This window comes from Bos grunniens, chromosome 5, assembly GCF_055505025.1.
Source record: "Bos grunniens cultivar Pamir isolate PY7600 chromosome 5, Bosgru_T2T1.0, whole genome shotgun sequence".
NCBI classification, from domain to species: domain Eukaryota; kingdom Metazoa; phylum Chordata; class Mammalia; order Artiodactyla; family Bovidae; genus Bos; species Bos grunniens.
The window spans coordinates 79,683,007-79,734,606 of NC_141169.1; the positions used below are offsets into that span (position 1 = coordinate 79,683,007).

At 39.3% G+C, this 51,600-nt stretch overlaps 2 protein-coding genes across 8 annotated transcripts; both read left to right on the plus strand.

Moving 5' to 3' along the window:
* The first annotated feature begins 4,635 nt into the window (after positions 1-4,635).
* On the plus strand, positions 4,636-34,207 carry SINHCAF (SIN3-HDAC complex associated factor). Of its 7 annotated transcripts, none has more exons than XM_086401471.1 (6): positions 4,636-4,764; positions 18,461-18,608; positions 19,998-20,097; positions 21,772-21,898; positions 28,215-28,365; positions 32,121-34,207. In XM_086401471.1, exons 2-6 carry the CDS (start codon positions 18,481-18,483, stop codon positions 32,278-32,280), a joined length of 666 nt encoding a protein of 221 aa, XP_086257597.1. In that variant the 5' UTR covers positions 4,636-4,764; positions 18,461-18,480; the 3' UTR covers positions 32,281-34,207. The 7 variants fall into 7 exon arrangements, with proteins under 7 accessions (XP_086257597.1, XP_086257598.1, XP_086257602.1 ...); XM_086401472.1 differs by lacking the exon at positions 4,636-4,764 and adding an exon at positions 5,450-5,581; XM_086401476.1 differs by lacking the exon at positions 4,636-4,764 and adding an exon at positions 5,883-6,126.
* Positions 6,491-7,428, plus strand: LOC147372508 (uncharacterized). The gene is made up of 2 exons (XM_086401478.1): positions 6,491-7,042; positions 7,227-7,428. The coding sequence occupies exon 1, from the start codon at positions 6,517-6,519 to the stop codon at positions 7,024-7,026; it is 510 nt and encodes a 169-aa protein (XP_086257604.1). The 5' UTR covers positions 6,491-6,516; the 3' UTR covers positions 7,027-7,042; positions 7,227-7,428.
* Positions 34,208-51,600: the final 17,393 nt, after the last annotated feature.

Here is a 51,600-nt window from a genome sequence, read left to right on the forward strand (position 1 = left end):
TTTATCCTAAGGAATCACAGATTCACAGAATTCAGTAGGAGTAGGTAGCAAGCTTTCTACTGTAAATAATGTAACTCACTGAAATAAAAAGTCTTGGTTTTATTTTTGTGAACTTCTGAAGTATCATGAACCATCCTTGGACTATTCAAATGTTTAGAAATATTTCTTATATTTAGCAAGACATTCTTGGGCTTTTCAAGATGAATTTGGCTCCTAAGCATAAAAGAATAAGCCCATTTGCTCTTCTAATGATGGTCCTTTTCAGGTAGTCAAAGATTGCTCTCTTGCTCAATCAAAACATAGCCCCTTCTTCAATTATTGCTTTTATGCTGTGGTTTCTGGACTCTTTCATCATCCTGATTTCCTCTCCTGTGAACTCATTCCAGTTTGTCAGTGTCCTTCTTGATATAAAATTACTTTTGTTACCAGTAATTTTATTTTAAATTTAAAAACTTTTATTTTTTGAAAGTTAAAGTCACTCAGTCCTGTCCAACTCATGGGATTCTTGGAGTAGTTACCCTTTCCCTTCTCCAGGGGATCGTCCCAACCCAGGGATTGAACGCAGGTCTCCCGCATTGCAGGTAGATTCTTTACCAGCTGAGCCACAAGGGAAACCCAAGAATATTGGAGTGGGTAGCCTATCCCTTCTCCAGCAGATCTTCCCAACCCAGGAATTGAAGGAGGGTCTCCTGCATTGCAGGCAGATTCTTTACCAACTGAGCTCTCAGGGAAGCCTAATTTTTTTTATTATTATTATTAAAAAATTTTTAAGTATGTTAATATAATATTTAAAATTTCTATAAATTCAGAGGTTGCTCTTTCTAAGAATAAATTTATGACAGTTCTTTAAGTCTAAGTTCAGAAATTTGAAAAGTTAATTTTGATTAAGTAATAGATACCTTTTCTGGCAGCTGTGAACAGTTGCTGGAGGATTGCTTAGATTACACAACCAATTTTATACTTACAGTTTAAAATTGTCTGACTTGCTCTGTCCACTTGCTAGTTGAACTTCAAAAGGACTTAAACAAATGAGTAACAAAATACTGTGCTTGTTTAGGTATGAGGAAAAGGTTTAGTTTTATAGCTATTACCTGTTAAGGATCCAAACCCAATGGTTAATAATAATAATCATCTCTTTCCTAGGCTCAACAAAAATGTTTTGATGTGGTTCATACCAGCCTCTGGTGAGGGTATCAGCCTTCATTTAAAAAATCATCATTAGTTTCAGTGGTCATTACGAACCTTACTAAATTGCTGATGATATCCTTCATTGCCAAGCATGAATTGTCTTTTTCAGTCCTTTATATAGAATTTATCCTCCATTCCAAGATCATAATAAATTGTAAAGTTGCTGATAATAGTTAATCCTCAAAACAAGACAACAAATACTACAGAAGAGAAAGTAGCAAGTAAAATGGAATAAATTAGAAGAGGTAAGAAGAGCTTGAGTCTCTCTACTTCTTAAATGGTTTTACTGTCTGGCACATAGTTATGATCATTAAATGTTTGCTAAATGATTGAAAACATTTGGGCAACAGGCATAATTCTGCAATGGGGACAACACATAAGTAAGGTAGTTGGCTTATCTGGTAGCTTATTTTCAATTTCAATATTTTTGATAACTCAGTATGAGTTCAAAATAGCACTACAGTCATTAAAAATACTCAAATATCTCCCAAACATGGTATAAGTCAATCTCCTATAATCCAAATATAATCTAAACTTATATAAGTTTCTTCCATCCTACCTTCCTTCCTTATGAAAAATTCACTTAGGCTACTTAAGAAATAGTTATTTTAAAAGTAGCTCATAAATGAAGCTATTAGTTGGCCCTGGATAGAGCCAGCTATAACAACGTGTTCAAACAGTGAAAGGAACAAAAGAACCTTTGGAATGCACCAGCTTGTTCAAAAATAGCAGTTTTTTTTTTTTTTTTCCCAAGACTCTAAGGAACTGAAATTTCTCTTTAACAATTTTGTTGCTACCTCTCTTACAGAAATTACCTAGATTGCTTCTTGACCTCTACTTTGAGAGTAGAGGAAGTCTTGCTGTATAGTATTAGTTCCATAGCATGAAATATCCAAAATACTGTAGTTCCTGCATTCCTTGCACATTTGGACCTATTTCATCCCTGTGTTAAAATATATATCTTTTTTTCTTTTTTGTATTGAGCTATAGTTGATTTACAATATATTAATGTCAGGTGTCGGAGAAGGCAATGGCACCCCACTCCAGTACTGTTGCCCGGAAAATCCCATGGATGGAGGAGCCTGGTAGGCTGCAGTCCATGGGGTCACTAAGAGTCGGACATGACTGAGCGACTTCACTTTCACTTTCCACTTTCATGCATTGGAGAAGGAAATGGCAACCCACTCCAGTATTCCTGCCTGGAGAATCCCATGGACGGAGTAGCCTGGTGGGCTGCAGTCCATGGGGTTGCACAGAGTCGGACACGACTGAAGCGACTTAGCAGCAGCAGCAGCAGCAATGTCAGGTGTACAACATAGCAATTCAATATTTTTGTAGATTATACTCTCTTCAAGTTATTACGAACCAGTGGCTTACAATATATATTCTTTACATAAATTTTCAAGAGAAAAGGCATTGAAAGTACACATATACATTATATATATTAAACATATATATGTATATTAAAATATATAGATATATCCTACAAGCAATAATTGAAATTTGAAAAATATTACTATACTTGTAAGTTCCATACTTTCAGAAACATACATTAATGTGAAATAATTTTTGGACTATCTGTCATAAACCAAATAAGTACTCGAGACAACCTGGGCCACATTTTAAAAATCTTCTTTAAAAAGAAGAAAATAGAAGTTTATGCTTAAGAGTCTAATTTGCCATCAAAGTCCAGAAATGGTTATGAATCTTATTCTGCTTTACTTATTATGATTTAAGGATAGCCATCAAATCAATCGAGGTGATCACCATAACTTCCAAGATCATTTTAGATAAAATACAAAAATTCTAAACTAAAACTGTTTTTATGTGAAATAAATCTATAATAAATTTGAAAACATCCATCGATTTATTATTTACAAGCAGTCTGTCAAAGAATTCATTACATACCATGCACTGTTTTAGGCACTAGGGTACAAAAAAGAATGTAACATAAAATTCTTGCCCTTACGGAGCTGACATTTTAGTGACAGGTGTCAGCTTTTTTCTCCTTTGTAAGTATTTAGCATATAGTTTTTACAAACAGTTACAGAAATAGTATGCTACAGAACCTAAAGAAAATGAAGAAACATTAGTTGAAGACTTCAGAAGTGAGTTTGTCTTGTTTGTACTAGGAATTGATTTTCACATTAAATTAGCATTTCAGAAGTAGCTATTTAAATCCATATTGTTGACACTACAGTGAAAGCAGTGAAACTAGTCAGCAGATGATTACGTTTTATGGTTGATGTCCACACTTTTGTATCCTGGGACCAATATCAAGTTTCTGGGAAAAACATCCTTGCTCTCTCCCCATGTCCCTCAATCATTAAGTCAGGGTCTCAGCTTGTTGTTGGTGTTAAATGTGTTCTGGGAATAAAGATGTATCTCAATTATTCTTTCTGCATTTTTCACTTATCAATCTGAGAAGATTTACTTCAGCTTTTCCAGGTTTTTTCCTATCCTGAGGCAAGAAGCATTTAGATTGTTTATTATATATTCCACAAGGGAAAGTCTGCATTTAACTGGCTACTTTTTCAATTCCCAAGACCATCAGTTAGTAGAATCAATATTATTTCTGGGTGAGTGGAACAACCTTTACTAGCAGCTGGAGGTGTATGTACATTTCTAGCTAGATTACTGACTTCCCACTAACTAGTCTATTAGGAAAGCGACACTGTTCCCACGGAAATTAACAACCATTCAATTCAGGCTTGAAATCTTAAGGCTGAAGTGGAGAAAAAATTGGATTGTCATGGGTTCTGTTACTGTTTGAGGAGGGCAGACAGGAGTTAGTGAATGGATAGTGTCAAAATTGGACTTTACTAAATGACTCATTAAAACTCCAAGACGAACCTCTACTGGCCCCAGAAGAGTAAAACAGAAAAAAGATTAAAAAACCTGTTTTCAAACAAAATTTAGCAAATGTGGGAAACATATAAATTCAGTCTGGATACTTGCAAGACCACCTCCCCTATCACTCAGGCCAGAAACCGGGCACAGGTATGAGAACTTCGCAAAAACAGCTTTCAAAACTATTTTCCAACGCGAAACGGTGTGCCTGAAGAGCTTCGGAGTGGAAACCACTTCACGCAGTCTAGTATTCTCCCTGGGTTGCTAACCTCTCCGCCTTTCCCATCCCGCCACTCCCACTTGGCCGCCGCCTCAAGGCAGAGGGCGTTTGTTTACGTGACGTCAGCCGTAGTAAGCAGCCCCCGCCCCCGTTTCCCTCTGGCCGCCGCGTTTCCCGCGCCACGGCGCTTCTCCCCTTAAAAGGACAATAGAGGCCTCGGGAGCGCGCTCGGCCGCCGGGCCTTTTCCCCTCCCAGCCCTCGACGCGCGCGCGCCCGTATGCAAATAAGTTCGATTCAGGAGAATTTTGTACCGGGAGCCGCGCGTGCGCAGAGGGAAAGCGGAATCTACACCTTCCCCGCCAGCGGTAGCAACTGCAGAACTGCAGGAGACAATCTTTCTAGACAAGGCAGTTGAGGAGGAGGGAGCGATTGAAGGGGGGATTGACTTGGCGTGCACTGTGCCCCTCGGGAACGTTATTGCGCGTGGAACGGCTGCTTTTGGAAGGTGAGTAACTCGAACCATTACTGTGGTGCAAAACTGTCTCACGAGGCTTTGATTTCAGAGTGGTTTCTTTTCTCTTTTCACCTCACCTCACTACCTCCCCCAGTCCTTCTACAGACACACGCACACATTTATACACACAGGAAGTTTTGTCTTGGAGATGGCATTTCGGGGAGCGCTGTTTTCGTGATCTTCAGACCCCAGATTCTTTTGTATCTGCATGTTTAGTGTGCCCTTTTTAATTGGGGAGGTTATTTGAGGAAAAGCGAAAGTCTTGGGGTGGGGGAAGTGAATGGAGCCAGGAAAGGGGTGAGGAGTCGCCAGAGTTGAGGGATCCACGTTGAAGGTGACAATGACTTTTCGCAGCCGCAGTGTTCGCTAGCGAAAGGGAGCCCGGTGGCTTAAAGGCCCCAGAAAAAAGGACTTGCTGGCGATTGCAGAGGGGCCCCGGGTCTGTGCACCCGCGTGGGCGCGCGCCCGGGAGTGGCCAGGCGCCGTTGTTGGCCCTCGTGGTTTAGTTTCTTGCGGCCCCTCGGGCGTGTTGTCAGGAGGGTGGACAATGAACGCCCCTTGCTCGGAAACTAAGTTGCCGCCTACTTGCGAGCTGGAGGGCGAAGGGGGTTTAAATCGGCCTTTCGGGTCGGTGCCGGCGTGGCCACAGTGCACGCGGGTGGCGTTGTCCGCCCAACTCCGGAGGGATGCGGATGCGACAATGAGCAACACGCGGCCGCTCGGAAGCGGCCCCGGCTCGCAAACGCCTCTCCTCGGGCCGCGCCCAGACAGCGCGGGCGTCCGGGGTGTCGGTGGAGCCCCAAGTTTGGTTCGCAAATTTATTCACCTGTAGCGTATAAAGTGGGCGCCGCGGAGCTCTCTAGGGCGACGGTGTGCGGCTTAAGATGGCCAGTCGGAGCCGAGTTGACTCCGGGATGGAGGCAGCGGCGTTGTCTGCGCCTGAGGAGTGCAGGAACTCTGGAGGGCACTGCTTTTTGTGGGGAGCGTGACAGACCACGTGCTGGGGCTACAACCCGGGTTTGGTCCGGGGTCCGACTGAGTGTAGGGCTCGCGGTTAGCGGGGAGATGCGGGCGCTGTCGGGGCTGGCCGGCCGGACAATGTGACTTGCTGATGATGGCGTCTTGCCAGTTTAAAAAGCAGAGTGAAAGTCGCCAACTCTTGGCCGGTGCGGGGCGGGGGATTCGGGCGTTTCTCATCAAGGACATTGCAAAACTTTGATTAAATGGGCCTACTGCTTGGGGAGGACGGCGGGACCAGCCCCAGACTCCCGGGGCGCCGGGTCCGGACCCTTCCCCTGGGCGATCGTCAAGTGTCTCCCCCTGGGAAACAATCCCACGCCCCTGATGCTGCACGTAGGCAGCGCCCGGCTGGACAGAAAACAAAGAGCTGCATGTGCCGGTGCGGGCCCGGCCGGCGCTGGAGGCGGCCGCCTTGCAGGCCGGGCCCTCCTAAGTTCGGGCGAGTTTCGGGAGGGGCTTTTGTCCCTCGGCCCCTCGCGGGGAAACTTTGGCGACGCTACTTGTGCGCGGTGCGGTGCCGGAGCGCGTGGGGGAGGCGGCGTGCTTCCTCGCGGCGGGCGGCCGAGGGGCAGCAGTCGGGGCTTGGCGCTGGAGCCGGGGCGCCGGGTGCCGCGACGGCCGAGGGCCCGGGAGAGAGCGGCCGCGAGGGCTCGGCCCGCTCCCCGGGGCCGGAGCCTGCGTCTGGGAGGTCTGTGGATCCGCCTTTGAAGTCGAACTGTTGCCATGTTTGAATTACGTCAGGGCAAAGCCATGAGGAGGAACAAGCCCCGGCAGCACGGCGTGCGGGAGGCGCGGCCTGCGGGAGGCGCCGGGCCGGCCGGGTGGGCGGGCGCGGGGCCCGTTGTTCCGGCGCAGGTGAGGGAGGCGGCGGAGAGGGACGCGCTTCCCTTTCGCCGCCACCCCCCTCCCCTGTGGGCAGCTCTCCACTGGAACTTTCCTCCCGACCCCAGCTGCTGTATTTACCCACGGGTCCGCCGGGGAGCTGTTCTGTTTGCTGCCTGGGTGTCTCTCTCTCGGCCGTCGCCGCGTGCCCGGGGGGAAGCGCAGCCTGGGGCCACCGCGGAGGACTGGGGCGGGACGGGGAGGCATTTTGCTGCTTTCGGGGAAACCGGCGAGCACCCCTTCCCCCCAGCCGAGCCGCGGCCCGCACGTTCAGGGGACCCAGCCCCGACGACACCCAAAAAGCAACCGCAGGGAACTTCGGGGCTCCCGTTGTCCTACAAAGGGAAGTGAGGACTGTGGGCAAACCGTGCGTGCAGCTCTGGTCTTTGTGTGTTTACGTGTGGGAGGGGGGGCCGGCTGTGGCCAGGGCTGTTTTGGTTGGGGAGGTGCTACTTGGGGTGGTCGCTTGGTGCAGAGTTTGTTCTGGTAACTCTGACCCCTACTTGGTTTCTTTGTTTTTATTTTCTCTCTCTAATCTTCGATTACTCCAGGCACCCGGAAGACCAGGAATTACTGTGTAGCCAAACATGAACCCAGTGCTAAACAGTTTCTCCCCATCCGTCCTTCCGCGCACTCCTCACTCAAATTATCCTAAGGAAGCTTAAGAAAAGTGCCCCCGCCCCAACCCCGCCTTTCTCCTAATAATTTTTTTAAAAAATGAATTTGACCTTGTCATTAAAAGTACTCAAAGCACCTGTTTTTTAACTGGAGTTTGTCACTCTTGAGCGTTTTCATAATTGATGTTACAAAACCGAAAACGTTTATTAGTTGCTCAATCTGAATAAACTTCTGGGACTTTGTTTCTGGTGGGCTATGGCATTTAAAGTATTTACGTAATGGTTTGGGCAAGGGGGAATCTTTTGGCCTAAAGGTGTGCTCAGCTCAGGTTCCTGCGTTATCTTTGGACGACCTTGAAGAAGCTAGCACGTTAGGCCTTTCTAGGAGATTTTCTGTGGGGGCTGGGGAGGAAGCTGCTCAAGGGGATGATATAAGGTAACGGTTAGCTGTCCCTGCTAGCTCTTCCTAGTTCCTGTGAACTGGGCTTGACCTGCTGGTTACCCCTCTTAGATTTTCTTTTCAAGCTAACTTTTTTTTTGGTATGTGGCCCCAGGCACAGCTCAGAAATTATGCTGGTTTGACACATGGATGCTTCTTTGGTATTTGGGGTTTGCTTGCAGTCTAGACATCCGATAAGCAGCACCGTGTCTGTTGTTTCTTTCCTTATTGCTCCTGTATTTTGATCATGTTTAAGGGTTAGAATCTAAAAGTGGCGTTTACTGAAAAATAAAAATATCCTTTGAGGGCCACGCCCACACATACCAGACTATCCATACAAATTGAAACCAGTTTTGTGCTTTCATTGTTTTGCTATTCAGTATACTCTTTTCGCCCAAGTTTTGGTTGACCGAATGACAAATACCTAAAGGCTGCCAATATTAGTACATTTCTGAAATGAACAGAAACATCTTGTCAAGAGAATGAGAAACTTCAGATTTAATAACCTTATGGCTTTCCTTTGGGGAGTTATTTCTCTGGGTCAGGTATTTATTAATAAAACGCATATGAGCTTTGCCAATACACTGAGATTCTTTAATTTGTTTTCTTAATTAGTATTTCATAGCCGAGTTACAGCTAGATTTCAATGTTCTGAGAAATTTCAAGTGTATCTAGAGTTTAAGGCTTCTGTTTTAAATATCAGATGATATGTGCAGCAGAGATTTGGTTTATCAAGGTAAATGAGTTGAGAGTGGGAAAGACACAGACAAGGTCTGTGCTGCCTTCTCGTTTTGCATTACTTTTGCAAGAGATTGGAGATAAAAAGTTCAATACATAGTATGTTCTAGAATCTTGGGTGGGCCTCAAGACTGCTGTTGCACAGTACTATTCTGTATATCTGGAACCTGAATGATCAGTATTTTCTCTAGAGTTGGCAGTCAGACCCTGGGAAAACCTGGCTCATAAGCTCACAGTCAGGCAGATTTATGTCACAAAAGCATTTTGAGAATGATTTTCCATGTAAAATAAGTTTCTCATTGGGAAAAACTTAAAAGCTAATTTGAAATGTAGACCAACGTCATAAGCTGTTGCAAGGACACATTAATTTACTGTGCTAGGCACATAGTAGTTTGCTTTAAAAGTATTACATTTTCTTTTTCTCCCTAAGCAGTGCTAGGCATGTAATTGGCTAAGAAGGAGGGAAGTACATTTGTTGAGGCCCTAGGTTAGTGTTCAGAAGTCTATGGGGTTGAAAAGACGTGATCCAAAGACGCTTGGTTTCCAAAGATGTGATCATCTTAAGCAAGTCGCTTTGTTTGTAGTCAGATTTTGTCATCTGCAAAATAGCAATAATCATATCTGGTTCTCGGGGGTGTAAATAAGTAAATCATGTGCTTGGTAATACAACCTGTTGTCCTCACGACTTTGGAAAGTAGATATTTTGCAGAAGACAAAACAGGTTTGGATCAGTTTCCTTGCTGGAATACATAATTTAGTAAATAAGAAGTGGAAAGAATAATTGTTTTTGGCCCCATCCCCCACCTTCAGAAACTGTTTCTGGGAAGGCACTGCCTTAAACTCCTGGTTGCCAATCTAATTCTGATTCAACCAGGTAACATCAGAAAGTCCAGTGGAAATCGAGAAAATACCATCTTCTTTCTGATTTGTCCACAAGAGTGTCCTGTTATAAATTGAAAATATTTTGTTATCTTTTGGTTCTCCAGTTTCTCTTTTTCAGTTTCCCTTTTAATTGAATCTGCAACTGAGTGGTTTTCTGTATTATGGAAATGCAGCTAATCCAAAAGAAGGGAGTTTATTTTCAAGGGAGAGTTTTCTTTTTGTACTAGAAATATAGAAGTCACAGACACATTTGCTATTACATATTCAAGTAAAAAAGTTGCAGTTTAAAATAATTTTTTTAGCTTCATATTTAGCTGTTTCCACCTACTATAAGTTTGCTTTGGCTTAATGTTATTTTAATTTGGTTGATGTTAATGTATGCTGAGTTTAAATAGTTCTCATTTTGAGATTCATTTCTACACACATTGTTCTCTTAATCCTCCCTTCCTCTACACATGCCTGCTTGAAATCAGCAAGAAATATTTTTTCTACCAATTGTTATGAAAACGTTGACTTGTTTACTATTAGTCTTTTCTGATTAAAGTCATTCATTTGGTTTATATTTCTTGGAAATCTTTAAAGCCCACTTTTTGGGGGGGGTGCAAAAGTTTAGAAACTAAATGTTAAAGAAAAATGACATTGTTCACAACATCAGTTGTTTTTTTTTTTTTTTTTTAATGCCCGTCTTTATTGTGGACACCATTCCTATTTCATGCCCTTACAAACACTGTTCAACTCCATTTTGTCTACCCCACACTTCTTAGCAAGTTCCGTGCAGTTCTGTATACGATGTACAGTCAGCACCTGGTTGTAATGTAAGACTTATTAATAGTTTCTGTCCTGTAACAGTTTATCATTGAGTAGAGGGAGCAATCCCCTGGAGGAAGGCATGGCAACTCACTCCAGTATTCTTGCTTGGAGAATCTCCACGGACAGAGGAGCCTGGTGGGCTACAGTCCATGGGGTTGCAGAGTCTGACACCAGTGAGTGACTAAGCACAGAGGGAACAATACCTTAAACAAGTACGTGAAATCCAGTGTGTTTGTTAGGAATGGAAAGGTTTTATAAAAAATGTAATTCTCAAGTAATTTCTTAGGTTAAGAGGATGAAGGAGAAACCATTTGGACAGAAATAGCAGCCTTAAGTATTGATATGGCTAGTTATTAAGGTTGATTTGACACTCCTGGAATATCAGAATTCTATGTTGGGAGTAGCTGGTAGATGGGACTAGATCCTGAAAAGCTTTGAATTTCTTGCCAAGGAGTTTGGATATTATCCTGATATCCAAGTGTTTGTACCTTGGAAGGAATATTAATATTTGAACTTTTTAGGACGATACCACCTATTTGAAGGGTGCAGCCTTATAAGTCAGTTATGAGGCTCTGACAGAAGTTCAAACACCATAATGAGGGACAAACAGACAATGGGAATGGAAGGAACATGAACCAGAGAAGTGAAAGTAGAAGCAGATTCTCTAAGGACTTCATCATGGAGATGGTAGAGATCTTGCAGAAGAAAAGGGAGCACCTGGTTGACTTTCAGATTTTTTATGTGATTGTATGGATTAAAGCCAGGTTAGGTGAACACAAAAAGAATATGTTTGGAAGAGAAGACTATATAATCAGGAGGGCATTTAAAGGTTAGGACTGCCAGTCCTTGTGCTTCAGAGAGCTTTAGGAACTTTGCTGAGATTTGGGTTAGACCAGGTATGTACTTTCTTAACATTTTTGTCAAGTTTGAAAATGGAGAACAACCTTCATGGAAAGGAATATGGTCATTTCATAAACTTAAAATCTCTGGAAATTAAGTTCCTCCTTCCCCACAAACTTGTTCTTAAAACCTTCAGAAATCAGGATTCTACCCTCATTTTAGTTAGTTGGGTGTGTCTTGGGACAGACAAGAGTTTATATTTCTATAATGTGCAAGTCATAAATTTAAGGAAATAAATGGTATACATACACTGATGTTTTCATATTCTTGCTCCACAGCATTCCTGGAAAGTAGAAGTAAGTTTTTACCCTAATATTACAGAGGACAAAAAAATTTGAGGTGACTGTCTATTCACTTGTAAAGACACAAGCAGAAATATAGACTCCAGTTTGACTTCATCACACTCACGGTAGTCACATTTCCTAACTAATAATCATCCTTTAAAAGCAAATAAATACTATCCCCCCAACCTTTAACTTTCTCATTCACTGGAATTTGAAATTGGAATACCCAGTTTTGTTTTGTTTTTACAGTATCAAAATGGGAAGACCTAGTATTTGTTTTTACACTGTCTAAAACTCAGAGACCTGGATTTGTGATTTTTATTTTTAGCCTGTGCTATGTCAGCTGAAGACTTAATTTCTGAGTTTGACCCCTTTCCTGTAGGAGGAGTTCTAGGGTCTTCTACTGAGCGTGGATTCCATAGGCAGCACTGGATAAATATTTTATCATATAATTTCTCAGTCTGGGTACATGTTTGGAGAAGCTTTTGGCAGATAAGTGGGCATCCACCACCTCTTTCTGTTTTTCTCCAGGCAAGTTTAAATTTTTAAATTTCACTTGGAAAAAGTGAATTAATAAATTCAGAAACTTTGGTGTTGGGATGTGGGTAGGTATCTACTAGAAGCAGGTAAAAGGAAATAGTAGTGTTTGATTGCCCCATGGTTTTCCTTAAGCACTGCTGAAACATCTTTTTGTAGGGGAATACTGCAACCAAGTGGCCTGGCAGTGGGAGAACACAAAACAATCCTATTTGACGCTTTGTGAAGAGTGTTGCTACAGTTACACTGTTAGTGTTTACTAGAACCTGTACTTACATGTGATTAAAGATAGCATACCGGTGACTAAAATGGTGTCGAAGGTGGCATTACCAGTTTCAGGCACTCGAGATGGCACTTAACTTTGGATCATAAGTGCTTTTTCGTATTTATTTCTCTTCCTTTCCCATAATCATGCCGTTTAAAGTTCAGCTCTAAAAAATGCATCTCCTTCCCTTCAGAGTTGTCTTTGGTTGCTTGGTTCCTTTCCTCTTTGTTCACTGCTGTTTCCTTCCCACTTTACAAATCTTTTGCTTGTCTCGTCTCTGCAGTTTCCTTCCCATTCTGTTCTGTCTGTTCTGATTTTACTAGTCTATTCTGTATGCTCTCTTGTGGAATGTATTTGCTAATGTGTATCTCTTCATCTGTATGTCTTTGAGGAAGTTTATTTAAGTTCTTTGGGCTTTTTCAGATTCCTCTTTAGTTAAGTCAAGATATGTGATGATGACTAAAGTTTTGGGGTATGGTGCTCTTCATTAAAAAAAAAATAGTATAGAAGGGAGTAAAGTGAAAGTAAACCTCCTTCATTCTTGCACCCCTCAGAGACCATTGCTAGTTATTGGTTCTTAAATGTCTATTTTAAAAAGCCAGGTTGTGTATTCAAGATCTCATTAAAAACATACTATATAACAAGATATCTTAAAAAACTTCCCTCCCTGCACATGTTGTAGATCTCTACTGCCTTCTTTTAAGGGCTGAAAGGGTATCCTGTAGTATGAAGACACCATACTTTAACCAGTCTGAGAATCCATGGACATTTACATTGTGGCGCAGTGGTAAAGAATCTGCCTGGCAGTGCAGGAGATGCAGGAGATGTGGGGTCGATCCCTGGGTCAGGAAGATTCCCTGGAGGAGGAAATGGCAACTCACTCTAGTATTTTTTCCCAGAAAATTCCACAGACAGAGAAGACTGGTGGGCTATAGTCCAAGGGGTCACAAAGAGCTGGACACAGTACCTGAGCATGTATGCAGGCACACTATTTTATGTGTGCTTTTCTTAGAAAAGAAGTCTAGGTCATTTGGTTTTTTAGAGAAAATGATTAGAAGCTATAGGGTTTGGTCTCTTGAAAATGAAGGACAATTGAGAAATGTTTTAATTTGGGAGGTTGCACCCCTAATTTGTGCATCAGAATTTCACTTCTCAAGATGGTATGGGCAAGTTACAACGTTAACTATAAAAGCTGATTTATCATCATCTTTGGCATATTTACTTCTGTTTTCTTCTACCTGGTCCATCCAGTGCATTTTGAATTTTGAAAAAACGATTTTAAAACATTTGTTTATTTTGTTTCTTGGATGTGTTGAGTCGTCTTTGCTGCACTGGAACTTTCTCTGGTGCAGCAAGCTGGGGCTGCTCTCTAGGTGTGGTGCGCGAGCTTCTCACTGCAGTGGCCTCTCTCGTTGTGGAGCGTGGACTCTAGGCAGGGCGTGCGGCCTCAGTAGCTGTGGCACAGGGCACATGGAATCTTCTTGGACGAGGGATGGAACCCATGTCCTCTGCGTTGGCAGGCGAATTTTTAACCACTGGACCACCAGGGAAGCCCCTGTAAGGTATTTTTGAATATAAGAAAAACAACTACCCAGAAGGAATCTAGAAAATGGAATTGGGGAAGTTATTACATTGGAGGAGCTATTGGTGTCCTTCAAAGCATACCAACTGAGGTGAACCTAATAGATGTTACATACATCATAATAAGAACCCTTATAAGATTTGAAAGATAAGAAAATACTCTGCAGAATTAAGATCTTCATCTCACTGTCTCCTAATTCCATGTTAGAAAGGGTACTAAAAGCTCTAAAATTAGCATTTTTCAAGATTCTTCATACTGTTCCTTAGTTGATACCAAATCAAGTATTTGGTATTACTAAAAATTAAAAGAGATCATCTTTAAGCTTGGAACTATCAGAAAACTTCTTATACAGCCTTTGTATAAGGTTGTGAAGATTACTTCACCATCATGTTATTCTGTGCTCGGTAAACTTACATTACATGTGCTATATTAAGTGTACTAAGACATCATCCTGCTCTTTGGGTTCATAGTCTCATTAAATCAGATTAGAATTGGCTCTTTTGTATCTTGATAAACAGTGGTTACTTCACGCTTTCCTTGCTTCAACACTAAGGATGCATTTCCCCATCCTTTCATTAAGTTGATCATTGAATTTTTATGAAATTTACAGTTTTAAAGTAGATGAAACCCCAATAAGTCAATCAAAACAAATGTTCAAAATTGATTGTTGTATTTTAAAAACTCACATTGCTGTCTCTGTATGCTATTTGTTCATGTAATTACAGTTATTTCTCTTATGGCTTTTGCTGACTTAGCTATTAACTTTAATTTTTGAGATTGAATTAAATTGGACAGAACAGTAATTTCAGCATGGTTGGTTTGTCTTTAACTGTTATAATGTTTTTTAAAAATTGTGGCTTTTTGGCTGACAGTAGGTAAAGAAATGTCAGTGAAAGTACTTTATCAAACATGAAGTACTGTACAAATGACGGTTTTTTAAAAAAGTTTAATCCACACATTTATTGAGTACATATTACATGATTGACAATATTGAGGTGCTGAGGTTACAAAGATGAATAAAGTCAAGAGACTTCCAAACCCAATCTTTTTATTTTTAGAAACAAGCTTATTGTAATAATTTATATATCATAAAATTCACTCTCAAAGTATACAATTCAGTAGCTTTTAGTATATTTAGAGTTTTGCAACCACCGCTACTGTCTTATTTTTAGAAGGCAAATGGCAGTTTTTAAATCAGCATTTTAAGTCTTTTATTTTTGCCTTTATTTCAAAGGTAAAATTTTTTCTGATTCTGCAAATACTTAGGGGTGATATTATATGGAGTCTACTCTCATCTGTAACTATTCATCAATTAGGAAGCAGATGGCATTGGCTTCCTTCTATTAAAGCACTGCTGAGTGATGTGACATTTGTAAGAATACATGCAAAAATCACTAATAATTTGAACAAATAGGTTGTTCTGGAGGAATCATTTAATATTGCACAAATGTGAGCTTAGGAAAGAAATACTCTTTTAAAAGCTGAAGTTGATTCAGTTTTATTATGTTACTTTTTATTATGTTAATTTCAGGTATACAAAACAACATAGTGATTCAGTGTTTTATAGGGAAGAAGTATTCTAAAGACGACTTCGTTTGTTGAGATAATAGAAATCCCAAGTTTAAAATCAAATTGTGCCATGCTCACTCACAACCTTCTCTCAAATATATAAAGTAACTTGGTTTCAGAGCCATTTTGTGTCTTAGTTTTTTCCCAGAGATTAGATAAGGTTTTTTATTTTTTAAAACATTAGTGGGTCTGTAGGTTTTGTGAAAACTTTGAGTTACTCTCTGGCCTCCCCAAAGCTCAAAATGGTTAAACACCAATCACTGCTTAAGTGGGTTGCTTGTAAACAAAGCCCAAAATGAAACCCCTGTGTATTTACTGCAGATTCCCAGGTGCCTCTCAAGTGCAGGAATAAGCTCAGAAAAGGTTTACTAGGTTTATTAAGTAATCATCCATTAAAAGGCTCATGTGCTACTTGTGTGTTGCATCAGGACAGGTGCCTGCCCCCTTACTGCACTTAGCACTGAAAGAGGGTGAACCCTAGAATTCAGACTCCCCACTCAGCTGTTTAGGCAGAATTTTGTCAGGAAAAACAAGGTTGCAGAGCTACATAAAAGATATCAGTCAGAAGACATCAGGCTATTAGATTTTCTCTGATGTCTAAGAAGAACATTTCTCAGGCTGAAGAGTGGATTGTTTCACTTACTATTGGGTAAGTTTTGTGGCGATTCCTACCACCAACAAAAATTGATTCGCAATCGCTGCTGATGAAAAGGAAAGTAATATTTAGCTATAGCCTTAATATTCCCTAGGAGCTTGCCAGCATGATAACTGGCACAAACTATGACTTCTTGGTCAAATCCAGCCTCAGTGAAGGTAGTAGTTCATATCTTGGAGATGACCCGAATTTTTTATAGTTTTGATAGTATGTTTATTATTTGTGGTAGGAAGGGGATTGTGAGGGTAGAATAGTCTGTCCTGTAATGGGATTTGGCCTGTGTATTAATGGAGTGAACTGGCCTTTCTTGCTGTACTTCCTCTGTCCTTGCTGAGAAGGGAGAAGGGAGGTTGAAGTTTTCCTGGAGCTATTGATGAAGCTGGCGACTGCAGGAGGATCTGTGGACTTTTGACCTTGATGATAATGGGAAGGTATTAGGGGAATTTGGAGAGGCCGCAGGTTGGTGTAATGACTAGAAAGAGTTGTGTTACATTTTTGCCTCAAAACAGGAATATACAAATTAAAGCAGTAGCTTCTACTTTCTTAGAACTTCTTTTAAAGTTTGTATAAACCTGTGTCGTTTGACATTGTTTTTTCCAAAGCAGTGCATGGCCATTTTCTTCAGGAGGCAATTTTCTTTTCACTTATCATGTGAATTTTTGTTAGACTGAAAAAAAAATCTACCTCATTTCACAGGTCTATGCCTTTTCCTACTATATATTGAGCACCTTCCTCATTTTTTTCCTTTCAAAAAAGTCTCACTTAATGAAAACAATTACCTTAATCAACTAGAAACATTATGTTCTTGTTTGTTTTAACAATTCTTAAACTAACTTTTAGTTTAGAATTAACTATTGAAATGCATCAGTGGCCTTCTGATCCATCACATCTTTCTTTTACTTGCCTCTCAAAAACATCAAAGAACACTAGTCCCTGTTTAAAAGGAAAACTTAAGTGTTTGGCTAATTATTTGCTGATAAATTATTTTCTTGAAAGCAAATTTTAAATCCTTTGTATTTCAGAATTGCTTCATCTCAAACACACACACGCACACACACAGAGTCTAATTATTTGGTTATTTTTCTAAATCACTTTCATAAATACTTACTGTGGTATGGCTAACCAGAATTGGAGTGGAAAGAGGTTAGGGAAGAGGTCATTCAAAGACAAACACCAAGGCTTTTGTTTTACTCATATATTTGAGCGTATTTCTAAAAGAACTTTAAAAAGGATGGCATTCCTTTTGAAACATGGTTATAACTCCTAAAACTGTGGGTACAAATCTAGTTCATTTTAATCATTTTCTCTTATGCTTTATGTGATGTTTGTGTGTGTGTGTGTGTGTGTGTGTGTGTGCATGCGCACCCACACGCCCACACACACACAGGCCCTGCTCTGGATTTGTCCTTTGGGGTTTAGTTTCTGTTCATTACATTTTCATCACCTCTTAGTCCAGATGTTTTGTGAAGTTGGTCCTTGGTTTGGATATTCTAAATTATTTATAAGGTATATGTTTACTACCAGCTGCCTTTTTGTTGCAACCAGCCCTGGAGTTCTTTCTTCCTTCCTTGATGGATGTTGAGGGTTTTTTTGATCATGGAAATCACAGTTTATCTCACTCTACATTTTTGAACATCTGCCTCCCACTATTATAGCTCTCAGGCACAGCACCTCATTGAAGAACTTCAAAAACCTCTGTAACGACTGAGGGGCAGACCACTGGTCAGGCAACATGAGCTCACTCTTAATCTGTCTTAATGATTTATGAAATTAGCATTCTTAAACTATAACACTAGTTTTTTGTATGTTTTACATCCTCCTTTCCGTAGTTTCAATTCAAGGATAACTTGCCTGCTTAGAACTTCCCGTTTATCACAGAAGAAAGCCCCTCTGATTTCCCATAGGGCAAAGTAGTGTGGGTTGATGCATTGAGCTACTTCTGTGCTTAGTATCAGATTATAGTCCTGTGGTAAATGCTCAGAACTTTCCAAGAGGGGAATCACAGTAATGCAAACATGCAGAGTAAAAAGGGGTACCTTTAATTTTAGGACGTGTCCTCCACTATGTATAATTCCGGTGTTTCCCAGGATAGTGGAGAGAGAATTTGTTGTATTCTCTACTTTGTTGTTGGGCAGTCAGTCAGTTGTATTTGACTCTTTGCAACCCCATGGACTGCAGCACGCTAGTCTTCTCTGTCCTCTTCTTAGAATCTTGAATTTTAGAAAATGCCTGCTTCCTGCAGTTTTAGAGTGAGTTTTTGCCAGGATAGTAGAAGGAGGTAGGAGAAGCCTTGTTATATATCAGAACTGTTCTGTTTGTTTTAGACACTTGGCGTGCTCGTGTGCCAAGAATTGAGGTAGATTCAAGAGGTCTTCACCAGAGCCCTCCTGTCTGGCTTGGTCATGTAATACCATGTTGCAGGGGGAGGGGTGGAGCAGAGAGCTTGCTTTTAATGGTTTCTTGTTATAGCCCTCAACAACGCTGTGTCAATTCCCTTGGCTTTACAGGCTATTGCCCAGAAGAAAAGATGTTTGGTTTTCACAAGCCAAAGATGTACCGAAGTATAGAGGGCTGCTGTATTTGCAGAGCTAAATCCTCCAGTTCTCGATTCACTGACAGTAAACGCTATGAAAAGGATTTCCAGAGCTGTTTTGGGTAAGATCATGTGATGTTTGTACCATTTTTAGAGTGAAAAAGATCACAGTATAAGGAAATATTTCTAAGCAAAGGGATTGGAACAGTGCAATAATAATTAAAATCACTCATATTCTAATCTAGGTTGTTTCAAGGCACTTGCTCTTAAATCCAAACAATACTGAAAGCATACCTTACTTTTTTTTCTAGATTATGAGGAACTACCAAGTTTGTTGTGAAGCCCTTAATCATGGGGGAGTTGAGAGGGAGGCTCAAAAGGGAGGAGATACATGTATACTGATAGCTGATTCATGTTGTACAGTAGAAACCAAAACAACATTGTAAAGCAATTATCCACCAATTAAAAATATATTTTAAAAAAGTTATAATAGAACCTTTCATTGTTAACTTCAAGATGTATAAAGAGATTAAAAAAATAACCCTTATTCTCAGAGTAATTGTCCTCCACTAGTACTTTGTATTGTTTTTCTAAGTTATACAAATACATTTTAACCCAATCTGCTGAGGATCCTAACAGGGTTTAATGTTCTGCCCTGAAACCTGTCAGGGTCCATTAGTTTTATTTTATAATTTTGTTCTTTATCTTTTGACAGTAAACCTCTGCTTAATAAAATGGAATTTACTTTTCAAAAAATAGAAACAAAATACTTAATGTTGAGCCATTTTTGATGTTAGAAATTAATTTCACCCCTGTATTTTCTTATCAAAACATTCTGTTGATTAGTTATTATTAATCCTAGACTGTATTTATTTTGAAGGTTGTCAAAGAGTTTCCACCAACCAACGTTGCCATCTGAAGTCACATTTTTCTCTTAATGTCTTTATTTCCAATTGTATATATAATAAACGCTATTAGTATTTTTCTGTATATATTTGTAATATAGAAATATGTGTAATAGATGAAAAATTCCTCAGAGAGACAATTAAAAAATAACTTGGAAACTGTATATTTATTTCCTCTTATGCAGATACATTCATTAAAATAATATTACAGTGCCTCTCTGGTTTTGTTTGTTGTGAAACTAGAATATCATGGCACATTATTTTACTTAAAGGGTAGCGTTTTATTGCTTACGCATCTATACATTTCAAGAAAGATTAATTGGACATCATTGTTTAAAACCATGGTGACCAGGATCTTTTCTAGGTCTTAAATTTTACCATTGTTTAATTAAAAAAACATTCTTTATTTTAAAATGACCAAATTGCAGCACATAGAAGTTAATTAGACTTCTGAAATATTCTACAGAAACAGTAGAACTGGATCACCCCAGACAATTGGAAATAACATCTATAAACTATAAATAGTGTTTTTTCTAAAAGAAATGTACTTCCATGAATTCTTTTATGTAAAGGAGACGAGTAAAGGTTTGATCGTTTTCTTATCAGGTTACATGAGACTCGTTCAGGAGATATCTGTAATGCCTGTGTCCTGCTTGTGAAAAGATGGAAGAAATTGCCAGCAGGATCAAAAAAAAACTGGAATCATGTGAGTTTATCTTTTCCCCTTTTTCAGTTGTACCTCTGTTATATTTAAAGTAACACTAGTTTTTCCCCTAATTTAGGAAATAATATGTTTCTGGGGTAGAAAAGTCTGAAAAAAATAAAGAAAAATACTAGTTGCTGCTTAGATATAATCATTTAACATTTTGGCCTGTTTGGGAGCAAAATATTAATAGCTTGGTATGGCATTTACCTGAGGTTGTATTGAATATACCCATTTTGGAGATTCACAGTGTACATTTAACATATTTTTAGGTTCAGCCCAGAAATTCCTCCAGTTAATTAGACATGAATCCTTTTTTCATCTCTTAGGACAACAGATTTCCTAAATCATGTTGGTACTAATGAGCACATGAGTTTACATTCAGAACTGGATTTAAACCCTCCTTTTTTACCACTTACTACTTGTGAACTTTGGACATTTATTTATTAAGTGCAAAAGAGAATAATAGCCATGTCACAAAACTGTTGTAAGAACTGAATGAGAGGATATATATTAAGAATAATTAGTAATCACTCAGTTAAATAGAAGCTGTTTTTGTTCTCTATGTTAAATTGAGATTTGCATTTTACTTACTGTCACTAGAATTCTTCAGAAAATATTTTCAGTGACCAGAACAACGCTATTAAGTTTTTTCTATATGCTAGCTTTCAGAAGATTTATGACATTTATATAACATACTTGTTTTTAAGCAGGCAGGCATTTCTTCACATTTTTTCTTATGCTACCCTTGCAAGCTGTTCTTTGGTGACAATGTTACGTTATTATAATAGGTTTCTGTGTGTCTGTTAACTTATAAAATTGTGAGTTTTTCTTTAATGAATAGCTTATGTGGGGAAGATCCAAATTGTGATTTTGAAGGTGATGTCAACCTTTTTACATCAGGATACACACATGCTAAGTCGCTTCAGTTATGTCCTTCAGTTGTGTCTGACACTTTGCGACCCCATGGACTGTAACCCGCCAGGCTCCTCTGTCCATTACATAAGGATAGAAATCTGCAAATAGTAAATGTGAATGAAGACATGAGAAATGAGACCATATGGGTCTAGACCAGTGGCCTTACCAGGCTGTGAGAACATGCCATTGCCGCACGTGGCTGACCTCAGGCTTAAGGGTGTGTAGTAAAAAGAGCATAAAGCAGAGGTGTGAAAACCCTGATTTGAGTCTGGGCGCCTTCTCTACCTACCTTTGCCTATTTACTAGTTTAGTGAAATAAGGCAAAATACATAGTTTAATATCTCTTGGTTTTCTTTACCCTAAAACTGGAGTAACAAATTACTGCCTACTGCCTTGTGGTGAAGTTAGAATCAAAAGTATATGAAAACGTTTTGTAAACTGCAGACATCATCCAGTAGGAATGTTAATTGTTGTAAGGTCTGGTTTTTCTTAACCTCCTTGGCTCATTTTCACCATATATAAAACCTATATAAATTTTTTGTCCAGCTACTCTTGCTGTTACTACTTCAAAGTAAAAAAACCCTAGATAAACTGTTTTTAATATCATGTGATGATTCAAAGTGCTCATGAGCTCTTAAACACTGAGTAGAAAACTATGGTTCTCAAATTTGGCTCCTTCAAATAAGCACTCATCTGAACTAAGGGAATACAGAGGTGTCATTTTTAAAATGGTATTAAATATTCAGTATTTTCTTCCAGGTGGTAGATGCAAGGGCAGGACCCAGTCTAAAGACTACACTGAAACCAAAGAAAGTGAAAACTCTATCTGGAAACAGGATAAAAAGTAACCAGATCAGTAAACTGCAGAAGGAATTTAAGCGCCACAGTAAGTTGGATATTGAGACATGAGAATTTAAGAATGGATGTTTTGTTTCTGTCTGCTGGTGGCACATGGCATATGTAGACCATGTTTTCTTTTGTTGCTTTTTTAAAAAAGAGTGGGAAGCAATGTTGACTTGGTAGAAATATTTTATTTCTAGGAAATCTTGAAACTTTATCTTTGGTTTTGATGTCTTAAAAGTACTTTCATTAGCCACTTCTTCAAACTGTACTCAGAACACTTGGACCATTCTCATCTCTTTATTGACATCTTTTCTAGAAGATTAATGTTTCAAGTTTGTTTACTTGATTTTTATCCTTAAGGAGATTGAGACCTGAAGATATGCAGAAAGGTATGTAAATAATTCAGTTCAGTTCCGTCGCTCAGTCGTGTCCGACTCTTTGCGACCCCATGAATCACAGCACGCCAGGCCTCCCTGTCCATCACCAACTCCAGGAGTTCACTCAGACTCACGTCCATCGAGTCAGTGATGCCATCCAGCCATCTCATCCTTTGTCGTCCCCTTCTCCTCCTGCCCCCAATCCCTCCCAGCATCAGAGTCTTTTCATCAATGAGTCAGCTCTTCACATGAGGTGGCCAAAGTACTGGAGTTTCAGCTTCAGCATCATTCCCTCCAAAGAAATCCCAGGGCTGATCTCCCTCAGAATGGACTGGTTTTAGAAAAGGCAGAGGAACCAGAGATCAGATTGTCAGCATCCACTGGATCATCGAAAAAGCAAGAGAGTTCCAGAAAAGCATCTATTTCTGCTTTATTGACTATGCCAAAGCCTTTGACTGTGTGGATCACAATAAACTGTGGAAAATTCTGAAAGACATGGGAATACCAGACCACCTGATCTGCCTCTTGAGAAATCTGTATGCAGGTCAGGAAGCAACAGTTAGAACTGGACATGGAACAACAGACTGGTTCCAAATAGGAAAAGGAGTACGTCAAGGCTGTATATTGTCACCCTGCTTATTTAACTTGTATGCAGAGTACATCATGAGAAACGCTGGACTGGAAGAAACACAAGCTGGAATCAAGATTGCTGGGAGAAATATCAATAACCTCAGATATGCAGATGACATCACCCTTATGGCAGAAAGTGAAGAGGAACTCAAAAGCCTCTTGATGAAAGTGAAAGTGGAGAGTGAAAAAGTTGGCTTAATTAAAGCTCAACATTCAGAAAACGAAGATCATGGCATCCGGTCCCATCACTTCATGGGAAATAGACGGGGAAACAGTGTAAATAATTAGTGGGCAACCTAAGACTTAAAACCCAGGTTTTCTGGAGAGTAATTTTGGAAATCATAACTCACATATTGCAGCCTCAAGATTTTTAGGTTTAAAGGGGCTTGGTGTGTTGGGTCAGAGGATGGGAAAGAAATGATAAATTAATAATAAGTTCATCTACTTTTATGGGAAGTAACTGGGGGCAGGGGACCTGTTGTAGTACTTCTGTATTTAGTAATTTAAATTTTGAAAAGGAAATCCACTGTATATAATGTTATTACCTCCGGGGGTTTGAGGCAGCACTATTGAGTCCAGCACAGTAGTGTTTCTGCAGGGGAAATGTAGACATATTTACATCGGTGGAATAAACTAACTGTAAATAAACTAGTCATGTTTGCCCACCTGATTATGGCCCAGATCAGGCCAGATTTTGTGGCCAAATGGGTTAGAGATAAACGTTTGTTTTGAGAACATTTTCAGAATTGTGGATGGACCTATATTGGAGTTTTCAGGATTAAAAAAGATATGGGGACTTCCCTGGCGGTCTGATGGTTAGGACACCACTGCATGGGGCATGAGGTGTGGCTAAAAAAAAAGATCTGTAGGCCCTTGTTAGACAAAATATTATCAATCAATGTTTGTTTTAGAGTAATGGAGAAAGACAGTTAAATTTACTGATCAGACAGAAGGAAAGGAAGGAAGAACTATCATCTCTGGAACATTTTGGTGTATATTCCAAGCACTTTACAATTATGCCAGTGATTTCAGTTTTAGAGATTAGGATAGGAAGTACAAGCTAGTGGTTTCACCGTGATCTGGCGTCACTTAGTAAGTAGCAGAGATGAACTTGACCTGGGGTTTGTCTAATCTCAAAACCCTGCGCCCTTTGCACAATCATCCTGCTCTTTTGGATAGCATAGCTTATGCCCCAGGACCCCAAAGTCTTTCCAGATCTGCTACTAACTCCATGCTCTAAGTTGGTGTTACTAGTAAGTTGTTGGTGTTACTAGTCCATAGTTATTTTGAAAATACATTTAATTTAATTAATTATATATTTAATTAATATATATTTAATCTTTGGCTAAACTTTTATATCGGTAGTAAAATATTTAAACAACATCAAATATGTGTATATTTTAATCATAGATTTTTTTTCTTAACCAGCTATCACCAAGGGGCAAACAAAACTGACTCTACCCTTTATTCTCAGTAAATGTTTGAGTGAACGTTTAGAAAACAGTAATTTTCTTATCATTTGAGGAGTAGAGAAATTGAAAGTTTGTATGTATATTCTTAGCATCTTTAATTATAGGGAAGGTGACACCTAACTTTTGCCTTACCTAAGGGAATATGTCCAGTGTAATTTTAGATTTTTGTGATAAAGCTATGTTGTGGAGGGGTTGGAGATTGAAAATTAATGGGTTTGGAGACTCAGTGAAACAAGATTTCCTAGGTGCATTGTGAATTGCTTGCAGCTGTGTGCAATGTAACAGTTTTGAGATATTTGAATTTTTATACATCACCCACTAAATGGTTTCTCTGCCTCTAGTTACAGATTTACTTCTGTGCATCTTGCCTGTACCTGACATGTATTCCTCTTCTTGGAATGTTCTTTCTTTTGTGATGTACTGGAAAGGCATTGGATCTAAGGCTTGAAGATCTGGATTTGAGTTATAGTTCTTGAACAAATATATGACCCTGGTGTTGCTTAACATTAAACCACAGTTTCCTAATCAAGAGAAATGAGGATAAGCAAGTAAAAAGGGCTTTTGTAAAACAAAACAAAGAAAAATAAAGTCCTCTAGAAATGCTAGCTTTTTTTTTTTTTTTTTTTTTGGTCATTTTCCCTAAAGTCTGCCATGATTCTGGTTGCTGTAGAATAAAATTGAAAATCCCTAGCAAGTCTTTGGATGTCTCCTTTAGGGTAAGGGTCAGTTCCCTTAATGTGCATGATGTATTCTGTTTCCATCACTTTGCTCATCATCCCCATCTATCCCATGTGGGGGATGGGATTTCCAAATCCTACCTAATGTTTAAGATTTTAAAAATTTCAGTTCTTTGAAGAATTTCCAGATTTACATTCTAGAAGAGAGTTTTTTTTCCCCCAACTGCATTTCTATGTGTAGTTAATTATATCCTGTTGTCCCAGGTATTATTAGATTAAGCCATATAAAAAATTTATCACTTTTGTATTTAGAAACGGACAAATACAATTGCAATTTCAAATGGTTCATAGATATTAAGCACTTACTAGGATAGTGTATTTTCTTCAGAAGCATAGCACTGCTATTGCTGTTAATTATTAGGAAAGTCTTTTAAGTATTCCCATAGCCTTACTCCTTTAAAGCCTGCTACTTTTTTTTACATTAAAAAAAATATATTCTTTTACCATTATGGTTTATCATAGGTATTGAATATAGTTCTCTGTGCTATACAACAGGACCTTGTTGTTTATCCATTCTAAATGTAAAAGCTTCCATCTGCTAAGCTCACCCTCCCACTTCATCCCACGCCAACCTCCCCGCCTTGGCAACCACAAGTCTCTTCTCTACGTCCATGACTCTGTTTCCGTTTCATAGGTTCATCTGTGTCATATTTTAGATTCCGTGTATAAGTGGTATCGTATGGTATTTGTCTTTCTCTGTCTGACTTATTTCACTTAGTATGATAATCTCTAGTTGTATCCATGTTGTTGCAAATGGTATTATTTTGTTCTTTTTTATGTGAAGCCTGCTGTTCTTAAGGATTTTGTTTGGTTGTTTTTTTCCATGAAGTTAAGCTATTCATAGATTGGGAAGTAAATGAACATATTAAAAACACCAATGGTGCTTTCTTTGTTTTAGATACTTAATATTAAATGCTATTTTATGTAAAATTTTGATAATAGAAAACACTTGTGAGCGCCGTTCAAAAAAGCTTTCTTTAGTCTTGTTTCTCCCCCATACAGGATGTGACACAGGGTTGGTTGTCTAGTGGATACTTCATGAATATTTGATTGGTTCTCTAAATTGGAGGATTGTTCTATCCACCTGTCCTGGGAGGGGGGTAGTCTTCAGATAAAGGTGAGGTGTGTAGTAGACTCAGCCCCTGTCTGATATTTCTGTTGCTGGGAATAGCAGTAGGGTGGCTTTATAGCTCACTGACTATTAACCAAAAGATTTATATTCTGGTTTGTAAATGTATGTGATATCTTCTGAGGGCAAAAATACTAAATCATGTGTAGCTTGTATCTGATTAACTGCCTTTATTCCTTACTAAGTTAGAATCTATTGTTTCTGCTTTATAGGTAAGGTTTCATTTTTCTTTGGATGCTTTCAAGATTTTTCTCTTTTTCTTCAGTTTTCGGGAGTTTAATTATAGTGTGTTTTGTGGCAAAGACGGTGAAGAACCTGCCTGCAGTGCAGGAGACCCAGGTTCGATCTCTGGTTTGGGAAGATCCCTGGAGAAGGGAATGGCACCCCACTCCAGTATTCTTGCCTGGAGAATCCCACGGACAGAGGAGCCTGGTGGGCTACAGTCCATGGGGTCGCAAAGAGTCAGACATGACTGAGTGACTAACACTTTCACTTCGGCATTGGTTGCTTGGGGTATATCCTGTGTGACGTTAGCTCAGCTTAAATCTGTAGGTTTGTCTCTTGCCAAGTTTGGCACATTTTCCGCCATTATATTTGAGTACATTTTTACCTGTGCCTTCTTTGTCCTCTTCCTTCAGGACTGCAGTCACTTGGACGTAGATTTTTTGTCGTAGTTACACAGGTCACTTAAGGCTCTTCATTTGTTTTCTTGGTGTTGTACAGGTTGGCTGATTTCTGCTGATCTTTCTTCCGATTCACTGACTGTTTCCTCTGTCCCCTCCCTTCTGAGCCTGTCCACTGCCCTGTCATTTATTGTATTTTTTTCAGTTTGGATTTGGTTCTTTATACCTTTTTTTTTTTTTTTTTAAACTGAGACCTGCTTATTGAGTTTATGTTTCCATTTATTTTAAGCTTGTTTATAAAGGCTCATTGAAGCATTTTTGTCATGGCTGCTTTAAAATCTGTCAGATAATTCTAACATCTCTGTCATCTTGGCATTAATATATACTTGACTTTTCATTCTATTTGAGATTTCCCTGGTTCTGGATATGATGTGATTTTTTTTTTTTTGAAACCTAGACATTCAAAAATTGTGTGATGAGACTCTGAGTTTTATTTAAACCTTCTGTTTTAACTGGCTTTTTTTTTTTTTTTGGTCAGAGGGGGAAATGGGAGAGGGACACAGCCTTGTTACTGCCAGGTGGTGTTTACAGTCGGGTTCCCCACCCAACCTCTATAGATAGCTGAAGTGGGAGTGGCTCCTGACTGCAGCTGAGTGGGGCTGGGATGGGAATTAAGGCTCCCACGTGGTTGGGGTCCTCCTGTTCTTGGTGGGCCATAGTGAAAGCCCAGACTCTTTAGTAGGCTTCCACTGCCATCACCCTGGTGAAGGTGTTGGGGAGGCCTCATAACATTCTTGACTGGATGGAAATCTAGGCTTTCCTGTTGGCCTTTGCTAGGGTCGGTGGGGGTAGGGACATGTTTTTTCTGTTCGGCTGCAGTAAAGTGATTATTGTGTTGTAAAGATTTCCTGTCTTGCTAGACTGCCCCTTTCTTAGTCCTCTGGCTAGAGAGAGCCGACTTTCGTTGGGGTTGTGTGTGCGTGGGTGTCTGTGTGTACCCACTGGCTTTTCTGAATTACTGGCTTCTTCAGCTTCAAGACTGGGATTTATAAGGCAAAAATAAAACCCGTAAAAGCTAGGGTGCTCACCTTCACATCCTTCCTTAAGTGTTGAGCCCTCTAGCTGTTGCCAACTTTTGGAGTCTTTAGTTTTGTTTTATATGTTATATCCTTATGTTTTTAGTTGTACTTACTAGCAGAAGAGAGGAAAGTATGTCTACTCTTAGTCTTACCAGAAGCTCATTTTCTTTTAGATACACTTTAGTACAAATACAGTAGAATAGAAAATAATTTTTTTCCATTTTTGACTGTCTCATTCACTGTGTTTTGTGCTGAGGCTTAGTTGCGATGGCATATAATGAAATTATCATTTTTGTTTTCTCTTCACTTCAGATTCTGATGCTCACAGTACAACCTCAAGTGCCTCTCCAGCTCAGTCTCCCTGTTACAGTAACCAGTCAGATGATGGCTCAGATACAGAGATGGCTTCTGGCTCCAACAGAACGCCAGTGTTTTCCTTTTTAGATCTCACATACTGGAAAAGGTAAAAGCAACAGAAAATATCTCTCTAACCAGCAAACCTTCTTAATTACAGGCAACTGTTTCCCACTTCCTTAGCAATTACATGGCATTTGGCAAACCGCTGGTAGCATGTGTGGTTGGAGGTGGATTAGGCAAGAATGGAGCTGAGAGTTTGGATTTTGTGTGTTTTTCCTATTAAAATTGATTTAAAATAAAAACCATGTTAAGGAATCTAAATTTGCTATAATGGAGTATACGTAGATATTCAATGTGATCAACTCTCCCACTGAAAAAAGTAAAAAGATTAGAAGTATATATATATATATATTATGTCTTTAAAAATGGCATTAACAAGTAGACAAGTTAATGAGAAATATATATGCATGCTCAGTCACTCAGTCATGTCTGACTCTTTGTGACCCCCATGGACTGTAGCCTGCCAGGCTCCTCTGTTCATGGGATTACCTTGGCAAAAATATTGGAGTGGGCTGTCATTTCCTCCTCTAGGGGATCTTCTCGACGCAGGTATCGAACTTGTGACTCCTGCTGCCCCTGCATTGGCAGGTGGATTCTTTACCCCTTAGCAGCCTGGGAAGCCCCTAATAAGGAATAACCAGAGGCCAAAAGCCATGTGAATGAGAAACCCCAAAGTCAAAAAAGAGATAATAGACTAGGAAAGAGAGAATATTGAAAGTGGTTAAGGATTTTCTAGTGCACAGATTTGGGAAGACTAACAAGTAAAAGCAGGGTAATAAGCAGTTATCGTATGGGTGAGGAAAATTCACCCATATGACACATTATATGCAAACTGTGGAACACGGGAGGCAAAACAGTTAGTGAGAAAATAAAGACTTTATTTTTCGAGGAACAACAAACACACAAGCTGAGTTCTCAGCATGAACAAAGGATGCCATAAAACCATAGATTTAACACCTTCAGTGGCCCCAGAGATAACAGCTGGGAGATAATTCTCCCAGGCAAGAATACTGGAGCGGGTTGCCGTGCCTTTCTCCGGGAGATCATCTTCCTGACGCAGGGGTTGAACTCACGTCTCTTAGGTCTCCTGCATTGGCAGCCGGGCTCTTTACCACTAGCACCACCTGGGAAGCCCTTACATGACAATAGCATGTAAATCAAAGTAGTAGAAGTAATGGGAGTGAAAGTGTCCTAATGTCTTTGTACTGTTGAGAATAAATATATTGAATAACTTTAAAGTTTGATTAATGAGCTGTGTAACCACTAAAAGAATAAAAATAAGAATGTAAAACCTCCAGAGAAAAAGAGAAAGACCAAGAATTTAAAAATATACCTAGCAAGATAAAAATGATGAAAAACTTCTATGTATTTGTAAATTGAGAACCCTTGGGTCAAGAAGAAAGTGTAAGTTAGAACATCCGTATAACTAAAAAATAACTGAAAAATACCACAAATCAAAATGTGTGGTATGAAGTTAAAGAGGTAAATAGAAGAAAAGTTGCTTTTAGTACTTTCTTTTAACACAAAGATTTAAAATAAACGAAGTTATATATATCCAGTTTATAGATTAATGAAGCTCAATATAAAGAAAAATAAAAGCAAGGAAGTCCTAAAGATAGAAGTAGGAATAAATGGAGTAGAAAACCAATATGAATGAATAGTATCAGTAAAGCCAAGAGTTGGTTCTTGAAAAAGATGACCGAAGAAGTTACTAGAGATCAAGTTACTACAGATCAAGAAAAAGAGATGGTACCCTTGTTATTTCTTATTTCTTGGATAAGAAAGTGATATTCAACTCTAGACAAACAGAGGTTTAGAAGTCAAAGGATATTATAAACAACTTTATGCCGGTAAATTTGAACATACAGGTGAAGTGGATACATTAGTAGCTTACCAAAACTGTTTACCAAGACAGTTTACCAAAACTGTGCCAAGACTTGAAGAGTCGCATAATGAAGAAAATGGATTCAGTGGTCAGAAGTCTTCCCACAAAAAACCCCAGGCTGAGATAGACAAGTCCTACTGAATGTTCCAGAAACAAATGAATCTGATCTTGCACTGGATTTTCCAAATTATGGATCAAACAAGGCCTAGGCTCCAAGCATTCTGTGAGGCTAACATACCTTTGATATGTTATAAACAGTTTATCATAAGTATATTAGATTTATTCTAGGGATGTGAGATTGTTTTAAGCATTAGAAAGCCAAGTAACATAATTTGACAGTTCCTAAAGGAGAGGGGAAAATGCCTATCGTGTTAGTGGTGTATTGAAGATATTTGATAAATTTGAACTTTGCTTCAGGGTTTAAAATAAAATCTTTAGCAAAATAGGAAGAGGAGGCAACCACATTGATAAATACTTTGTATTTTCAGGTAAAATCAAACATGTTCCCATTCCTATATTTCAGCAACATTGCCTTCAGACATGTGCACTGATAATGTGCAGCGTGTTTGTAAAAGCAAAAGTTGTCCCATCAGAAGAAGAGTGGATAGCCCTTTCACTGTTCACCTAAACTATCACAGCAGTGATAATCAGCTGTACCCTAATGCAGAATAAAAAGTTTTAAAAAAGAGAGTCTGCAAACTATGGTATATTCACGTGGTGGAATACCATACATAACTTAAAATGAAAAAAAACTCTAATAGTATAGTATATTTGAACCTCAGTTATTGTTGAGGAAAAAAATTGCAGCATACAGTATGATTCCATATATGTGCATTTCTGTATATATTTTTATTTTATATGTTACATATATGAGATAACAAGCAATATGTTTAGAGATGCAAACATGTATACAAAGAAAAGGGGGAGTGATAAACCTAAAATTTTAAGGAGAGAGTGAGATTGAGTGGAACGGGATTGAGAAGAACGTACAGGGGGATTTCATAGGAAACAATTGTTTTTTTCCTTGGAGTGTATGATCCATGAGTGATTTGCTGGGTTGTCATTTCTGTATGCCTTTATGTGTATTTGATAATATGTGTATATATTTTTTGTCTGATCAATATTAAAACCGCCAGCTGTATCAGCCTGTTAATTGTGGCTATTTTTCTCTAAGATGTGGTGACTTTTGGAGGAAACAGTTAATAACTTTAGGAACAGCCTCTGAAACTGAGGAATACCTTCTCCCCCTTAATATTTACTAAGATTCAGTGTGGGATTTGGGCTTTCCTGGTGGCTCAGCTGGTGAAGAATCCGCCTGCAATGTGGGAGACCTGAGTTTGATCCCTGGGTTGGGAAGATCCCCTGGAGAAGGGAAAGGCTACCCACTCCAGTATTCTGGCCTAGAGAATTCCATGGACTACACAGTCCATGGGATCACAAAGAGTCAGACATGACTGAGTGACCTTCACTCACTTACTCAGTGTGGGATTTAAGGGACTTGGGTAATTCCCATTACCTGGCAAATTGAGGTCACTCTAGGAGACCATTCGTTAGAAATGTGATGATTGTGGAAGTAGAACCTTTCTTTGATCATATTCTACTAGTTATAATGTTTGGTGTGTATGTTAGTTGCTCATTCCTGTCCAACTCTTTGCAACCCCATGGACTGTAGCCCGCCAGGCTCCTCTGTCCATGGGATTCTCCAGGCAAGAATACTGGAATGGGTTGCCAGTTCCTTCTCCAGAGGATCTTCCTGACTCATGAATTGAACCCAAGTCTCCCACAGTGCAGGCAGGTTCTTAACCATCTGAGCCACCATTAAACCAATATAATGATTGGTGGATTGTTCTTTTTTTTTCTGTATTATTATTCTGCCTTATTGATATATTTTGTTCTCTCTCCATTTTTTCTTTTAGACAGAAAATATGCTGTGGCATTATCTATAAAGGCCGTTTTGGGGAAGTCCTCATCGACACACATCTATTCAAGCCTTGCTGCAGCAATAAGAAAGCAGCTGCTGAGAAGCCAGAGGAGCAGGGGCCAGAGCCTCTGCCTATCTCCACTCAGGAGTGGTGACTAAGCTTTATGTAGAAGGGGAGCAAAAACGATTTAAATTTTGGAAAACAAAGCAACAAAATGACCCTCCTATTTTTAATTTGGATACCTGCTATTCTGCCAAAAGATGGATTTGTAGAATAGTTTTGAATGGGTTATTTTTCCTCCAGTTCCACAAACTCTGAAGCCAGTGAAGCTTACTAAGAGATAAAAAAGAAGTGTACATAATATTTAAGATGCTGAGTATTTCATAGGAAAGCTGAATGCTGCTGTAAAGTGCTCTTTAAGTCTTTTTTAAAAATCCCCTTCTAATGAATGAAATTAGGGGAATTTTCAGGGGACAGAGATGGGATTTGTTGTATGATAAACGTATGTAGTTTTAGTCTTTCTATTTTGAGAAGTAGTGGTTGGGGCATTTTTTAAGATGGCTGGCTACACTTGTTTTCCTTCATTATAATAAATTTGTCATAACTCAGTAAACATGGACTTGCCCCTAGAGGTGGTGGTTAATAACTGAAATATTAAGGTCTTGCCAAGGTTCTGGTGATTCAAACCTGTACTACTGAATATTAAGCAGGACAGACAGCTCTCTGGTGCGAGTATCTTGAAGGAGTAATTTCTAAATATGCAGAGGTAACTTGACTGTATATGTTGCATCCTGTGTCACCTCCCTCCATATTGGTATTTGATACAGATTTTAATTTATATGAAACTTAAAAAGCAGAGTCAAAACTTAGAGCAGAATCAAAGTTCCTCTTGGGGAAATGTCAAGTCTTTAGGATAAGCAATCCTACATGAATAGTACCAAAGCATTACCACTTGGTAGAGAACATTCTCTATTAAAAATGTTGTATTATCTGAAAAATAACAATGTGCAAGTCTTTGGATGGCACACGAGAAAAACAAAGGTTAATGCTTCTTGGGGCACGTTTCTTAGAGGGCTTGCAAGCGTGTAAATAATTTGTTTATGTTACGTGACTGGTGACTTCACTGAAAATCTGCACAATTCAGTTTTAGCTCTGGATTACTTCAGTTGACCTTTGTGAAGGTTTTATCTGTGTAGAATGGTTGTTTGACTTGTTTTAACCTGTTAGGGTTTTGGGATTTTGGGGTTTTTTTTTCATTCTATATTAAAGTAAAATTCTACTAAAAGAAAAGAGGTGTGTGTGAATGCTGAGTGGGTTGGTTTTGGTTTGGCTTCTGAACATTGGTCAGGCTTTCTGAACATTGAGGTGTTAGATGATACATCCTAAATGTGGAGCTCTTCCATTCTGAAACCTTCATTAAAAGCCTTTTACTTGAACCCAAACCAAAGTACTATCTATTGCCTCTTTTCTAAAAGTACAGGAAAAATATATCACCTGTTTTCATAACGAGGAAGCATTGTTTGCCTCCCTGGTAAAACATGACTCAGTACTTATTTTTAAAACTGGATTTTAAAGATTGGATAGTATACATAACAAGAGAGTGAGCCACTTTTTATGGGCACCCTATAGTTTTATAGTTCTTAATCAAAACTTAAAGTTTTCTATTTCTTCCTTTGGGAAAAACTACAAGCCACCATATGCACAGACTACACAGTGAGTTGGCTCAGTGCTCCCGCAGACTTTGAGGTGTATTACAAGAACCCCAGCCATTATCATCTTCCTCCTGAATTATTTTGAAATTTTGTTTTGTACATTTTGGCTGCAGTATTGGTGGTAGAATATACTATAATATGGATCATCTCTACTTCTGTATTTATTTATTTATTACTAGACCTCAACCACAGTCTTCTTTCCCCCTTCCACCTCTCTTTGCCTGTAGGATGTACTGTATGTAGTCATGCACTTTGTATTAATATATTAGAAATCTACAAATCTGTTTTGTACTTTTTATACTGTTGGATACTTATAATCAAAACTTTTACTAGGGTATTGAATAAATTTAGTCTTATTAGAAAATAAAAGAGGCTGTTTGTGGCTTTGTTTGAAAGGTGTTCTTAAGTAAGAATAACTAATACTTTTGGCCCTCACAGGTGTTACTCAGTATAAGCACTTAGTATTGTAAGAAGCCATAAAGGAAAAAAGTCCTCTTTACCAAGAAATACAGACTTTAAAATACAGATCTTCTCTACTTACCTTAGGATTACACCCCAATAAACACAAGTTGAAACCATTGTAAGTGAAAAATGCATTTAAGTGACTTCCCTTCCTGTGGTCCAATGGTTAGGAATCCCCCTTGCAGTAGGGGGAGAGGTCGGGGAGGGAGTGAGGAACACACAAGTTGGGAACTAAGATCCCACATGCTGCAGAGCCACTGAGCCCTTGTGCAACAAGCAACTAGAGTCAGCTGCAAGGAAAGATCCTGCATGCTAAGTGAAATATTTAAAAAATGTGTTTAATACATTATAGCTTAGCCTAACCTACCTTAAACATACTCAGAACATTTACATTAGCTTACAGTTAGCAAAATGATCTAACACAAAGCCTATTTTTAATTAAATATTGAATGTCTTACGTAATTTATTGAATGTTGCACTGAAAGTGAAAGCCAGAATGGCTAAACATACTGGTAGTTTACCTCAGGATCATGTGGCTGATTGGGAGCTGTGGTTTGCTATTCCCTGCTGCCAGTGCATCACAAGAGTAGCCTACTGTGTATTGCTAGCCTAGAAAGAGATCAAAATTCCAAGCCTGATTTCTACTGAAAGCATGTCTCTTGCACGGTCATAAAGTCAAAAAATTAAGTTGAACCATCATTAAGCCAGAGACTGACTATAAAAGACATTTTAACTAATGTGCACAATGAGGTGATTTTAACAATAAAGGACAAAAGTTCTCCAATGATTCAATGACTGCAGTGTTTCTTATTACTGTTGTCTATGTACATATGGGAAGCACCATTGAGATTTTAGAGAGACTAAAAATTGTTTGGAGACAGATTTTGGCATTGGGATCAGACCTGTTCTCTAATTTCTGGTCCTGCATTAGCTATGTGAGTCACTTGATTTTGTGAGTCTCCAAACTTTCTCTTAAGGACTTCCCTGGTAGTTCAGATGATAAAGAATCTGCCTGCAATGCAGGAGACCTGGATTCAGTCCCTGGGTCAGGAAGATGAAGGGAATGGTAACCCACTCCAGTATTCTTGCCTGGAGAATACTATGGACCGAGGAGCCTGGCAGGTCCATTGGGTCGCAAAGAGATGGACATGACTGAGTAACTAACACTTATATAAACTTAACGTTACTTTATTTCACAGAATTGTTTATAGATTTATGAGGAAACCAAGAGGTATAATGAATACCAAAGGTTTTTGGTTTTTTTTCTGTACCACTCTGCTTGCGGGATTTCAGTTCCCCGACCTAGGGATTGAACCAGGGCCATAGCAGTAAAAGCCCAGAATATTAGCCACTAGGCCACCAGGGAACTCCCATATATCAAAGTTTTAAAAACAGATTGTTACTTGGGCAAGGTATATTCTGTGAGTCAAACCTTTTATACTACAGTTAAATTTGCTTTGGGATAGTCCAGGTGATTTTGCCAGCACCTAACCTAGTTACTGTGAAGCTACTAAGTTAGGTAGTGAAAAATGATAGCACCTACATTATTATCTATTGCTGTTTAATTACCACAAATTTAATGGCTTACAAGAAATTGATTTCAGTTTCCATCTAGGTGCAGTGTGGCTGGGTCCTTTGCTCAGGATCTCATAAGGCTGCAACAGGTGTCAACTTGGTTGCATTCTCATCAGATGAGTATAAATCACTCCAAACTCACTTGGGTTGTTGACAGAATTCTTTCCCTGTGGCTGTGGGATGGTGGGGCCCCCTAGATCCTTACCAGTTGTTCAGTCACTCAGTTGTGCCCGACTCTTTGTGACCCCGTGGACTGCAGCATGCCTGGCTTCCCTGTCCTTCACTATCTTCCAGAGTTTGCCCAAGCTCATGTCCATTGAGTCAGTGATGCTATCCAACTATCTCATCCTCTGTTGCCCCCTTTCCTTCTGCCCTCAGTCTTGCCCCAAATTAGGATCTGTTGAGGTCTCCCAACATGGCACTCACTGCACCAAGCCAGCAGGTCTCCAGAGCCAGTCAGCTGGCAAGAGTCGTCTGGTCCGCATTTAGGTCACAGCACAAGTGGTGGAGTGTGGGAACCATAGGGTTTGGTCTGCCACAGCACCTCTTTCATAATGAACCACTTGAAAGTGTCCTATAATACAAGCATTTGGTGTAGCAAGAAAAAAGAAAAAGAAGCTCCTCCTATTAGGAAACACACTGTGGTGGGCCTGGCACTTTTAAACTTTGTTCAAACAACCTCACAAGTGAAAAAAAAACCAACAAAAAACGTGTTTACAGGTAGTCGGTGAAGGGGTGCAAGGGGGCCATATAATTTAAAATCAGCTTTCCTGATTGCAAAGCCTCTGCTCTTCAGACTGGCCCCTATCCCTGCTCTAACTCGAGTCTCTTCTGAAGGCTGCAGATGAGGCAAGTTTCACCCCTGCAAAGAGGCTGACCATTGTCTAAATCAGTTACTCGAATTCTGATAATTTTGATGTTGAAAATGCATAGTATATACTATCTTTTCATGGAGGAGAGAGTCTCCAGGAGGTTTAGCAAAACACGGAATCATCTCAATAAAGGAGCCGGAACTAACTGCTTGCTCTGTACTGAAGAATGGAAGACCCCGAGGGAGCCTCTTGATGCGCCGTCCCTAGAGCAGTTTCCCAGTCACCCAGATTTAGCATTGTGCTGCCCTGGCAATCACTGTTGTGTGATGTTCAGTGAACTGGGAAGGAGGAGAAAGCCAAACTGGATCAGAGTTAGATATTTCACAGGCTCATGTTCTCAAAGAAAGGGATCTGAGGGTTCTAACAATTTCTCAAGCTATGGAGTTTGGTTACTCATTGTGATCATGAGAATGCTTCGGGTTTCAAATATCTTGCCCCTGGTTAGAAACTGCTTGTTATTTTATGTCGAGTAGGGGGGTCTTGGACATGCTTAGTTACAGGCTTCAGTGCAAAAGAGCTTAATCTCTCAGTTTGTTTGTTGTTGTTTAGCCACTCAGTCGTGTCCGACTCTTTGCAACCCCATGGACTGCAGCACGCCAGACTCCTCTGTCCATGGGATTTCCCAGGCAAGAATGCTGGAGTGAGACTTTGGCAAAGCTTGTCTTTTGTCTCAGTGACTGAAAGAGGGGGAAGTAATTTACTCTGTTTTAGAGCTTTGATTCTCTACACTTCTGTAGCTTACATTAGCTTTAGTATTGTCCAGGTATTGTTTTTTTTTTTTTTGTAACTGCAGGGAAGAGTGGCTGTTTTATGTTTATACTTACACCTCTAAGACAAAAATCTCAAGATTCTTTAGAAAGTCCCTGGAAGAGTTAAAAAGTTAAAATAGGAAACTGAACAGTTGTGTCTCTTTCTGACGCTAACAAGTGTGTTCTTTGCCTTCAACCACCATTACAGTCCACTGAAGTTAATTTTGCCCCCACCACCCCAAGGATGGTTGTCTCATGGGGAATTCCAAGGCCCTCATTTTACTCATCCAGCCTCTCAACAGTACTTAATACGATTGTAGTTTCTCTTTTGAAACATTCTTGGCTGATAAGGCTGCTGTTTACAGGTTTCCTACTGCAGATGTTCACTGGCCCAGGGTGCACCTTCAGCCCTCTTCTCAGACCGTCTGCATTACCACGGTTCCAAATAACATCTAAAACATGCAGGCATCTCCCAAGTCTTATCTCATCAGGGTGCCAGTGGGAAACACATGGCTTTTGAAATTGGATAATTTGAGGAAAGTTTAATAAAGGGACTTTACAAAGCTCTGCGCACGGTATAGGGAAACTCCAAAGTAGGGTGCAATTCTCAGGACTGGTAACGTTGTCGCTAGAAACCTAAGGTTGCTGTTAACTACCCCTGGGTCTGAAGGGTTGGGAGTAGGGCATTATTGATGTAAAAAAGGGTGGGGGACATGGTGAAGCCATAGGAAAAAATATTTTTGTCACTCCATATTGACCTACACCATCATTGGTTTACACATACTGTTTGTTCTCTCTGAGCCACTTCCCCACCATACTATAGCTAGGTAAAACCTACTTATCCATCAGGTTTCAGCTTAGGCACCACCTGAGGAAGGCTTCCAGAACCCTGCCCTTCCCAACACACACACACACACACACACACACACACAGAATTGTATGCTAAGTGGGTTCCATGAAAGCAGAAACCATGTTTATTTTTTACCACACTAGTTCCCAGAATCTAGTATGGTTGTTATTAGTATATGAAGAGGAGCACAACAAATATTTATTAATTGACTCATTGGTTACAACTTTGTGTTTTCATAAGTCATGATCATAAAAGAGTTGAATTTATGCTAATGGGTCATGATGAATTTCAAGAATTTTAAAAAATATTTTGACTTTGAAAAATTTTAAAATATCCAGAAAGTTGACCCACGAACTTTTAAATTTTACAAGTACTTTATCTGCATTGCTGAATCATTTGAAATTAAGTTATGACAATTGACACTTCATCCCTGAATACATAAGCATTCATCTCCTAGGAATTCTACATCCTTAGGTGTGCCATCGTCACACCTGAGACAAATGGCTCAGTAATACCTAACATGACATATCTGTATGGACTAATTGCCCCAATCATCCTAGTGTGTCTTTTAAAACTTTTTTCCTCATCCAGAATCTAGTCAAAGTTTATTCATGTGGTTATGTCTCTCCTCTTTTCATTTAATCAAGAATAGCCCTTTCTGCTTTTTTTTTTTCTTCATGACACTGAACTTTTTCACATATCCATATCAGTGTATAATATCCTAAATCTTGAATTTTTTCTAATTGTTTTCTTCGTAGATTTAGATTGCTCATTCTGTGTGGTTCATCTCTTAGCACCTCAATAGAGGTGCTGGTGATGCTAACATGATCACTTGTTTAAGGTAGTGACAGTCAGATCTTTTCAAAGTATATTTTTGCCTTTTGTAAATGAATAATCGGTGAGATGATACTGTAAACCGTTTTAAACACCTTTTAGTTCAAGTGTTCATTGAGCACACGTTTCCAAGACCCCACTAAGTGTCCTAAACAGTCCTTTGATGCTTGAGAAATCATGTAATCCTTAATTCCTTTGAGAATCCTTGCTTGCTAAGGTTCCTTTGCTTATTCTTGCCATTTGACTTTTATTTCCTTGATTTCCCTGTGGGTCCCATTCAGAAGTAAAGGTGTGATGGATGGGAGTAGGGGTTATGTTTGGCCTGTGAGCTTATTAATATCACTGGAGCATAGATGAATAAACAATGGAGTTAAAGTTAGAGGACTTGGATTCAAATTCAGATCTTGATTTTGGTGCTTAATGGCATTATGATCTCTGGTAAATTTTCTCTGAGATCCTTTCCTTCTCTGTAAAGTGAAGTAAATAACAGCAACCCGAGTTGTAGTAATACGGAATGAGTAGTGCACAGTGAAGCCAACACTTGTTCTTTTTAGCACTGAGGTCTATTTGGTTATGGAGAAATGAAAACTTTTTTTGTTATCTGTAGTTATGGTGAACATAGGAAAGGTCATCAAGAGTTCACATCAAGACACCTACCTCGTCTAAACCACCCCCTTTAAAAAAACTACAACCCTAAAGCTTTCTTAGGTTTCAGTGCTTTAAGGAGAAAATGTATTCACTGCAGGATAATTACCCTTTGGCAGCACATGAATTCCAGGATTGGGAAATTGTATAGAGGACACGAAGTGATGCCAAATATAATTACACTATCCAAAAGTGTGCTGAGACCCAGGGAGTGGCCAAGATAGGCTTGCAGGATGGTTTTTGAACGGTTAAATTTGGCTGTGCTGTAGCTGTACTGTGGAACCAATTCATAAACATGCTGAAACAGTAGAACATACCTCTTAGCCTCAAGGCCTAAGTCTTCAGTTAGTTTAAGCAAGACCAGTTGCCTGCTTCAGCCAGCCTAACCTCCTGGAACAACTCCAAGGGTGAACCGTTCATCCTACAGAAACGCTGTGCCTCCTCCTCGCCCCTCTCCGCCGCACCCCCTGTTATGCTAGCACTGAAGATAATGTCAGTGGAGTGCGTGATTTCCGGAATGCTTGTGGCTCTAGCAGCTTGAAATTCTTCCTAAACTCCATGGGACAGAGTTCGGTTCTCTTTGTAATGTTCTTTCTTTCCCAAATAAACCAGTGATAAGGGGTAGCTTTGGCTGTTTATAGACCATCCTGGAGATAAAATTCTGTCAATTGTTAAAGAAATCTGACATAATTAAAAGTTCTAATTTTCATTTTCTTCTGAAGTACTTAAACCATTATTGAGGAGGGGGCTGACACTGGGCCACCAAGCTTCCCTTATCATGTTATTACATGAATATCCACAAGGTGGTGCTAGTCACACAATAATTTTAGGGCCATCTAGTTTAGCGCTTTCATTTACAGAAGAAGAAATTTACCAAACGATCACCTAGCTCATTAGTTGAAGAGCTAAAACTGGAGCTAATCCATTGTTGAATCCACAATCAGCTAAACAGTAGTTTTAGTTTAAATGTAAGTCTTAGAAACATATTTAAAATGTCTGGAGAATCTATTTGTATTTCCTTTGACAAGATAACTTAAATCCTTTTTAAGAACTGAAAACCAACCCTTAGTGTTTTCTGCAGTTAAATTATCACAAAGGAGAAATAAAACATGCTTGTGTTTTCCTTCTTCTAATTTCCAATCCCAGAAGACTGCTGTTGTGGATAAACTATGCTACTGGGGGAGTCAATTCTTGAATATCACAGATACTGTGGTCATAGTCCTAAAGGTTTAGGACCGCTGGGGTGTCTGCCCAGTGTACATTTGGAGATTAAACTGGTGCCATACAACAGAGACTAGAAGTTATCAAGCCCCCCGACAGCATGCTTCCGCTGTCTGTACAGGTGTGGTTTCCAAGTAGTGTGCAAGGCTCGTTTTTTTGAAATATGCAAAGTAATTTCTGTTTATTTTTTCTTATTCTTTTTGTCTCTTATTTTTTATTGAAGTATAGTTGACATATAGCATTATATTAGTTTTAGGTATTCAATATCATGATTTAGTATATGTATGTTTTGTGAAATGATCATCACAGTAAGTCTAGTTAACATCCATCACTGACATAGAGTTACAGAGTTTTTTTCTTGTGATGAGAACTTTTAAGAACTATTTTTCTTCTATGATTTTAAAAAAAAATTTTAATGTACATAATATTAACACAGTGCTAAATACATATGGAAAAAACATACATGGAGTATATACTCAGTTTTTTTCTTACTAGTTGGAGAGGGATCAGAAAGGTTTGGAGAGAATTGTGTACTTTTCTGCATGTGTATTACATATCAATAAGAAGTTCACTTTTAATATATGTGAAGTTCATTGCTCTAGATACCATACAGTGATGGAGGGTTAGGAGTAGGAGCTATTTATTTTTAAGTCTAAGAGATTCTTTAGTATGAAATATTAGAGAAAGTGGTTTATGGACCTTTCCTAAATTGGATGGGGAAGAAGGAATGACAGTTGCCAGAGCTGGTTTATATTACATGCTTTTCAAACGGTTGTTTCCTCTCCCATGGTGTAATGTTTCCTCCTTCCTGCCTTTATCACCTAGACTGGAGTGTTTTTCAGAATGGGATATCCTCCCTTGGGAGTAAAGTTATTAAGTGTGCCTTGTCATTGGGGGAAACGAAAAAAGAAAAACCTAGTTTTACCTAGGGTTTTCTAGTTTTTTTCCTTTACCTCCCATTCAACTGGATCCCTACAATTTCTAACCCCCAATTATTTTTTTGTAATAGTATTGAAACTCCATAGAAAATGGTAAAAAATGACCATACTGGCTTATTAGTCAAGGATAAGTCTTTACATTTGCCGAATTATTGAAGGCACTGAAATGGATCAGGAAAGATAAAATTATGTGCAAGCCTTTTTAAGGGAGGTTGAGAGTGGAGGGTAGAAAATCAGTTACTTAGATTTTTAGTTGTAAAAGAAAGCTCCACAGCTACCCAACAGGAAGGTAATGTATTCCTTATGAGGAAATAGAAGAAAGAGTTTCTTTTGGAAGAGAATCAAGTTGAAACTTTTGGGGAGAAATTATTAGCGGATGGTGTGTATGTGTGTTCGTTGCTCAGTTGTGTCCGACTTCTTGCGACCCCATGGATTATATAGCCTATGAGGCTCCTCTGGCCGTGGAATTCACCAGGCAAGAATACTGGAGTGGGTAGTCATTCCCTTCTCCAGGGCATCTTCCTAACCCAGGGATCAAACCTGAGTCTCCTTCATCGCAGGCAGATTCTTTTTACTATATAATATTTCATCATGTGAATGTCCCATAAATTTTCACAGATACTTGGGTAGCTTTAGTGAACATTTTAGTATGTGTCTTCTGGTGAACCTATGGATGTATTTCTGTTGGGTGTATACTAGGAGTGAAATTACTGTCTCATAGGAGATGCATATGTTCAGTTTTAGGAGATGTTGGCAAATGATTTTCCCAAGTGTTCGTACCAATTTGTACTTGACTAGATTTTTGTGAGAACCCCAGTTGTTCATAGCCTTTCTAACACTTGGTGTTTTGCATCTTTTCACTTCAGCCATCTGGTCACATTTTGGTTTTAATCCACATATCCCTGATAATGAATCAATCAGTTGAGTACATTTTTTCACATGTTTATCAGATGTACAATTTCGTATACTCTTATGAAATGTCTGCAGCGTCTTTTGTCTTTTTCTATTGGGTTGTATTTTTTTCTTACTGATCTGTAAGAGTTTTATATATATTTGGGATATGAGTCCTTGGAGGGATATGTGTGTCTGTGAATATCTCCTCTCAGTCTAAGTTGCCCTTTAGATTTCTTAGTAGTATCTTTTGAACACATGTTCTTAATTTTTATTTTGGATGGTATATGGGGAAATGTGTCTGACTGAGTCAACTTCTAAGGCACTGAGGCCTGAGAATTGTTGAATCTCATAGTAGTTTTGAACACTTTCATATACATGACTGGGCGGGGGGAATGGTTTTTCCCAGCTTTATTGAGGTATAATTGTAAAATATTTAAAGGGTAGAACATGATGATTTTATATATATATATATATATATGTACATATATGTATTGTGAAAGGATTCCCCAGTTGAGTTAGCACAGATGTTCTTAATTTTAATACAGACTAACATCACCTTTTTCCTTTTTTGGTTAATTTTTTTTTTTTTAATCCTCTTGAAGAAATCTTTGCTACAAGATATCCTTTTAAATGGATTTTAAATGTAATGGAAAAGGAGGCTTATCATTGATAGGAAGTAGCAGAAAAATAGTATCATGTGGAATGATCTTTTTTCAATCAGAGGAGCTCAGAAAATCATCATTACTTGATATTTATAGAATATAAAGTGAAACTGCAAAGTATGCTGCCTACAGAAGGTACTGACCACTTGACTCTTGCTGCTGCTGCTAAGTCACTTCAGTTGTGTCCGACTCTGTGCGACCCCATAGACGGCAGCCCACGAGGCTCCGCCTGCCCTGGGATTCTCCAGGCAAGAACACTGGAGTGGGTTGCCATTTCCTTCTCCAGTGCATGAAAGTGAAAAGTGAAAGTGAAGTCGCTCAGTCATGTCCGACTCTTAGCGACCCCATGGACTGCAGCCCACCAGGCTCCTCCATCCATGGGATTTTCCAAGCAAGAGTACTGAGTGGGGCGCCATTGCCTTCTCCGACTTGACTTGTATGGTAGTGTACACTCCCAGTGTTGACTGTGCCAGGCAGCTTGTAGAACCAAGCTGCTTAGTTTTTGACTCAGCTAAGGGAGAGAGCTTTTAGACCTCAAATATGTTTAAAGCCCACATTTTATTTATTTTCACATTGTGAGAGAATTCAGTTACTACTTGGTTAGATACAGGCTTCTTCTTTTATTGATTAAAAATATATACGTATTAGATGAATAAGTTCACATGATTTTCCTTGACAGTGGCTATTATCCTCATGTTATGTAGGATGCAATAGGCACATTAAACATGACCCTCTTTACACCAGAACGAAAAACCATAGCTAAGAAACTAATCTTTAATGCTCTAAAAACATATATTCTTGGGACTTTCCTGATGGTAGTTGGTTAAAACTCCACGCTTCCAATGCAGGGAGCCTAGGTTCAATTCCTGATCAGAGAACCAGGTCCTGCATGCTGCAACCAAGAGCCCACAGGCCACAGCTGAAGATCCTGCATGCTGCAGTTAAGATTCCATGTGCTGCAACTAAGCCAAATTAATACATACATACATACATATGTATATTTTTCTTGTTGTGAAGATAATGGGACTTTTAAAAAAATGAACTAAAAAATCACTTATAAATCCATCTCTACATCCCCAGCCCCCAGTATAATAATAGCCTTTGTCTTTTGTTTTCCACTCCAGATCTTAGTATCTCGGTCCTCTTGCTCTTTCCCAATTGTGGTTTATGGTCCACTGCTATACACACAGTTTTCCAAGTCACTAGATGGTGGAAGACTCTTGCCTGGCAAATCCCATGGACAGAGGAGCCTCGTAGGCTGCAGTCCATAGGGTCACTAGGAGTCGGACACGACTGAGCGATTTCACTTTCACTTTTCACTTTCAAGCATTGCAGAAGGAAATGGCAACCCACACCAGTGTTCTTGCCTGGAGAATCCCAGGGATAGGGGAGTCTGGTGGGCTGCCATCTCTGGGGTCGCACAGAGACGGACACGACTGAAGTGACTTAGCGGCAGCAGCAGCAGCAGATGGTGGAAGACTCAAGGAAGTTTTTTCCCTATAGCTTTAATAACAGCACTAATGAAATACTGACAGGGAGAAGAGATGGAAACCTCAGCTGTTCCAATTTTTTAGCTCCAAGGAAAGAAAGTATAGGGAAAGAGGAGGTAATTCACGTTTAGAAAATTAGAGGATAAAGGAAAGCCTATTTTCTTAGATGAACATGGGTTGCTAGTCATAAATGGTTTCTGCAGGTTCTCATGTTTGTGAAGAGCCTCCATGCCATCTCTTCATGTAGAGTCTTTAAGAAGAGATGAAACTTGCCCACAGTGATTCAGAAGTTCCCAAATGAATTCTCAACCGTGATGGTTCTGACAAGCATCAAACGAAAGCAATTAAGATAGTAGAGGTAGCAGACAGAAATAGCCACGGCAAATGAGATAGGCAGCGATCCAATAATTTCTTGCTGTTGATTTTAGTCCTTTACTCATAAAGAAAATGAAAGGTTTGTTAGAGAGTGCATTCTTGTCTCCTTCATCATCACTGGTGATGGAACTGTGACTGGAATTAGAAATCCAGCTTCTGTGTTTAAAACAAAAGCATTGTGTGTTTAGGAATCTATCCAAGGTAAGTAATGAAAATCATGTATAAGATTTAGCTACACGAATGAATAAATTTCAACCCTTACTTCATACCACTTACAAAAGTTAACTCACAATAGATCAGAGGCCTAAATGTAAGAGCTAAAACTGTAAAACTCTTCGAAGGAAATATAGGTAGAAATCCTATGACCTTGGGTTTGGCAACAGTGTCTTAAATATGATACCAAAAGCACAAGCAACAAAAGAATTGCTTTTGATAGTCCAATTGCTTTTGAAGTCCAATAGATGAATTGGACTTTATCAAAATTAAAAACTTTCATGCATTAAAGACACTATCAAGAAAGTGAAAAGACAAAATGGAATGGGAGAAAATATTCACAAGTAACATCAGGTAATGGCATAGTATCCAGAATATATAAAGAACCCTTAAAACCAACAATAAAAAGACAAACAACCCAATTAAAAAGTGGGCAAAAGATTTAACAGACCTTCTTAAAAGATGATATACAAACAACCAGTAAACATGTGAAAAATGTTCAAATTCAATAGTCATCGCTAAGTCGATTCAGTTTTGTCTGACTCTGTGCAACCCCAGAGACGGCAGCCCACCCGTCCCTGGGGTTCTCCAGGTAAAAACACTGGAGTGGGTTGCCATTTCCTTCTCCATCAATATTCATTAGGGAAATGTGAATCAAAACCACAATGAAATACCATGCATACATACTAAGATAATGATACTAATAATATTTTAAAAGGAAAATAACAAATATTGGTGAGGATATGGAGGAATTAGAATCTATACACACTGCTAGAGCAGTGTAAAATGGCATAGCCACTGAGGAAAATAATTTGTTGTTAAGTCTCTAAGTTGTGTCCAACTCCTTGCGACCCCATGAACTGAAGCATTAGAAAGCATTCACTGTTCTTCACTGTCTTCCGGAGTTTGCTCAAACTCATGTCCATCGAGTAGGTGATGCCATCCAACCATCTCATCCTCTGTTGCCCCCTTCTCTACCATCAATCTTTCCCAGCATCAGGGTCTTTTCCAATGGGTCGGCTCTTCTCATCAGGTGGCCAAAGTATTGAAGTTTTAACTTCAGCATCAGTCCTTCCAATGAATATTTAGGGTTGATTTCCTATAGGATGACTGGTTTGATCTCCTTGCTGTCCAAGGGGCTCTCAAGAGTCTTCTCCAGCACCACAATTTGAAAACATCAATTTTTGGTGCTTAGCTTTCTTTATGGTCCAACTCTCACATCCATACATAACTACTGGAAAAACCATAGCTTTGACTAGATGGACCTTTGTCAGCAAAGTGATATCTCTGCTTTTAAATATGTTGTCTAGATTTGTCATAGCTTTCCTTCCAAAGGAGCAAGCATCTTTTAATTTCATGGCTGCAGTCACTGACTGCAGTGATTTTGGAGCCCAAGAAAATAAAATCTGCGACTGTTTCCATTCTTCCTCATCTATTTGCAATGAAGTGATAGGACTGGATGCCACGATCTTCGTTACTTGAATGTTGTTTTAAGCCAGATTTTCACTCTTCTCTTTCACCCTTATCAAGAAGTTCTTTAGTTCCTCTTCACTTTCTGCCATTAGAGTGGTATCATCTGCATATCTGAGATTGTTGACATTTCTCCTGGCACTCTTGATTCCAGTTTGTGATTCATCCAGCCCGGCATTTCACATGATGTACTCTGCATAGAAGTTAAATAAGCAGGGTGACAATATATAGTCTTAACATACTCCTTTCCCAGTTCTGAAGCAGTCAGTTGTTTCACGTCTGGTTCTACCGCTGTTTGACCTGCATACAAGTTACTCAGGAGACAGGTAAGGTGGTCTGGTATTCCCATCTCTTTAAGAATTTTCCAAAGTTTATTGTGATCCACACAGTCAAAGGGTTTAGTGTAGTCTACGAAGCAGACTGGAGATCAGTGGAGAAATAACTCCAGAAAGAATGAAGAGATGGAGCCAAAGCAAAAACAACACCCAGTTGTGGATGTGACTGGTGATGGAAGCAAGGTCCGATGCTGTAAAGAGCAATATTGCATAGGAACCTGGAATGTTAGGTCCATGAATCAAAGCATATTGGAAGTGGTCAAACAGGAAATGGCAAGAGTGAACATCAGCATTTTAGGAATCAGAGAACTAAAATGGACTGGAATGGGTGAATTTAACTCAGATGACCGTCATATCTACTACTGTGGGCAAGAATCCCTCAAAGAAATGGAGTAGCCATCATAGTCAATGAGAGAGTCCGAAATGCAGTACTTGAATGCTATCTCAAAAACAACAGAATGATCTCTGTACGTTTCTAAGGCAAACCTTTCAATATCATGGTAATCCAAGTCTATGCCCTGATCAGTAATGCTGAAGAAGCTGAAGTGGAACGGTTCTGTGAAGACCTACAAGACCTTTTAGAACTAACACCCAAAAAAGATAATCTTTTCGTTATAGGGAACTGGAAAGCAAAAGTAGGAAGTCAAGAAACATCTGGAGAACGAGAGTGGACTGTGGCTCAGATCATGAACTACTTATTGCCAAATTCAGACTTAAATTGAAGAAAGTAGGGAAAACCACTAGACCATTCAGGTATGACCTAAATCAAATCCCTTATGATTATACAGTGGAAGTGGGAAATTGATTTAAGGGACTAGATCTGATAGATAGAGTGCCTGATGAACTATTGACTGAGGTTCCTAACATTGTACAGGAGACAGGGATCAAGACCATCCCCAAGAAAAACAAATGCAAAAAAGCAAAATGGCTGTCTGAGGAGGCCTTACAAATAGCTGTGAAAAGAAGAGAAGTGAAAAGCAAAGGAGAAAAGGAAAGATATACCCATTTGAATGCAGAGTTCCAAAGAATACCAAGGAGAAATGAGAAAGCCTTCCTCAATGATCAATGCAAAGAAATAGAGGAAAACAATAGAATGGGAAAGACTAGAGATCTCTTCAAGAAAATCAGAAATACCAGGGGAACATTTCATGCAAATATGGGCTCAATAAAGGACAGAAATGGTATGGACCTAACAAAAGCAGAAGATATTAAGAGGTGGCAGGAATACACAGAAAGACCTATGCAAAAAAGATCTTTGGAGAAGGAAATGGCAACCCACTCCAGTATTCTTGGCTGGGAAATCCCATGGACAGAGGCGCCTGGCAGGCTACAGTCCATGGGGTTGCAGAAGAGTCGACGACAACTTAGTGACTAAACAATAAATGTTTTGGAACCTGGAAAAAAAAAAAAAAAGATCTTCATGACCCAGATGATCATGATGGTGTGATCCGTCACCTAGAGCCAGACAGCCTAGAGTGTGAAGTCAAGTTGAGCTATTTCAAATCCTAAAAGATGATGCTGTGAAAGTGCTGCACTCAATATGCCAGCAAATATGGAAAACTCAGAAGTGGCCACTGAGTCAGTTTTCATTCCAATCCCAAAGAAAGGCAATGCCAAAGAATGCTCAAATTACCACACAATTGCACTCATCTCACACGCTAGTAAAGTAATGCTCAAAATTCTCCAAGCCAGGCTTCAACAGTATGTGAACCTTGAACTTCCAGATGTTCAAGCTGGTTTTAGAAAAGGCAGAGGAACCAGAGATCAGATTGTCAACATCCACTGGATCATCGAAAAAGCAAAAGAGTTCCAGAAAAGCATCTATTTCTGCTTTATTGACTATGCCAAAGCCTTTGACTGTGTGGATCACAATAAACTGTGGAAAATTCTGAAAGAGATGGGAATACCAGACCACCCGACCTGCCTCTTGAGAAATTTGTATGCAGGTCAGGAAGCAACAGTTAGAACTGGACATGGAACAACAGACTGGTTCTAAACTGGAAAAGGAGTATGTCGAGGCTGTATATTGTCACCCTACTTATTTAACTTATATGCAGAGCACATCATGAGAAACACTGGGCTGGATGAAGCACAAGCTGGAATCAAGATTGCCGGGAGAAATATCAATAACCTCAGATATGCAGATGACACCACCCTTATGGCAGAAAATGAAGAAGAACTGAAGAGCCTCTTGATGAAAATGAAGGAAGAGAGTGAAAAAGTTGGCTTAAAGCTCAACATTCAGAAAACGAAGATCATGGCATCCGTTCCCATCACTTCATGGCAAATAGATGGGGAAACAGTGGAAATAGTAGCAAACTTTATTTTGGGGGGCTCCAAAATCACTGCATATAGTGACTTCAGCCATGAAATTAAAAGACACTTGCTGCTTGGAAGGAAAGTTATGACCAAACTAGACAGCATATTAAAAAGGAGAGACATTCCTTTGCCAACCAAGGACCATCTAGTCAAGGCCATGGTTTTTCCAGTAGTCATGTATGAATGTGAGAGTTGGACTATAAAGAAAGCTGAGCACCAAAGAATTGATGCTTTTGAACTGTGGTGTTGGAGAAGACTTTTGAGAGTCCCTTGGCCTGCAAGGAGATCCAACCAGTCCATCCTAAAGAAGATCAGTCCTGAGTGTTCATTGGAAGAACTGATGTTGAAGCTGAAACGCCAGTACTTTGGCCACCTGATGCAAAGAGCTGACTCATTGGAAAAGACCCTGATTCTGGGAAAGATGGAAAGCAGGAGGAGTAGGAGACGACAGAGGATAAGATGGTTGGATGGCATCACCTACTCAATGAACATGAGTTTGGGTAAATTCTGGGAGTTGGTGATGGACAGGGAGGCCTGGCGTGCTGCAGTCCACGGGGTCGCAAAGTGTCAGACATGACTGGATGACTGAACTGAACTGAACTGATCTGAACTGAATGAAGCAGAAAATAGATGTTTTTTTTGGAATTCCCTTGCTTTTTCTATGATCCAACGGATGTTGGTGGTTCCTCAAAAAAGTGAAATAAAGCTAAGCTAGCAATTCCACTTCTAGGTATAAACCCAAGAGAACTATAAACATATGCCCACACAAAAATTTGTACAGTAATATTCATAGTATCACTATTCACAACATGTCAAAATGTAGAAACAACCTAAATGTCCATTATCTGGTGAATGGATAAATAAAATGTGGTGTATTCATGTGATTGAATATTATTCAGTCATAAAAAGGAATGAAGTATTGATACCTGCTATAACATGGATGAATCTTGAAAACGTTTTGCTAAGTGAAAGAAGTCAGACAGAAAAGGTCACATACAGTGTAATTCCATTTGTCTAAAATGTCCAGGATACGTAAATACATAGAGACAGAAAATGCACTGGTAATTGTCGTGGGATTTGGGATGGCAGTTGGGAGTGATTGGTACTAGCGTGGGGTTTCTTTTTGGGGTGATAGAAATGTTTAGAATTAGATACTTGTACAACCTTGTGACTATACTAAAAACTTCTGAATTGTACACTTTAAAATTGTACACAAGTTTTGTTTTGTGAATTTTATCTCAAAAAATTACAAAAAAGCTTTGACTACAAGGGTATTCACTAAATTGTGATTTTTCATACAAAAATAAAAGGAAGGAAAAAATAAAAGAAAGATGTTAAATATTCAACTATGGGGTGTTCTTTGAATGAATTGGACTAGAGCCATATGTACAAACTTGTAGAAATTTATTAATGTGGAAAGGTGTTCATGATATTGAGTAAAAAAGTTACAGAATAATATTTAAGGAATGATTCTATATTTTGAAAAAATAATGAAAACAAAACCAAAATACACTAGGGAATGAGAGACTGGAAGGGTACACACACAGTTTTCTTCCTCTTTTTGCCTCCTAGTGTTCTTGGATTTTTCCACAAATCCCTTTGCTCCCATAACAGATTATGGTGAAATAATTGGCTAAGATCGAGGGGTTTAGGAATTCTGAAGCCTGGGGCCACCTTGACTCTCTGACTTGCCCAAAGCTGTGCTTTGCTCACAGTCAGAAAAACATGACAATTGAAGGGGAAGGAATAAGGTCCCTAGGTAATAAAGAAACAGTTTTAGAAAATGTCATTAGGCAAATGACACCTGTAACTGCTAGACTGCCTGCTGCTTGACGATTTCCTTTTACCCTTCACACTC

Bases quoted from the DNA above. Each gene is read 5' to 3' on its own strand.
- SINHCAF (XM_086401470.1), top strand. From the start codon at position 6,118: ATGCTGCACGTAGGCAGCGCCCGGCTGGACAGAAAACAAAGAGCTGCA. The intron at 21,899-28,214 runs GTAAGTTGGATA...TCTTCACTTCAG, and splicing joins GAAGGAATTTAAGCGCCACA to ATTCTGATGCTCACAGTACA. The intron at 28,366-32,120 runs GTAAAAGCAACA...TTTTTCTTTTAG, and splicing joins GATCTCACATACTGGAAAAG to ACAGAAAATATGCTGTGGCA.
- LOC147372508 (XM_086401478.1), top strand. From the start codon at position 6,517: ATGTTTGAATTACGTCAGGGCAAAGCCATGAGGAGGAACAAGCCCCGG.